General features: G+C 38.2%; 6 protein-coding genes across 6 annotated transcripts; 1 reads left to right on the forward strand and 5 right to left on the reverse strand.

Moving 5' to 3' along the window:
• Positions 1 to 11,340: 11,340 nt before the first annotated feature.
• LOC129237315 (uncharacterized) lies at positions 11,341 to 12,231 on the reverse strand. The gene is made up of 2 exons (XM_054871986.1): positions 12,147 to 12,231; positions 11,341 to 12,083 (listed from the first exon to the last, which is right to left on the reverse strand). The coding sequence occupies exons 1-2, from the start codon at positions 12,229 to 12,231 to the stop codon at positions 11,341 to 11,343; spliced, it is 828 nt and encodes a 275-aa protein (XP_054727961.1).
• A 17,402-nt stretch (positions 12,232 to 29,633) lies between these two features.
• On the forward strand, positions 29,634 to 34,764 carry LOC129238269 (uncharacterized). Its single transcript, XM_054873308.1, has 2 exons — positions 29,634 to 30,090; positions 34,751 to 34,764. Exons 1-2 carry the CDS (start codon positions 29,634 to 29,636, stop codon positions 34,762 to 34,764), a joined length of 471 nt encoding a protein of 156 aa, XP_054729283.1.
• A 920-nt stretch (positions 34,765 to 35,684) lies between these two features.
• LOC129238270 (pre-intermoult gene 1 protein-like) lies at positions 35,685 to 36,597 on the reverse strand. The gene is made up of 2 exons (XM_054873309.1): positions 36,528 to 36,597; positions 35,685 to 36,454 (listed from the first exon to the last, which is right to left on the reverse strand). Exons 1-2 carry the CDS (start codon positions 36,595 to 36,597, stop codon positions 35,685 to 35,687), a joined length of 840 nt encoding a protein of 279 aa, XP_054729284.1.
• Positions 36,598 to 44,382: 7,785 nt separating this feature from the next.
• LOC129238272 (uncharacterized) lies at positions 44,383 to 45,247 on the reverse strand. Its single transcript, XM_054873310.1, has 2 exons — positions 45,175 to 45,247; positions 44,383 to 45,110 (listed from the first exon to the last, which is right to left on the reverse strand). The coding sequence occupies exons 1-2, from the start codon at positions 45,245 to 45,247 to the stop codon at positions 44,383 to 44,385; spliced, it is 801 nt and encodes a 266-aa protein (XP_054729285.1).
• Positions 45,248 to 52,694: 7,447 nt separating this feature from the next.
• On the reverse strand, positions 52,695 to 53,739 carry LOC129238273 (uncharacterized). The gene is made up of 3 exons (XM_054873311.1): positions 53,667 to 53,739; positions 53,303 to 53,598; positions 52,695 to 53,228 (listed from the first exon to the last, which is right to left on the reverse strand). The coding sequence occupies exons 1-3, from the start codon at positions 53,737 to 53,739 to the stop codon at positions 52,695 to 52,697; spliced, it is 903 nt and encodes a 300-aa protein (XP_054729286.1).
• Positions 53,740 to 54,674: 935 nt separating this feature from the next.
• Positions 54,675 to 56,461, reverse strand: LOC129237135 (nucleoplasmin-like protein ANO39). The gene is made up of 2 exons (XM_054871615.1): positions 56,404 to 56,461; positions 54,675 to 55,615 (listed from the first exon to the last, which is right to left on the reverse strand). The coding sequence occupies exons 1-2, from the start codon at positions 56,459 to 56,461 to the stop codon at positions 54,675 to 54,677; spliced, it is 999 nt and encodes a 332-aa protein (XP_054727590.1).
• Positions 56,462 to 72,089: the final 15,628 nt, after the last annotated feature.

Below are 72,089 nucleotides of genomic sequence, written 5' to 3' on the forward strand. Positions count from 1 at the left end.
TAAAATCGGTTCATTTTTGATTAAGTTATGAGCATTTAAAAAAAAATTCTTATATAATGAAAAAAAAAATCGATTTTGAGCCGAAGAACAAAATTGCCGATAAATCTTGAAAAAAAAAATTTTCGGGCGAACAAAAAAATCCGTGTCTCATTATTTTGACCAGAGAGCAACATATTTGAGTTACATCGAAATCGAAGAAAATGTCCCGAACAGCCCGGTTGAATTGAAATGGAAAGCATCTGTATTGATCTCTAATTGAATTCTAAAAACATGTGCTGAACATGAGTAAGAATCTAGAAAACGAAAAACAGCTGTCTATATCATTAATAAAAAGAACAACGAGTAAAGGTACTAAGATATTCCCCTGAGGTAGGCAATAAATGAAATCGAAGAAACGCCCTCGATTGAGATCACCCTGCACCTATTATTGGCTTAATGGCTACGTCAATAAGCAAAACTGGCATATTTAGGTTGAAGAGCAACTCGAAGCCATTCAAGAATAGCCATTACATCCATTGAAAATAACTGCTTGGTCAGCCTATCGACCCAAAGGCTTCAAAGAGGCTGGCGCCAATGTAACAGTGAATGGCGAATCCTATAGCGTCATGACAAACGACTTTTGATGCCGAAAATTGAAGACAGTAATCTCCACAATATTTGGTTACAACAAGACGGCGCCAGTGCTACTTGCCATACAGCCCGTGAAACAATGGATTTTCTGCGTCGTCGTTTCGGTGAACAATTTGTCGCTCGTCTCGGACCAGTTGATCGGCCCTAAGATCGTGTGGTATCACACTTTTGGTCTTTTATTTGTGGGGGTACGTAAAGTCTAAATAGAAAATTAAAATAAAGTCAAAATGCGTTGTAGATAAACAAGCTTCGATTGAGGCATTGGAAGCCAACATTACTGAAAGTTATTCACGAGGCACTGATCGAAGTCCTCCAGCGAGTCATTCAAAAATGCTGTTTACAGATGAACGAATTACGGCGCAGTTGCGGCCAACATTTGAAAAGGATTATCTTTAAAAAATAAATGTCATGAATGGTTCTACACAAAAATAATAAAGAAAAAATTCCACATCTACTCTAATTTAATTACCCTTTACAATCCATTTGGAGCCCAGATAAAAACGTGTCAATGCAGTATTCACTAAAGACTGCTAGGTTGGTACGCGTAGACTGTCCAGCGACAAAGCCATACTGGGTTTGCGTGGCGGAAAAAAACGACAGACGTCTTCGAAAATTATTAATATTTTTATCAATTTATTTATTATTTTTTTATTATTATTATTATATTATTAAATTTGTTTATCAAAACTTTCAGAATTTCGTGACTTTTACTCGGAGACTCATTTTGAACAATGCATATGGTTGTGTCCAAACAGTGCAACTAGCTGAGGCAATTACAATTTAAATTATGTCTTTCAGTTAGCATAATTAGTATTTACCAGCTGAAAGCATATCGAGTTTTGTTTCTGAAAATTCGTTTTTGTGGAACATGGGGAAACGTGAATTTTATTGGTTTATAATGGATATGGTTTATTATGGATTGGCGGATTTACAACACACAAATAGGAGGAGGAACTCGGCCAAACACTCAAAAAGGGTGTACGCGCCAATTATATATATCTATATATATAAAAATTCAGCCGTTTTTCGCGTTGTGATGAACTTTACGGAGAATGGCTAAACCGATTTTAACCAAACTTTGCCACATTAAAGAGACACATGTGGAGAAGGTTTGTGTTTTGAAATTTTAAGAATCGGATACCAGGGTCTCGAGAAATAGGCCAAAACGTGGACCCGGGTAACCCTAGGATGTGTTTGTACAATATGGGTAGCAAATGGAAGCTGTTGATGATTTCTATAGTATAGAGTATTAGAGTATTTTTCATACCGTTCCGTGACTAGGGTCTCGAGATATAGGCCAAAACGTGGACCCGCCGTGTCTTTGCACCGAATTAAACCAAACTTACACACATTGTTAAGTAAGTATTGAAAATGGGTTTCGTAAAGTTTGGTTGTAATTCGGAGCACTGGCAACGCGTACAGCGTTCTTTTGAACCAGCCATAATGTCGTTTACTTTTTTAACGCTTGGGGCGGAACTGAACTGTCAAATTGACAGTGTGAGTTACAATGTGTCAATATTTCTTTCTGGTTTGGACGCCATAAGGAGAAGGCGTAAGTGCAAAGTGTAAACATTTTTTGTGAATTTTTTGGGGTGGATTTTGGAACAGTGAATAATTTCTTACGAAATTTGAGAATTTAATATGAAATCCGAATGTTCAAATGAAATTATGTTTTGTGGATTTATTTTTTCGGTTCATATGCGATAAGCTACGATACACCATGAGTGAAAAAAATGGTAAAAAAAAATTAAAAAACAAAAGAAATTTTTAAAGGATGCAAAAGAAGAGCACGAAAAATGCGTAACTTTGATGAAAAAATTAATAGTCTTATCATGCAAATTGTCAACAATTTTCAGAAGAAAAGAGATGATTTATGAAAATCACAACAAAATAAAATAATCCTGACCATGCGGACTTGGGCTTTTAAACACATATGCATCGAAAATATACTCCACAAAATTAAAAAAGAAACTTGTTTTAAAATCTCAGAATACCATAATTACAATGCCAAGACAATCACGTAATCATATTGGTCGTTCGACAAATAATAATAGGCGCATGAGAAATGCCCGGAATAACGCGACATCAGAAGAACGTCAAGAACAAAATGAAGTAGTCAAACGATTGATGAATAATGTTATCCAAGCAACTATTTTAATTAGCAAATTCAAGAATGAAGACGTTCTAATACCAAGAATTCCAATGATTCCACCTGCATTGCCATTTGAATTCAAGCGTTTGCAACTGCCCATTCGTTTAGCATTTGCAATAACTATCAATAAATCACAAGGGCAAACTTTAGAAATATGCGGGATGAATTTAGAAGAACCAGTATTCACCCATGGCCAACTATACGTTGGCTGTTCACGTGTTGGGAAGCCAACAACATTATATATTTACTTAAAAACAAATAGAAAAACAAAAAATATTGTTTATGCCAAAGCGCTTGAGTAAAGAATAAAGAAATAAATAATATGAAAACCATATCTATTCTATTTTAGTGTGCCCAGCGAACCGGGCCGGGTTTGCTAGTATATAAATATAATGGATATGTTGAATTTGCCGAGTTAGTAAATTGAGTTTTTATTGTGGCCACCTTTGTTTCGAAAAAAGAGGGATAATTTGGATATTCAATTTTCAATTCAATTTATTTGATTTGTTTTGTACATAGTAAGACAAAGTCTTGTGGTAGTACATCTTCTTATAATTCTAGAATACGAGGATGGTATACACAAAAATGCTGCTTAAATTTTAAAACTATTTTATCTATTAAAGTTATTGACGAAAACTTAGAATAGTAAGTGAGAAAAAGAGAAAGATGGTGGGAATGGGAGGAGGGAAGGGGAAATAAAGGTTAGAAGTAGTTAGAAACTGTAGTGTAAGTCGGAACAATCAGATTCAATGTTCGTGTGCACTGGCATCCTTTAATGTTTTTATATAGGTACGAGGGGTGCCTTTTATATTTCGGGATTAGAGAACAAAAACAAATTTTAATCATCGAAAATCACTTTATTGTTTTTCAAAATATTGTTCATCTATACACTTTTGCATGCGTTTGAACCAAGTGTCGAAGCACTTTTGCCACTCTGAATGAGGTACCTCCAAAACATGCATTCTGAATGCCGCAACCGCTTCTTCAGGTGTCGAAAAACGTTGATCTCTCAGTTTGTTTTTTACGTACGGGAATAAAAAGAAGTCATTCGGTGCCAAGTCAGGACTATACGGCGGATCACCCATTAATTCGATGTTTTGGGTGCTCAAAAATGCAGTTGTTCGAGCCGATGTGTGAGAGCTCGCATTGTCCTGGTGAAGAGTGATCCGTCTTTGGCGATTGGTTTTCCTAATTTCTTGAAAGACAACTGGCAAACAAATGGTTGTGTACCACTCAGAATTTACTGTTCTGCGTTTTTCCGAAAAAACAGGCGACCATTTGCTTGAAAGTGCCACGTGCGCGAACAACTTTTGTTGGATTTGGCTCATCTTGATACACCCATACAGTCGACTGCTGTTTACTTTCGGGCTCATACGCGTAAATCCATGATTCATCACCTGTCACGATGCCATAGACGTGTTTCGAAGCCACGCGATCGTATTTTTGGGCATTTCCTTCGACCAATCGACACGAGCCTTTTTTTGAGCGATTGACAAATTGTGTGGGATCCAACGCGAACAAATTTTTTTGACAGTCAAATGTTTATGCAATATTGAATGTATGCTGGTCGCACTAATGCCTAAGATTGTCTCAATCTCACCATAGGTCACATGACGATCTTGCAATATCAGTTCGCGCACAGCATCAATGGTTTTCGGAACAACAACTGATTTTGGACGACCCTCACGAAACTCGTCTTGGAGTGAACTACGACCACGATTGAATTCACCATACCATCGATAAACACTGGTCCTTGATGGAGCTTCATCGCCAAAAATGAATTAAGTTCATCCATGCAATGTTGCTGAGTTAATCCACGTCGAAAGTTGTAAAAAATAATCGCTCGAAAATGTTCACGATTTAATTCCATTTTTGGATCGAGATGAATCTTTTAAGTTACTGTAAACAACACAAATAGCGCTAGTATTTCAAAACATTCTGAGTACGTAAAAGCTAAAAAATGTCAAACTTTGCGATACATCTGTCAGTTGCCAAATTGCAACACCAGGGTTGCCAAATCCCGAAATATAAAGGGCACCCCAGGTACAATAGTTTTTGAGTGCATATTAATTTTTGCAGGAACAAAAGAGAGCGTATTTTGAGATACGAGTCGAGGTTATGATCGAGAATCTGTTTTGAGTAGGTAAATATATGGTCATATTTCCTTTTTTCAAACACGAAACGCGCTGCATTGTTTAAAGTGATTTGCAATTTATTTTCAAATTATTATCAAGCCTGCAATATACTAATTCAGCGTATGATACATGAGGAACAATGAGTGATCTAACAAGTTTTAATTTATTTTGCCGTGGCAGTAAGTAGGCAGTACAATATAGCTTTCTAAGAATATTATATACCTTGTTTACAACAAAGTTTACATGGTCAACGCATGATAATCTTGAATTTATTCTGGACTGGAAATTACTCAGCAGATTATTCTTGTGCAAGTAGCAGATAATTTGTCGCGCCAAAAATTTTTCAAATACTTTCGATAGGGCTGAAGTGCTGAGGAGCGGTAGAGCATTTTATTTTTGGCACAGGTATTATATTTGCTATCTTCCAGAGATATGGAAATGTAGACGAGGTGATTGAAAAAGTTAATTATGTGCTTAAGTGATGGTATTACAAATGGTAGAATAACTTTAAGAAATTTAAGACAAATGCCGTCGGTCCCTATAGCATTAGATTTGACAGTATGTACACACTGTATCAAATCACCGTCCGCTGACAACTTACTGAATCGCTCCATTACTCATTCTTCCGATATTCCTTAAAAGGTTTTGGAGGCGACAGCTACTGCCCCTTGTAGCTTAAGAACAAAATGCAATTCTAATGCCATTGGGGAAGCTCGATAATAAGACTAATAAAGAAAAAAAAACATAAATCAATAAATAATTAAAATCAGTTTTGTTCCAATCAATAACGTTCCCTTTTTCACGGCACCTAAAGTTGTTCCCATATTCATCAACCTGACTTCGTCCAGTATCCTCGTTTTGAGTTTTGATATTATAATGAGTACCATTTTCAAAAGAATTTACTTATCGTTTCGTATTTCGTTGATTTTTTGTCATTTGATTTTCCTTTAATCATTGAGCAGACGCTTTGCTTTTCTCATTACGCAGACTCCACAGGGTTGCATAGAAAATGTGATACATATTTATTGCCACTTAAGTATTATTTGAAGCTCAAGAATGAACAAAATATAATTATTGTAATATTGTTATAAAAGTTAAACATTCAAATCGATTTGTAACCATTGCCACACCTCATTGCGTATTCCCCAGATCTGGCCCCCTGTGACTTTTTCTTGTTCCCGAGCTGAAGAGGCCAGAGGCCCATGAAAGGACGACGCTACGCTACGATTGACGAGATAGAGACGGCATCGAAGGAGGATCTGAACAAGAAAAAAAAAATTATTTTTTGAAGTGCTTCGAAGATTGGAAAAAACGTTGGCACAAGTGCATAATATCTGATGGGGATTACTTTGAAGGGGATAAAATAGATATTAATGAATAAATAAATAATTTTTGAAAAAACACAAAATTCGCGATACTTTTTGAACACACCTAGTATGTATATGTTATTAGAAAAATTCCGAATTCTACATATCGATGGTTTTCGAGAAAAGCGACATAACTCAAAATTCGGAGTTTTCCCGTTAAAAGCAAAAATCAACTACAGAGTTTATATATTTTTATGTGGAAAAGCGTCATAAGCGAATCTTGAAGCAATTCTGAGAGATGGCGTTAGAGTCGTTTTGTCAGGTGATCGGATTGGCGCGTCACTTATCTAGAAAACTGACCCAACTCAGTATTTTGTATTTTTGAATTATGTCACTTTTCTCGAAAACCATCGATATAATGACTTTGCACAAAATACTCTGATTTTCATGAAACTTCTTGCATTTTGAAGATTGGCTGTACAGTAAGGCATGTGTATATGTATGTAGGTGGCGCAAATTAATCATCAATTTTTGTGTTTGAATAATTTTTTTATTAAATAAAAAAAAATATTTTTTACTAAATGAAAAAAAATGATTTCGAGTGATTCATTTTACGCCACCTTGTATATGCGGTGAGCGTAGACGTCATGATATTTCTAAATATAGGACTTAGAAGCCGATTCGGATAATATTCAGCAAATACTCCTATTAGTTAAATAAGAGAGCATCCATGCATATGTACATACGTTTGCAAAAAATAGGCAGGTGCCACAAGGGTTCAGATATTCTCAATTGCTACGTCGCTGCCAGAAATACTCTTACTCTCAAATACTTAACATACACACACACTCTTCAAATCAGCATTTTAAATTGCATTAATAAATTCCAAAACTTCTGATACGCAAGCCGAATTAATTAACTAAAAAGTATCTATGAAATAATGTGCTATCAGACGCAAAAAAAAACGAACAAATTGAATGCGAATAAACACAAAGCTTTCACTTTTTTCTGTTAGAAGTTTAATAATAACGAGGGGAAAAGGGGTTAACAACCTACAGAATATATGCATTGACTTTACATTTTAAATATATGTAAATAAGCTTAAAGTAAACTGCACGCTAAAATACTGTGGACAGCGTCGGCTGTGTTTGAAACGCGGGCAAAGACCCCGTGGGTGGAAAGGAGTTCTATCACAAAGTCATAGCAATCTGTTTCTACGAAAAACAGTAATTCTTATTTGTATTTTCGTTTTGCCTTTCTAAATTGTTAATGCTTTTAACCCTTCAGAAGGCGCGCTATGAGCAATTTGCTCACGCAATTTTAAAATTGCCAAATTTTCAATGTTTACCGTCAGTCCTAGAATAACGGCGCTCAGTACCTCTAAGTAAATGATTTGTCTTTACAATAAGAAGCATTCGAAGTGTGTAGTGTGCGAATAGAGATCGAAGATATTGGTTTACTTTATATGTGCGGCATTTTGCTCATTGCGCGCCTAACTACGTAAGTATTTTAATACATTTTTTTTGCAATAAACGCGTGTAGTTGCTTTTTATAATTATTTAGGTAAATTTTTTAACAAAATAATGGAAACTAATAGCAAACGTCGTCGTCTGGCAAATAACACCTCACAAATTGCATCTTGGTTGGACGAAATTTTGGATGACGAGGACGACGTGGAAGAAGATTTTGAGAAAAGTGATTGTGAAAGTGAACACACTGATCACCAGAGTGACACAGAACAATCTTCTGATACCGACGCAGGTTTTGATCAAGATGAAAACGTCGAAATGCCGCGAGGAAGGCGGCAATTTTATTTGGGAAAAGATATGTGTACAAAATGGGCTATGGATGTACCCACTCGCAATATACGTACTAGACGCTGTAACATAGTTACACATCTTCCAGGAGTTAAGGGCACATTCAAAAAGTGACTGATTTGTACCAAAGAGACAGGGATTGCAAGGAAACAGATTTGGCAGAGATGAAAGCATTTATTGGAATTTTGTATATGGCTGGATTAAAAAAATTGAACCATTCAAATTTAAAGGAGCTTTGTCTAGATGATGGAACTGCTCCAGATATTTTCAGAGCAACAATGTCGATCAAGCGTTTTTTATTCCTAGTCCGTGTGATTCGTTTCGATGAAACTTCGTCTCGTTTAGCCAGATCCCAATTAGATAATCTTGCCGCGTTCAGAGAAATATTTGAAGAATTTAATGGCTATTGTTCCGAACATTTTATTCCTGGAGAATACTGCATCATTGACGAAATGCTGGAATCTTTTCGAGGAAGGTGCAAGTTCCGAATTTATATGCCTAATAAGCCAGCTAAGTACGGATTAAAAATTAACGCATTGGTTGATTCAAGGATGTTTTACACTTATAAAATGGAGATATACTGCGGAAAACAGCCACCTGGACCTTATCAGTTAGATAATTCACCTGCTAGTATCGTCAAAAGAATTGCTGCTCCAATATTAAATACAGGCAGAAATTTAACAATGGACAATTACTTTATATCCATACCCCTGCTTGATGATCTTTACAAAAACTACAGGACGACTGCTGTTGGTACACTAAGAAAAAATAAGAAGGAAATTCCTCGTCAATTCATTTCGACAAGAGGAAGACCAGTACCTCATAACCTATTTGGTTTTGGTGAAAACAAAACTATTGTCTCGCATACTCCAAAAAAGAAAAATAAGAAAATTGTAGGTACTTTTGTTATCTTCTTTTCATACCGACGACGGAATAGATGATGAAACGGGTGACAAAATCAAACCCGAAATTATAACATTTTATAACCACACAAAGGGTGGAGTAGATACTGTGGACCAGATGAAGGAAACTTATTCGGTATCCAGAACTACTCGCAGGTGGCCCATGCGACTATTTTTTACAATTATTAATATTGCTGGTATAAACGCCCAAATTATTTATAAATGCAATACTCAAATCATGACACAGAGAAGGTTATTTTTGAAAGAAATTGGTTTGGAGCTTATAAAGCCAAATATTGTACGTCGTCAGACTATCAAAACACTTCGAAGCTCATTAAAAGAAATAATATCTCATATAGTGCCAAACAATGAACATTTAGAAGCCTCTGAAAATAATGGATTTTGCGCATTGTGTCCCAGGCGAAAAAACAGACGCACCAAAAAAGGATGATTTTTGTGCAACAAATTACTCTGCACCGAGCACGCAAGAACTACATGTCCAACTTGTTTCGATTGCTCCTTTAACAAAGATCTAGCTGAATATTGAATTTTTATTAATATGTATTGCTACTAATTAAAATTGTTTTTTTTTTTTGTTGCAAGTGAAAAAAAATGTATTGAGTTTTCGTTTTATCTGTTTTATGTTATCAAAAATAGTTTCCAAGAGCTTAAAACTCAAAAATGCATATATTTTAATAAAAATAAACCATTAACCTATAAAAAAACACTTTATCTTACTAATCTACCTAACCTAGCAACATAATATGTTTATTTGAAAGTGGTGTGAGCAAAATGCTCACGTGCGCCAATTCGTGTAACTTATTAAGGCGCGCCTTCTCGAGGGTTAAAACTTGTGCTAATTTTTATATAATTTTTATATTGTATAAAGCAAACACATACATATTTCGTCGATAGTAACGCATTTTTACAAACTAATCCGGAAGAAATCAGTAATTTCATTCTTAAGCTACATCAATTTTTAAACACTTTTAAATATTGAATGGACCTACAAGCAGCAATAAAAGGGAAGGCGGCTTTAAAATCATAGTTCTTTTTGGTGCTGAAATCCAGCAGCTGAGGAATTTTTCCTAAGGCATTAAAAGGCTGGGAACAATAGAGTAATGCAGTATATGGAAGAGAACAGTCTTATTTTGCATTCCGAATTTTGCCAAGTGCGAATTTTGCCAAGATGTCGCTTCTTTCGAGAGGCAGCAGCTCATTGGGCACATTTTGTTGCAGATAAACTTCATGTAGGAGTAAGTCGCAGTGCGAAGATTTCGCTCGATCACGTCCGCCATCTCATGTAAGCCTATGCTCATCACTGGACAAATGTCATGAGGAGGGAAAGAACTTCGTAGAGGCTCCTGCTGCTTATCTTCAAGAACCATAGCTGATTGGTACAGCCTTTGCGGTGACGAGGTAGGATTATGTCAGATTGATAAGCAGGAAGCCACTTTTTATGATAAAAAATTAATTTTTTAATTATTCTTTGTATATTTATGTCGGTATTAAATAGGTATTCATAATGCATTTAGATAAATAAAATTCAAACAAATCAAATATTCATATAATATTATTTCGTGAAAATTTGGAATAAATTCTTTGGTGTTTTTATATTGGTCGCTTTTGAGATATCTGACTGCACTAGGAGCAATTTGGTTAATTTTGGAAATTTTAAAAACTAATTACTTAAAACTAAACATTTTGAAAATCAAGGTGTGATGGGCGCTTTTGGCACCCAGCGCCTATAAATTCATTAAAAATCAATCCCATATCATTTGTTTTAAAAATAAAATTTTAATAAAAAACTTAATTAAAAAAATTTTAAATTGATTTTCGTTCAAAGTGCATGCTCGAAGATTTTTATAAGGAAGAAAAAGTCTAGCATTTTTAACAAAAAAATATCTAAAATTCATCCGTATTTTGTGGTGACTTGAAACTTTGTTATAATAAAATTCAATGGGCTGTAAAACTGATAACCCAGAGAAATTCTTAAAATTCTGGTTAGAAAGATTAAAGTTTCGATGACATTTTGAAACATTTTGCTCACGTTTGAAACTTTGCTTGATATGGTTTTTGTTGTAGAATGAATTATATTTGTTTAAAGAAATAGTGGTGCGTGTATAATTTCGCAAAGGAAACGCAAAGGAAATCGTAAGGGTATAAGCCGCGATTTCGATTCGGCATTTCTATTTAATTTGGTACATAAATTGCTTACGCGATATTGTTAAGTCAAAGTTGAACAGGCATTTTTGAAAAGGTTGGTTTTATTTAATTTTAATTCGAAGATATAAATAAGTTAATTGCAACATTCAAAGTATTTCATTGCAATATGACACAAAATTTTCATTCGCCTCATTAGAATTATTAAGCTTCTCATATATTCTGCGATTCAATTTAATTATTCACACGACGTCTCTTGCCACCAACCCTCCTCCTACGGGTTTTGTTGACGCGTTTCTTCTGCACCGTACGCCGCTTCCCCGGGCGGTTGTTTGTATTTAACATTACCTTTTGGCCGTTCTTGAAGTACTTGCGATATTTGGCTGGTATGCGCACAGAGACCATCTGGCCCTTTTTACCGCCAGGACGGCGCAAATTTACGCGTGCCGGACCTTTGGACGCCTTAGCATCAGAAGTACCGCGAATCTCTTGATCTGTTACTACATATTCTTGTGCGCCCGCTGCGAGTGCAGCTTGTAATTGTTCCTCGTCCATGGCTGCAGCAGCTTCTTCTAGCACCTCCTCCTCCTGACGATCGAGCCCGTCACCACGACTGGTTGAGGTTGGAGAGGTGGTAAGTGTGCCCGTAACTGTGGGTAAGGAACCAGTTGAGGTGATTGTGCTATAAGTGGGTGAACTGGTAGTTGGCGTTGTGTAACTGCCTGTGCCGGAATTTCCCGCAATGATAATAGGAATGACAGGTTGTTGTTGCTGGCCAAACATATTCTTGAAGAGCATAAACTTCTTCAAAAATAAACGGCCGCTAGAGGCGTCAGAACCCTTCTTGTTGGTGACATCCTTCTTGCCATTGGTATCGGCGTTAGCGACGTCGTCAGTTTCGTCATCAGCAGATTCAACTTTACGTGCTTCCTTGGCATCACCAGCCAAACGGAAGCGGGGCAAAGCTGCCCGTTGACCTATGAAAGTAAAGAAATTTTATTTAGAGTCGAAGGATTGAGCTTCTGAAGTAATTTGAATACCTTTCGCGGGTTCTGGCTCTGGTTCAGCGTTTACGCAGAGCGCTAGAGCCGCAACAAGGACAAATATTAGTGAGAGATAATTCATTTGGAACTTCTTTTCCTGCAGCTTCCAAAAAGAACTTTCCAAAGTGTGTGAGCTGTGTGAAAGTTAATTAAACTTTGATTGTTAATCTAGCTAACGGATCAGCTTTTATACAAACGCAAGGAAAAATCAATGTAACGCTAAGTAAATAATACACAAATTCCAATTGCACGCGAGCGTGACAGGCCATACGCTGCTTCCAGCCACACCAGTGAGATGCTGTCCGCCTCATACGGTACTTTGGGGACGCAACAATGATCTTGAATACTATTGTTGCTAGGGTACCAATAAAATTGATAAAATTGCTGAACGATGACCAAAAGGCTTAGCGAAGAATACTATTTCTAATTGAAAAAAAAAAAAATACTTACAGAGAAATCAGTTAAATTGCTGCCAGCTATTTGTACAGTGCGCAGCTGCAAAGAAAACAAAGACACTAAGAAGAGCATTAGCGGCAGCATGATATGTATTTATCCCCGAAACAGCTCATTCAGCAATCGTCAGTAATGACAACGACGCACATTTTTGTAGTATTCCTCAGAAATGTGCCGAAATGCGTGCAAAATATTTAAATTCAAAATTTACCATTCATGATTGTTTGCTTTTTCTTTACAAGTACTATTATACATTTTTTTCTTTCGTATTTTGTAAAGAAATTATAACAACAACTACGGTGCATAAATGTAAAAATGTAGGCATGTATGTGTAGTTACGTACTTAGTTTAGCAAAGAAACGCCTGAATGCATAAACCACTTGAGATAATTAAAGAAGTTTTGACGATATTGTAGAAGTGCAAAGATGGAAAAGTGAAATTCATAAATGCGTACGCAAGAAGAAGGCGAATAGTCAGTATGTAATATAATGTGAAAAGAGTTCGATATGCTTTGAAATCGGTTGCTGCTATGTTGTTACATTAGATTTAATTCATACGAGTATTATACTCACGCACTTGCACACAGTGTTGCCAATTTAGCGACTTTGTCGCTAGAATTCACGACTTTTGCTTGAGTCTTGGCGACAAAAAAAAAAGTTTTGACGACAAAAATGATTTAGCGACTTATCTGGCGACTTTTGGAGAACAAATCAAAACCGTTTTAGGCAATAGATACTTTTCTGTCAACTTGATTACCCGTGAATGTCCTTTACCTTCCATACTCTAGAGTACCAATAACTATTGGTGTGTTATCGTCGATAAATTATCGATCTATAATTGAAATTTTAAATTTATTTTCCATAAAAATTTAGGATGACAGTCTTTAATGGACACTTAATAAAATAAAAAAATCCGATCCACAAATTCCTTCATTTTCCCCCTAAAAAAATCACTTATTTCTTTGGCTGTCACAGTGGTGTTCCACCTTAAAGCGTAGCTTTTATGACACTTTTTCTTTACTATGCTTAAATATATTTTATAAATCCATTTCAAGACTTTAATTGATAATAATATAGTAAATTGTTGTATGATTTGCCTGGTTTTATTATAAAAGCGTAATAGTTAATATTATTAATTTTATAAATTTTCAAATTTCCATTTGAATCCAGTACTGGATCAACTTCGTAAATAACTTTTTCAACATTTCTTGATATTTTAAAGACACAAATGTTTTTCAGACACAAATTAACAAAGCGTTAGAAAATTTAGTAGATTTATCGAATCATAATAAAAAAAACCAGATTTCAGGAGATTGAAACTAACTTCCGTTGGGAATAGCGCATTGAATAATACCCGAAAACAAGTGAAAGTTTGAAGTCGCTCAAAAATCGAGTAGATTTTTTTATAACCTGTTGAGCACTTTCTTCCAAATAACATAAGAGGCTTCCGCGCAAATGGGGTATAGCAAGACAGCGGACGTTTTCTCAATAGCTGCAAATTTGACGTCACCGCTCTGATCAGTGCAATTAATGTTGAGCGGTGATCGTCTCAAATCGCTTGACAGGTGCATAAATTGCGCTTGGGTATCACACACCCCACCTTCTGCGGCATGTGTGTGTTTTTTTACACATACAAGGTGGCGCAAAAGTAACCTTGCGATGTTTTTTGGCTGTAATTTAAAAAAAAAATGAAAAACTTTGATTCTTCTTGTGGATTATTTTTATTTGGTCCTTTAATTTTTTTTACATCAAATCGAGAATATGATGTCATGTAAATGGCCGCCGCCACAGTTGATTGCCATTTGAGCCATTTTTATGGCATTTTCCATCACTTTGGCCAAAACTTCCGGCGATAGGTCCTCACATTCTTGACGGATATTGTCTTTAAGAGCTGCAAGAGTCTGAGGCTTGTTGACATAAACCCGCGACTTCAAAAAGCCCCACAAAAAGAAGTCTGGAGCGGTCAAATCAGGCGATCTTGCTGGCCAGTGCAAATCGCCAAAACGGGAGATTAGGCGCCTGGGAAATGCATCCTTCAGCATATCGGTTGTGGCACGTGCAGTGTGTGGCGTTGCACCGTCCTGTTGGAACCACATGTTTTCCAATCCCAATTCATCAAGTTGCGGCAAAAAGAACTCGTTGATCATTGCTCTGTAGCGCTCACCATTCACAGTAACCGTTTGGCCCGCGACGTCTTCGAAGAAAAGAGGTCCGATGACTCCTCCAGCGAAAACAGCACACCATACCGTGACTTTGAGCGAGTGTAATGGCTCTTCGTGGGTTACATGCGGATTTTCAGTGCCCCAGAAGCGTAAATTTTGCTTATTTACGTACCCGCTAAGATGGAAATGGGCCTCATTACTTATGATTATTTTTGATGAAAAATCTTCTGCCTCTTGGTGGTGATTAAGGATGGCTTGAGCGTATGTTAGACGCGAGTGGCGGACAGCAGCTAACAGCTGATGCACCGTCTGGACTTTCTATGGAAACACCTTCAAATCTTGTACCAAAATTCGACTGATACCCATTTGCGTGGCACGTCGTCTGGTCGATGTCGACGGCGCTTCCATGACATCCTCGGCTACAGCAGCAATATTCTCTGCAGAACGGCTACTCCGGGGTCTGCCACGCCTGGCAGCATCTCGTGTTGTGTCAGTCTCTTCGAGGCGAGCGGCTAAACGTCGCAGTGTTTCACCAGTAGGCTTTGGACGGCGAGGAAATCTGCGACGAAATTCACGTTGTGCCAAAGTCACCGACCGATTATTGGTCAAATAAATAGTCAGCAATATTCCGCGTTCTGGAGCAGTGTCGCGTAACATTGTTTATTAACGTGTATTTCGCATGTGTTTACTACACAAATGTCAAAACAGAACTGACATTAGGGGCCAATCGCAAAATTTATAGCATTTTCTGATAGGAGGATTACTTTAGCGCCACCTGTTATATTTATGTATGTTTAATATTTGCAGTTGATTTTTTTATTAAAACTTGTATCGGCTAATAAAATCTGAAATATTACGAGCCCTTTTTGACGAAGATAATTTCGGTACATAGTATTTGAATGAAGAGCAGGTGTCTGATAATGCCTTTGTTCATATGAGTACTCAAAGCGACACGTTCAGAGAAGTGCATGCTGACTTACCATCCTCTGAATCTGACAGTGATGATGTACCACTCTGAAAGTTTTCCAAAAAATTCATTAGGAATTTTTTTTTTGTGTTATTCCTTTATTATTACACTTGGGCTTCAACAAACTGTTTAAATCTTACTCTATTAATCGCTGTTTTCTTTACGACATCCCACGTTTGGTTAACTGCTTGCAATTCATGAAAGTTAGAACGCCCCCAAGTATTTCGTGGACGACCGTGTCGTCTGTATTCTTGTGGGCTCCATTCCAATGCTGTTCTGCTAATGCTTTCACTGTCCTTCCTGAGAGTGTGTCCGATCCATCGTCATTTACGACCTCTTATCACCTCTTGGATTGGATCTTGCTCGGTGATCTGCCACACGTCCGTATTTTGGATAGTGTTCGGCCAAAAGAATTTACATATTGGGTAGTCGAAAAAGTCTTTTCGTATTTTGTCAATAGATATCGTTGGAGTCATCTATCTCCACTGCTGCTAATCACATTGTGTCATATCATATGGTGTTAGAAAGGTGACATTTTAAGCTTCATTTAACCAAAAAAAAATTAAATTTGGAGAAGTTGAAAAAAGTTCAAAGCTGTTCAAAAATGAGTGAAAATAATGAAGAAATTCGCTATATTTTGAAATTTTTGTATAAAAAAGGGAAGAATGCCACGCAAGCCACAAATGAAATTTGTGAAATTTACAGAGACGATGCTGTATCAGTTCGTGTAGCACAACAATGGCTCGCTCGCTTCTGTTCTGGAAATTTCGATGTGAAAGATGCACCTCGCTCCGGTCGACCTATCCGTGAAAAAGTCGATGAAATTATGGAAAAGATTGACCAGGACCGTCACATAAGCTGCCATGACATCGCCAAGGCACTAAACATTCATCATCAAACGGTTTTGAACCATTTAAAAAACGCTGGTTACAAAAAGAAGCTCGATGTTTGGGTACCACATAAATTGTCTGTGAAAAATTTAATGGACCGAATTAACATCTGCGATTCTTTGCTGAAACGAAATGAAATCGAACCATTTCTGAAGCGAATGGTAACAGGAGACGAAAAGTGGATCAAATACGACAATAATGTGCGAAAAAGATCATGGTGCAAGGGTGGTGAAGCTCAACAAATGGTCGCAAAGCAGGGATTGACGCTTCGAAGGGTTATGCTGTTTGTTTGGTGGGATTGGAAAGGAATCATCCACTATGAGCTACTCCAGCCTGCTCGAACGTTTGATTCTACACTTTACTGTCAACAACTGATGAGATTGAAGCAAGCAATCGAAAACAAACGGCCAGAACTGATCAGCAGAAAGGGCGTCGTCTTCCATCAGGACAACGCTAGGCCACACACATCTTTGATGACTCGGCAAAAACTGGGAGAGCTTGGTTGGGAAGTTTTGATGCATCCAGCGTATAGCCCTGACCTTGCACCATCGGACTACCATTTGTTTCGGTCAATGCAGAACACCCTTAATGGAGTAAAGTTGGCTTCAAGAGAAGCCTGTGAAAATTGTCGCAGTTTTTCGCCGAGAAACCACAAAGGTTTTACACTGATGGAATAATGTCTCTAGAAGAGAAATGGCAAAAGGTGGTCGACCAAAATGGTACATATTTGGTTTAATAAAGTTCATTATAAATATAAAAAAAATGAGTTGAAGTTTGATTAGAAATACGAAAAGACTTTTTCGATTACCCAATATAATCCGAAGGTATTTATTTGTGAAGCTTTGTAGTTTATGTGTAATGCTCCTCTACACCAGCCACGTTTCACCGTCACATAATACAGATGTTACCCATGCGTTGAATACTCTTATTTTAGTTTTCTGCGAGATTTGTGTACTTTTCCAAATTGGCTGTAACCGTCCAAAAGCTGATCTAGCTTTACGTAGACAGTTGCGTCTTCTTCATTTCCACCATTCTCATTGCTACCGTTTTCTTGCTGTTTATTTCTAGACCAACGTTTCGTGCAGCGGTGACTAGAAAATCGATTTTGGCCTGCATGTCGGAATGCCTGTGTGAAAGTACGCAAATATCGTCAGCATAGTCGAGGTCGTGTAGTTGACGGGATAGCGTCCATCACTTCATCGAGTGTGACCGCGAAAAGAAGTGGCTACAGTGGACAGCCCTGTTTTACGCTGGATATTGTTCTAAATGGAGTGCTTGTGGCGCCATTGTGGAGAGCCGTTCGCTCTGCAGTGTAGTAGAGTCCCTTTATAATCTGCACAATTTTTATAGGAACTCCTTTTTTCAAGGAAGATTATATTGCAGTGCGCTTGTTGGTGTCAAAAGCCTTCTGGAAATCAATGAACACCATATAAAGTGGCGTGTTCCATTCTAAAGATTGTTCTGTAATTAGATAGAATGACTAGTCATCTATAAAAAATGTAATACACTGATATGTTTGGAATATGCAGACTTTTTTTTGTTAAGATTGTGGTTTTTGATTTCAACTAACATTTTTTATTTTTGCAATAAATTATCAATTAGTATAGGTACATACTCTGCAGTGATTCTAGATAAAATGTACTATTTAAATTTTATTTTCAACAAAAGACTTGATAATTCGCTTTTTTTTAATAAAGGTCTATTAAAATGTATAAATAAATACGTATTTTACTTAAACAGGTTCATTATTAGTTATTAAAATAAATTATTTTTTTTTAATGGCGTAATCAAACCCCACCGAGCATGACATGTGAGATTTGGTCATTAGTGGTCACTACGTGAGGTTAATTATGCGAGCACAAGTATATAAATCAATTTGTTCAGGATGATGAGACGAGTCTATAAAGCCACATACATCCGTCCGTGCACATGATGACTCGAACAAAAAATAATGCAGTAGAATCCAGGTCGTGTGAACTAAACTGTATAAGAACTGCTCACTCAACTAAGATTGTTCATAAGAATTTAAAGGCCCTTTGAGTAAATTCATTCATTAAACAAATATTTCTATTTAAAATATCACTGTAATGTAAAATATATAGTAGATGAAACCGCTTCTGACGCGCTGTAACCGCTCACATGTCTACTTTACAGAGTACTCAGAGCAGTTCAGTTAAGCCGCGGTTCATTCAACTGCGATTATATGTAAAAAGTTCTTCTTCTTCTTAACTGGTGCGTTAACCGCTTATGCGATTTTGGCCGAATTTAACCTGTTAAGTGATTATGTCGTATATACCTATGCGTCAATTTCAAAAGTTCATTTTTTAGTTAAGGGGGGAGCTTGGTTCATAAGGTTAAAAAAATCAATTTTTTTTTCGTTTTATGCGATCCCTAATATATTTTAGAATATTCACACAAAGTTACAGAGCCTAATTCTCAATATTTCCGTAGATACAAAGCCAAAGGTAGGCGAGCGTTAAGTAGTTACGCTGTGACCGGGCAGCTATAGTACAAACTTTATCTTCTTTTCTCGACTTTTCATTTTTATGATTTCTTTGAATTGGCGTACATGAACGAAAAAAAACTAATGAACCTTTTGAAATGAATCATAGCTTGTATTAGTATTAAATTCTCTTCTATTTGAACTAACAAAATAGATAAAAAAAATATTTCAATATTTTTATACCAAGTTGAAGTGAATTTTTTTTTTTATAGAAAGGCATTTTTTTTCTTTAAAACCTCCAAAAAGTTGAAATTTTGGAATTTCTCTCAGATAATAATTACGAGCTGTATCTTGTACGCCAGTTGGAAACTCCAGCGTTGCAGCGCTCTACTAATTTCTATGTTAAACATTTTTTCCAACTTATTTTAATCAGTACACAAATTTTTTATACTTTTTAAATGTTCATTAAAAGATAGAAAAAACTTTGTAGTGCTAAATTAATTTTTTCCTTAAAAAAAACAAATCGCAAAGAGATGCAATTTTTAAACCTCATAAACCAGGCTCCCCCTTCAATGTCGTACTTGTGCGTCATGCCGCAAATTGCTATGAAAATTATAGTTAAGCAAAAAACCAAAATTTCCCTTTTATTTTGACATTATAAAGTAAGCATGAACACTGAATTTCCTGATAATCGTTATCATAATTGTTCAGCCAAAGCGCACGGTGAATCCCATATTTGGCTGAAAACCGGTTTTGCATCGACGGTCTTCACTTGAAATTAATTCAGCACAGTAAATCGAGCTGTCTTAGAAAAACTAATCGCTTAACATGTTAACAAAGCGCGAGCTACCAACCCAACACCCTTGCCACCAGTTCTCAGGAATGGGACTCAACAACACACAAACACATATACACTGATCCTTTGTAAAACACACAAACACACATAAATGTAAGGGACTAGAAAGGGACTTATCAACACACAAACACATATACACTGATTCCTTGTAAAAACACACAAACACACATAAATGTAAGAAACTGAGAATACTGAAATAAAAAATCACTTCTGGCTTTGCATTCGAATTGAATTGTCATTTGGCTACAACAAGTGAAGCCAAGTCCTTTTCCATCTGATATTATTAACATAGAGAAGCTGGTACCGCATCGAATACTTTCAGAGCCGGAGCGTCTGTATCCATTCGGACGACAAGGCCCAGCCAACGTAGCCGCTGGATCTTTTTGCGCTGCGCTATGTCTATGCCGTCATAAGGCTCATACAGCTCATCGTTCCATCGCCTGCGATATTCGCCGTTGCCAACGTGCAAAGGTCCAAAAATCTTACGCACAATCTTTCACTCAAACACTCTAAGGGAGGCCTCATCGGATATTGTCATCATCCAAACTTTTGCGCAATACTTTAAGACGGTCATGATGAAGTGCTTAGGTTTGTTCATTAAGAGAGCACTTTACTACTCAGTTGCCTACTTAGTCCAAAGTAGCACTTGTTGGCAAGAGAGATTCTACGTTGGATTTCAAAGCTGAAGTGTTATCGATGTTAATGATTGCTTAATAAACGAAGTATTTTACAACCTCGAATTCATAACTGTCAACAGTGACGTGGGTGCCGATATGCGAGTGCGCCGACTGTTTGTTTGATGACAGGAGGTACTTTGTTTTGTCCTCGTTCACCGCCAGAAGCATACGCTTTGTAAAATTGCGTGATTTAAATGCCCACCATGTGGCGCGCCTATGCATGATATATGTAAGTTTTTATCAACCGCAGCCTACATACGATAATGCGCATTTTTTATCTAACACTGTCCCCAGCAACAATCTCTGGCCTATGGCAAAGCAAACACCTGTTCGCCTTGAAATTCGGCGTCGGAAATGGAAATGGATTGGCCATGCTCTATGGAAACCCAATGAGACATCACCAAAAAAGAGCTTTACCACCAAAAAGAAATTCCGTATTTTACGACACGTAGTTCTTAATAATCGACCATTTTCATAATAAGTTTCAATAGTTTCAACGCGTTGTTCTTTTGTGTAAAATGTCTACTTGATAAGTGTCAAAAATAACAAAACAAAAACAATGTACCGTCTAGGAATTATTCACTACCGACAGTTAGGCGTCACTTTTGAGAAGCCCTTTATATCAATCCTCTATTATAGAGGTGCTTGTTTCCTATCATTTAGTTTGCTATGAGGAAAAACTAAAGAGCGAATGTTATCATGGCATAAAGTGCTGAATTCGTGACCACCGCTGTATGTGAAAAATATGGTGGCAGATAATTTTAAGTAAATTCAATCAAAGTAAATGAAGCGATATTCGTCTTATTACAAGTATAGAAATTTACCTTAACCGTCATAGGCCTGAGGGCATGCCTCGATCGGTTTTTCTCGTCTGATAATTGCATAGGTTCTTCTTCTTTATTTGCTATTCGTATTTGAGTGCAAGCAGTTATACAAATGAAAAAGAATTTGTTTAATAAAAATTATGAACTTTATTTGAAAATAATTCGCGGTCTCTAGCTGCTTCCAAGAGATGAACCACGTGTTGTACACCGTTCCACTGCCTTATGTTCCTCCATCAAAAAAACTAATCACTGCGATATGAGTTGTAGCAGTTCATATTTCAGATTTTGCAGAATATGACCCAGATGCGACGTTTTTCTAGGTTTAATACACCTGAGTAGTTGCCTGTCACCGTGAACTCTTCGCAGCACTTCTTCATTACAAATGTTTTCGCAAACTTCAGGAAGCTCGCAAACTTCAGGAAGATGTTAACAAAATCACCGAATGGGCTACTAAGTGGCGTATAAAACTTAATGAAGCCAAGTCACTTCATGTGGATTTTACAAACAAAAAAATTCAATATCATCCTGTATATATTTCTGGCACGAAAATTCCTTATTCCTGATTTACATCGTGACCTAAAGATGTCATTAGTATCAGAAGTTGTCAAACGTTACGCTGTAGCACATGCCGAAAGGCTCGAAAAACCCGGAGGCTCGGCGACTTGCCAATTTAGATGATCAATGCCGGAGACTTAAACGAAAAAAACCAAATGATCTTGTTCCAGAAATTTTGATGACTGACAAATATATGTAAATTTCTGTCAGCTATCTTCCAGTTATATACGTATTTCCTGTAAATACTGTTGAATTTAATAAAATAAAAAATAAATACTTGATAGTTGTGAACTAGGTGTAATAGAATGAAATGTATTTAAATATTTATAACGTTTCAATAAAAAAAAATAAAATAAAATAATTAAAAAATTTTTTTTAAGGGGGTAGTATGGTTAATTCGGTGTAAAACAAGCATATTTTTCGAAATTTTTTTTGTCGACACAGTTGATTTATTCAAAATTTTAAAATTACTTCATTATAAAGTCATATTTAAAGAATATTGTGTGAAATTTTCATTGATTTTTATGAACAAATGAGTTGGTGGCAGCGAATCTTCGCGGACGTCTCATAAAAAAGTTTTATTGCGGTGTCCCTCAGAACTCATTACTGGATCAACTAAAATCAAAAAACCAAATTGATTTCATCAGCTAATAAAGTTTCGCAGGTAACAACGTCGAATTTTTTTTTTTTTTTTTTTTTTAATTTTTTAAAGCGCTTTGAAGTCAAAACACCGATTTTTCATAAAAAAAACTTGAAAACTTTGTTGTTTTAAAATATGACAAAATTAAAAAAAAAAAAAAAACTCGACGTCATTACCTCGTGAATAAAGTAAAGAAACAAAAAAACCAAATTTGAAAAGAATCGGTGCAGTAGATATGAATCTACAGTGGACACCGACCGTAAAAAAGGCAAGTGTGAGAAAAACGCGTTTAAAGATTTTCGGCAGCGTGAAATCCGGTTGGAGAGGTAGATACTTAATCCTTTGTGTCTTTGTCAATTTTACTCTAATGCACTTCAAACTTTCACACAATAATCTTAAGATGTTATAGAATAATTAAAAAAAAAAAAAAAATGAAAAAAAAAAAATACCATACTACCCCCTTAAGTAATCCCCGGAGAAGCCAAATGTCAACTGCTTTCAGTCTGTTCATGTCTGACAATTCGATTGCCCATATTTCCAAGCATTTTACGACACGTATTTTCAATTGCATAGGTTACATAAATCAAACCTTACCGCATTTAACCAAAATTCTTCGTTACAATACTACTGTACAAAATTGCTCTCTTAGATTTGGCCAGTTTGAGGGTTAACTACCTTAAAGCCTAAGTTATGTATATGTAAAATAGTTTAGTTTATCATTTTATACGTGCATGTGCGGAAAAGTAAATCGAGCCAGAAAGCATCATTAGAAAGCAACATTTTATGAATCTAAACAATTACTTTCTTTGCATAATTTTAGGCATGTATGGAATGCGCGAACTCAACAAACTTCCACTGTTTTGACCAAATTTGTGTATTCGACTTGCCACACCAAACGCAAATGCGGTTAGCGTTGTCGAAATTTACCCTTATCCAGATGTATTCCATGAACTGCAGCAAAGGCTTGGCTAGCAAGTACCCATTTTTTTAATGGCGCCTCATAGGGACGCCAGTGATTTAAATTTTTATCCTAAAGTAATTAGATAACCAATGTTGAAAACAAACTTTAAGAAATTCCATCAATGCCAAGGCAAAAATTTAAAATGTTACAGCTCATTTCCTCACCGATTAGAGACAAGTGTGGAAATGTTTACTACTATCGAAATTTTATGTTGAAGTCAGCAAATCTTCAGTGCAATTTCCCTTTTCTAAGGTTCAGTGGGACCTCTATAGCAAAAGTTTCGAGAAAAAATTTGAAAAAAAAATACTACTACTACTAAAGGGGGATTTTTTAGCTATTATCTTTTTAAACAGTTGGTTTAAACAGCTCACGCACGTTTCGTGTTTTGTTTCACTGTCAAACATCTTCAGTTTGGTCTATAATTTAACCATGAATCGTCTTACTAACGAACAACGCTTGCAAATCATTGAATTTTATTAGAAAAATGCGTGTTCTGTGAAGAAAGTTCATCGCGCGCTTCTTCCATTTTATGGTCAGTTTAATCGACCCACTGAAGCAGCTATTCGAGGTAGTGTGACTAAATTTAGAACCAAATTTACATTATTGGACATCAAACCACCAACACGCTTACGTAGAATGCGAACTGAAGAAAATATCGCAGCTGTATCGGCCAGTGTTAATGATGACCATCAATTCATCAATTATCGATTCGTTGCCGTTCGCAGCAATTGGGCCTCTGTTACTCAACAACGTGGAAAATTTGCGAGAGGATTTAGGTGTGAAGCCTTTCAAAATACAGCTGGTGCAAGAATTGAAGCCGAACGACCTACCGCGACGCAGAATTTTTGGTGAATGGGCTCTTGGAAAGTTGGCCGAAGATCCACTTTTTTATCGAAAAATTGTGTTCAGCGACGAAGCTCATTTTTGGATCAATGGGTACGTAAATAAGCAGAATTGTCGAATGGATGTTGAAGTGAAGATCAGCCAGAAGAATTGCAAGAGCTACCAATGTATCCAAAAAAGGTTACAGTTTGGTGCGGTTTATGGGCTGAGGGTATCATTGGACCGTACTTCTTCTAAGATGCTGCGAATTGTAACGTAATTGTGAATGGTGAGCGCTACCGTGCAATCATATCTAACTTTTTTTTGCCCAAAATGCAAGAGCTTGACTTGCATGACATGTGGTTTCAGCAAGACGGTGCCACATGCCACACAGCACGCATAACAATGGACTTGTTGAGAGGGAGTTCGGTGAACATTTTATTTCACGTTCAGGACCTGTCAATTGGCCACCCAGATCGTGCGATTTAACGCCTTTAGATTATTTTTTGTGGGGCTATGTTAAAGCTCATGTCTATTCAGACAAGCCCGCTTCAATTAACGCATTGGAAGACAACATTAAAGCATTTATATATGAGATACCGGCCGAAACATTGGAAAGAGTATGCCAAAAGCTGGACTAAGCGGATGGACCATTCGAAGCGCAGTCGCGGTCAACATTTGCATGAAATAATCTTCAATCATTAAATTATATGGACTGTACTATGGATTTAATTAAAAATTTCATGCATTTTTCTGAATTTTACGTGTGTTTTTTGAAACACTTTCCTATAGCTCTTAAAAAATCACCCTTTAGATCAAGTGCTTTTATTAGTTTATAACTAAAAGTCTATGATGGAGGTATACCTTGGTTTTAATCATGGTGAAAAGATTTGTAAAGGTGCACTACCTAGCAAACCGTTATTCGGCTCTGAGCGAATTTGACAGATATGCTGGAAGCTGGTCGTTCAGAAGTTGACAGAAGAAAGAGAGACAGATAAAGGTTTTCAAAACCTAATGACGATAGATATCAGGCTTGCTCGTTAAGTATGGGGGAAGAAAATGTTGGTTTGTTTACGAATGCGGTGAATACAAACATGCAATTCGCCGCACAATTGGTGTCACTCAAGAGCATTGACTGCCTGAAATAACACTGAAATCAACCCATATAGGGCATAAATAAAGAGGCCAGATTTAAACACCTTTCACAACACTGTGAGTGGTATTTTCAGTACAGTCACAAAACCGAGTTTCTACGCTCTAAACTTTTATTAAGAAAGTTCATCGCGGACTGGGGCTATGAATAAGTTCGTGCGGGTTTTTTTCGAAATTTGAAACTTTATTGACGTAAAATGGTTACAAATTTAATATTCAAAGTATTGTCCATCGCTTACTACTACTTTTTCCCATCTTTCTGGCAATTCACGGATTCCCTTTGTGAAAAATTCGGTCGGTTTTGCCGCAATCCACGAATCGATCCATTTTTTGACTTCATCGTAATTACGGAAGTGCTGGTCAGCCAGGCCATGTTGCATCGATCGGAAGAGATAGTAATCGGATGGCGCAAGGTCTGGACTATACGGCGGGTGGGGTAGGACATCCCATTTGAGCGTTTCTAAGTATGTTTTGACCACTTGTGCAACATGTGGCCGAGCATTGTCATGTTGCAAAATAACTTTGTCGTGTCTATCGGCGTATTGCGGCCGTTTTTCTCGCAGTGCTCGGCTCAAACGCATCAATTGTCGTCGGTAGACATCCCCCGTAATCGTTTAATTCGGTTTCAGTAGCTCATAATACACAACACCCAGCTGGTCCCACCAGATACACAGCATAACCTTCAGGCCATGAATATTCTGCTCCGACGTCGATGTTGAAGCATGGCCAGGGTATCCATACGTTGCCCGACGTTTTGGATTGTCGTAATGGACCCACTTTTCATCGCCAGTCACAATTCGATGCAAAAAACCCTTTCTTTTGTGCCGTTGAAGCAGTTGTTCGCATGCCATAAAACGGCGTTCAACGTCTCTTGGCTTCAATTCATACGGCACCCAATGGCCTACCTTTCGGATCATTCCCATGGCTTTTAAACGTTTGGAAATGGTTGATTGATCAACTCCCAAAGTTTTTGCAACCTCTTCTTGCGTTTGAGCCGGATCTTGATCGACCAATTCCTCCAATTCGGTATCCATGAACTTTGGCGGCGCACCCTCGCGTTCTTCGTCTTCCAAGCCAAAATCACCACTTTTAAAGCGTGCAAACCACTTCTGGCACGTTCGCTCAGCTAGAGCATGCTCACCATAAACTTCCACCAAGATACGATGACTTTCGGCTGCTTTTTTCTTCATATTAAAATAATGAAGAAGAATTCCCCGCAAAAACACATTATTTGGCACGAAATTCGACATTTTCAAGTGTGGTAAAAATATTGTTGTTTACGCTTCAAATAAAAAACTTATACTGACGTTTGTGCCTTACGACAGTAGCTCTCCAATGAATGTTTGGAAATGTGGATCGATGGAATAATAATCAAGTTACGCCATCTGTTGTAAAACCGCACGAACTTATTCATAGTCCTATTAATACGACAACAATTACCAAAATTTACTAAAACCTAAATCCATAATTTCCCTACCTTCAACTAAAGCGAACTTGAGAAGCTTTCTAAATAAATAAGGGCTCATGTGTTTTAAAAATATGCATCATAATACATATTTTCACATATCAAATTCATGATTTATATAATTGAAATTATTCTTTTAACCATTCATGAAAATAATTCTCTTGATCATAAGTTCGTGCCTTAAGTCTTTTATTTCAGAAAACATATCCAAATTTATTCGATATAATATAATAACGGCAGGTGGGCGTTATCAAATGGGTCTGCCATCAAAAAGAGCGTTTCAACTAATTAATTTTGCTTTTAATAGATTTTTTTTTTTTTACTTACTTTATTTGCAATCTGTCATGTTAACATTCAGCAAATGTCATAAATTTTTACAAGTAGCAGAATATAAAAATAAATATAAAACATATTTCATTGCAGCATTACTTCGATTAAATTTTTGGTTTTCTTAACAATTATGGCAAATATATCTGGTGTGCATATGTACATATGTATGAGCATAAATACTTAATTTCTAAAAGGCAAATCAAGGACGTGAAACCTTTTAAGTCGTTTTGTTTCGTTTGATCGCTTAGTTTGAAGTTCAAGTATCTATTGGATAGCCTCCGCACTTCTTCCTTGACATAGGGAATTTGAAGTTCACTATGTATACTTTCGTTTGTAATAAACCATGGCGCATTTAGTATCATTCTAAGTGTCTTTGATTGGTATCGCTGTAGAATTTCGATATTGGAATTGGCAGCCGTGCCCCACAGCTGTATACCGTTTGTCCAGACTGGTTTTAAAATCGCTTTGTATAATCGGATTTTGTTCTCAAGACTTAGTTCAGACTTTACTCCAAGAAGCCTCATCATGTTGGTCTCCTTGACGCGGGGATGAGGCTTAAGTGGTGGTCTGACCCCCATAGCATGGGGGCCAACCCAACACGAACTAAGAGGGAAGCTTCATATGGAGACTGGCTTGCCATCCATTCGCCTTACGGCGAACCTGGTGGCCAACCAATCACCATGCGAAGATCACCGTACCGACGAAGATCCCTTTGCCATCCCCAAACCCCTCACATCCCGCTATTTCCTCTCCTAGCCCACCCCCTAATCCAGGGTGTTATGCGACACCGTGCCCATTGGATGGTTTGCAGCCAGGGGGTTCACCAGACCGGCTGTATTTCAACGGCGCCTTCCTAACACCGGGCCGCCTTAGGAAGTAACTGTGGCCTTGCCACGGTATGGGGCGCTGCCGTGGTGGACCGTTTTGAATTCCCCATTATACAGATAGACCACTGCGCTCGCCTCGTCGAGCAGGTGGTCGTACGAAAAAGATGAATACAGATGAAAAATCAAGCAACAAAACTTCCATTGTAGCGGGAGCAGGCTACAGTGGTCGCAATCCCACTGCCAAACACACACAGAACGCTCTTCAGCGCGGAGGTGCCGTTGTCAACGAAGACTCGGACCACGAAAGCGCCGGGAGCATCAATACAGCTGAGGAAGAGGCTCTTCTGCGTTCTCCGGCTAAGTCCAATGGTGCTGCTTCGGATAGCAAGAACAGACCAAGGATCAAGCCTGATAAAGAGAAGCTGAAGGCCAAAGCCCGATACAAGGCTGCGGTCAAAGTTTGTGACCGATTTGGCAGCAAGTCCAACCTGACGAAGCAAGAGGAGGAACGGTTGGCTTGGGCCAGAGAGGAGATCAAAAATGGCCGGGCCTTCTACGCAGCAAAGCCAATGTTCGCAGCCTCGAACCCGAAATATGCGAACAAAATCGAAGAAGAGCTAGCCATCAAGAGGCAGCGTTCTGCGGATAGTGAGGCCTCAGGGCCATCAAAAAAGCAGAAGCACAGGCACGAGACGGCTAAACCTAAAAACGGAGACGAAGGACCTACGACGTCGAAAGCAGCGGTAGCGGCCAGTGAAATTGCCAAGAGGCATCTCATAGTGGCACTCACTGACCGCAGCGACCAGCTGGGGCGAATGTCGCAGGAACGGTGGAAGGTAGTGGAGATGAAGCTACTGGAAACCTTGTTTACTAAAATGGACGCGGAGCCGAACGCACCCATGCCAGCATTCGACGGAGCAGGGTGGTTCAGCGGCGTCAAAATAATAAAGTGCAAGGATGACCCCACGCCTACATGGCTAAAGGAAGCGGTGAGAACGCTTCGCGGCCTGTGGGAGGGGGCATCACTGGAAATCGTTGATCGCAGCTGCATTCCCTCAATACCGAAGGCAAAGGTTTTCATTCCGCGAGTGGTAAAACCGGAATATGCGCTGCGACTACTACAACGTCAAAACACGGACGTGCCGACAGACGATTGGAAAGTGTTGAGCGTGGCAAAACCAACAACTGCTGATGGTGGCCAGGATTACATTATCCAAATCAACAAGCCGGCAGAGGACCTGCTTTACGCGCGATTCGGGAGGATGGCTTGGGGAGTTGGTAGCGTGCACCTTCGCCTCAAAAAGCGCAACCCGGCAGACGACAATCACAACACGCTCGCTGCGGGGGAGGTGGAAAAGGATCTCGGCATAGAAGAGATCCTGGAAGCCTCCCTCAATATACAGGAAGTGGAGAAGGGCGACTTGGAGGTAGTATCCAACCCCAAGGAGGTACTGAGGCTAGATGCTGAAAGTCCTTCAGATAAACCTCCACAAAAGTAAAAACGCCTCAGCCGAGCTCCTGCTCAACATAGAGGGAGTCGGCTACGATGTGGCTCTAGTCCAGGAACCATGGATAGCGTCGGGCAACATAGTCTCCGGTCTAAAGTCACAAAACTACAACACATACATCCCGATTGTAAAAAATAAGGTAAGAACAGCGATATTAGTCAAAAAAAGTATATGTTCTTATATTGATCACAATCTCTCTTCAGACGATCTGACAGTGGTGGCGCTGGAGGGCTGCAAGGATGAGACGCTACTCTTTGGGTCCTGCTATATGCCACATGATGAGGAAGCACCACAAGCGGAACTTCGGAAGCTGGTAGAAACAGCTGCCAGAAAGAAGCATGCTCTGGTGGTAGGGACGGACGCAAACGCACATCACACAGTCTGGGGAAGTGCAGACATAAACGACCGAGGTGAGTCACTATTTACCTATATTCTTCAAAGTAGTCTAGAAATAGCTAATAGAGGTGAGGAACCAACATATGTGGGACCAACCTCGAAGAATGTACTCGATTTAACACTCTACACAAGCAGGCATGTTATGGTTCAGGAATGGGAAGTATTGAGTAGGCCCTCATTCTCTGATCACAGATACATAAGCTTTCAGGTGATATTTCGCTCAAAAAACAAGCTTACATCCTTTAGAAATCCTAAGAATACGAACTGGGACTTGTATAGGGATATACTATCAAAAACACCAATAATACCCCGGAAATACAAGACAAACATCGCGCTTGAGAAAGGGGTTGAATTGTTTACAACTACGCTTGTTAAAGCCTTTAAAAGATCCTGCCCTCCAACACGTAATAGACGCAAGGTGAAGCCTCCTTGGTGGAACAGGGAATTAGGAGCACAAAGGCGTAGGGTACATGAATTCTATAGGTTGGCAAAAGTGGCTGACGATGAGTTCTGTTGGAAAGAGTATAAGGATCTGCTAAAAGTATACAAGAAAGAGATACGTAAAGCCAAGAGAGAATCTTGGAAAGACTTCTGTAGCAGTATGGAAGGCACTAACGATGTGGCTAGACTTAGGAAACTGTTATCCAAGAATCCGTCTATGCCAAGAACAATACGAAAAACTAACGGGGAGTGGGCTGACAGCTGTGAGGACTCTCTAGAAGACCTAATCAGTACACACTTTGCAGGGTGTGCGGACACTGCAGATCTCGAACCTAGAGGAGATATTGTGCACGAAATCCCGACGAACATAATTACAAACAACAAAATAGAATGGGCTATACAAAGTTTCGACCCATACAAATCGCCAGGACTGGATGGAATCTTCCCGGCCATGCTCCAAAAGGTAAGCCATCTTGTGGTACCATGGTTAAAAACGATATTCAGGGGATGCCTGAGGTTCAGCTACGTTCCTGTATTGTGGAGAGAGGCGAGGGTTGTGTTTATTCCAAAAGCGGGAAAAAGCAACCCTCTTTACTCAAAGGAGTACAGGCCCATTAGTCTGACCTCATTTCTCCTGAAAACGTTAGAGAAGATTTTAGACACATACATTAGAGACACAATTGCGCCGGACGAATTATCCAAGGCGCAGCATGCCTACACTAAAGGCAGATCCACTGAAACTGCACTTCACTCACTTATACTAAACATAGAAAAGGCGTTAGAATATAAGGAGTATGCTCTAGGAGTATTTCTAGATATATCAGGAGCCTTTAACAACGTGACAAAAGATGCTATTCTAAACAGCATTGAGTCACTTAACGTGCAACCCGCGGTTTATCTATGGATAAGGCAGCTATTAGCTAGCAGAAAGATAAAAGCGGAGTGGAACGATGCGAGCGTCACCAAATATGCATGTAGAGGTACTCCGCAAGGTGGGGTACTATCACCGCTATTATGGTTACTTGTAGCAAATGAAATTCTTAAGAAACTTGACGGAGGGGCACCTAAACTAGTGGCTTATGCCGATGACATAGCTATAATAGTTACGGGAAAGTACCTGGACACCATCAGTAATGTGATGAACAACACTCTCAAAACGATACACCAATGGACATCCCGCGCAGGGCTAGGGATAAACGCCGGAAAAACGGACATGGTACTTTTTACCAGGAAGTACAAAGTTCCGGCGTGGAACCTACCGAAGCTGGGCAATAACGAACTACTTCTCAAAGACTATGCGAGGTACCTCGGAGTAATACTGGACAGCAAATTGCTGTGGAAGCACAACGTCGAGGAGAGGGTGAAGAAGGCCAGTAATGCTTTGTACGCATGTAAAAGAATGCTGGGTGTTACTTGGGGTCTATCACCCTCTCTGATGCATTGGTGCTACACAGCAGTAGTCAGACCGATATTGCTGTATGGAACCTTAGTATGGTGGACTGCGACAAAAAAACTGACATACTTAATGCCGCTAGAAAGGATTCAACGCCTCGCTGCTCTGTGCATAACAGGAGCGATGAAAACCACTCCAACGGCGGCACTGGAGAAGATACTCAGCATGCCACCTATTGACCTCATGGCGGAAAACCTGGCAGCGAAATCCGCGAGGAGGCTAATGGCTGCGGGGGTATTCACCTGCAGAACCTTCGGTCACAGCTCAATAGGAAAGTGGAGCTCAGGTGGCACGGACTACATGACTCCGTACTTTAATTGGGAGAGAAGGTTTCGCACTACAATTGAAGAGGAGGGATGGCACAAAGGCATGAAGCCTGGCCATAGAACTTTTCACATCTATACAGACGGCTCGAAAACTCCAGACGGAGTGGGAGCAGGTATTTACTGCTCAAAACTAGGAATAAGGCAGCCTATCAAGCTACCAGACCACAGCAGTATTTTCCAAGCGGAAGTTTTTGCTGTGGGGAAGGCCGCGGAGCTAGCCTACTCTAGAACAAGAAAGAACTCAACAATTAATATATACGTGGATAGTCAAGCAGCAATAAGAGCAATAAGCTCATATTGTATTAAGTCCAAAAATGTTCGACGGAGCAGGGAGGCCATAGAAAGGCTAGCCGGAAACAATAGGCTGCATATCTACTGGGTACCTGGTCACAAAGGCATTATGGGGAACGAAATAGTAGATGAGATAGCAAAAAGTGCTGTGAGGCTACCATTTGATCAAGAGAACGACATACCAAAACCGCTAAACACAATATACAACGAAATGGACGACCACATGAAAAGGCAAGTGGAAGCTAGGTGGACTAACTTGACCACATGCAAAACAGCAAAAGTCATGTGTAGGACTAACGACAAAAAACTGACTCCATTCGTACTTACGCTCTCGCGAAAGGAATGCAGAACTATCATAGGTATGCTAACAGGCCACAATCTACTGGCTGCATATGCGTACAAGATAGGGATTGCTAACACGGACAAATGCAGGAAATGCAGAGAGGATGTTGAGGAGACTTTAGAACACCTTCTGTGCGCTTGTCCGGCATTACTAAAAACGCGACTAAAATGCCTGGGAGCACCACTGTTTGAGGGTCTGGAAGACGTCTCTAAAGCGGAGCTCCCAGCCCTACTTAGATTCGCTAAAAGCGCTGACATCCTACATGATGTCTACTTCAGGTATTCATAGAGGTCGGTCTCCATCTGGTATCGCTAGGGACCAAAAGGTCTATGCGCGGCTTATTGCCAACCAGGCTAACCTAACCTAACCTTACTCCAAGAAGCCAGTACATTTTGTTTGTCTTTATTTTAAGTTGTTGGCGCTTTGCTTTAATGTGGTCCTTCCACGTAAGTCTTCGATCTAGGTGCATTCCCAGATATCTTACTGAGTTCTTCTGGGGAATAGGTGTGGCATTTATGTATACTTGAGGACAGTTTTCTCTTCTGGTAGTGAAAGTCACATGAACAGATTTGTCGATATTCACTTTAACATTCCATTTTTTCATCCATATTTTCTATTTTCGTCAGCTCGGGCTGAATATGTAATGTAGCACTTGTTGGAGTTTCGCCCAGTGATAATAAAGCTGTGTCATCAGCAAAAGTTGCAATCATAACCTCACCAGTCGTTGGAAAGTCAGAAGTGAATATCGTATAAAGGACAGGTCCCAGCACACTACCTTGAGGCACTCCGGCCTCAATTGAGTGTATTTCGGAACGCTCATTCCTGTGTTTTACATAGAAGCAGCGATCGCTCAAATACGATTTTAGCATTAGATAGAATGGCAAAGGAAAATGTTTTTTTAATTTGTAAAGCAGTCCTGGGTGCCACACCCGATCGAAAGCTTGCTGTATGTCCAAAAATACTCCCGAGCAATATTTTTTGTTTTCTAGTGCATCAGTGATTATACTAACAACTCGGTGGCATTGTTCTATTGTTCCATGTTTATTTCTGAACCCAAACTGGTGCTCAGGTATAATATTGTCTCTTTCAATAACCAGCAGCATTCTTCTCAGAAATATTCTTTCAAATATTTTGGAGAATGTCGCCAGCAAACTAATCGGCCGGTATGATTTAATGTCGTTTTCTGGCTTGTTCGGCTTGGGTATCATTATAATTTCCGCACATTTCCATTGGGTTGGAAAATGGTCAAGCCGGAGAATTTGGTTGAATAACATTATCAAGTATTGAATGCATCTTTCAGAAAGCGATTTAATCGTTTTTGCGTCAATTCCATCATATCCAGGTGTTTTTGAGTTGTTCAGTTTTATTATCTCTTCTTCAACTTCTAAATGAGATATAAGTTTTATTGGTAGATCCATTTGGCAGGCGATATCTAAGAAACCCATAACTTCTTCATTGTCCAAGTAGCTGTTTAGCGAGAGCGGTTGGAAGGTCTCTTTTAGGTATTCACTAAATGCTTGAACTTTTCCTATATCTGTTTTACACCATGAGCCATCAGCGTTTCTAATAGGGACATTTCTTTTTGTTGGCCATTTTAAATATTTCGTTGTTTTCCATAAGCAGTGTTCGTTGTTTTTATTATAATAACATTGAGATGAGAATTACTCTAATTACATGGAAATACTAAATATCCGTCCGTCCGTCCGTTCGTCTGATGCTGCAACCTACAATTCTCATTGTCTATGAGTTTAATTGATTCTATTTAACATCCAGTCCAAATTAAATTTTATTAAATTTACCCTTTTCTAAAATGTGCGCAGGTGCTTACTTTTGAGATCGTTCAGGTCTTGCAAAGATAGCAACTTCTTACAAATTTTTAATTTGAATAACAAAATTATGTTATCTGATGTTGCCATATGATTTTTATTGCAAAATAAAAACTAGAAACATATTTCATTTGAATTCTAAAATAGCTGTCCGAGAAAAGGTGTTTTAACCGGCTTTAATAAAAAATATTTTTAGCGGGTATTAGCCTATCAAGAAATAAATGAAAAAATATATTAATTATTAACCTTTCGTGAGATAGAGCCAGAAATTGTCACCAAAACCATTGAGAATTTGGCTAACAAGTTACACTACTGAACGCTGCATTAATAAAAACGTATTCCGTAAATAATGGAAATATTTGCTCGTTAGGATAAATCACAAAAGTTCCGAAGAAATAGGTTTTTGATAATTTCTTTAAACCTGTGGGAGTAGTATAAATACTCCGAATGGTAATTTAGTTCTTATGAAAAATATGAATATTACTTGCTTTATTTCGCGAATTTTTCTTTTGAGAAGTATATTCAAAGCTTTTAATGGAGGCGTGGCATCGCGGCAACTTTTTTTGCATTTCGATTGGGGCTACAAAATAAAACCAGCCAAGTTTCGTGTTTCTACTCTTATTATTTTATGAGTTAGTAAATACTTTAAAATGTGCAATTTTTGTAGTTAAGAAAAGGAGTTTTAGGATATAACCCCGCCTATGGGGCTGCCCCCCATTTTGCATTAGACCCCGACTTAGCTGGCTGAACTCTGTATTCATCCTTTCATTGAGTTACACAGTTGACCACAAGATAAGCAATTTACTAAAATTTGCAATCCCTGGCGAGAAGAGCAGTTCTATGTAAATTATAGCTTTTGTCTTACCATATACACGCATTTTATTTATTTCTCATCTCGTTCCTTGCATTCATAAATAAATACTATTTATTAATTCAGATTAATCACACGCCTCTGGCCATTTCTAATGGGAATTCGTCGTCGTACAATACGTCTCTTGTTTTGTCCCGGCCGGCGTATCCTTATTGGACGACGTCTCCGCAAGTTGTTACGACGTCTGCGTGGGTTGTTACGGCGTCTGCGTCTGTTAGCAGGCACACGTCTACGTTGTTGGCGAATGTTCCATTGACGCGCTTGATTTCTTGGTGCGAAACTAGATGGTTGGTCTTGTGCGGCACGTTCTTCTGTAAGAATATCGTTCTCGGCACTTTCTGCTTCAACGTAATCATTGCTGGTAGAGCGGTCATCTTCATTTTCATTTTCCTTATCGGATGGTCCAGTAGCCACCGGCGACCGACGGTCGTCTGACGACGAACTTTGGTAACTGTCGATTGACCCTAGGCCATCGTCATTAATATCATCGTTATAGTAGTCATCATATTCATCTTCGAAACCATTACTATCTATATAAGACGTAGCACGTGCAGGAGCTGCTGTCGTCGTTGTCGTTGTTGTCGTCGTTGTCGTTGTCGTTGTTGATCCCGTCGTTGTCGTCGTTGTCGTCGTAGGCAGGGTGGAGGTATATGTCGTAGAAGGCGCTGTCGAACATTGAGTTCCTCCCTTCAATGATACCAATCTATTGATGAAGCCAGTTGAGATTACTCTGCCCGATGCTTCAGCATCCTCGTCCTGAGCTACCGCGCGATGACGAGGGCCCAAAATTCTATATCTACTGCCATGTTTTCTCTTCAGATCTCTTGCTGTAAAGTAAAAAAAAAAATAGAAAACTTTTTGTTTAGAATATTATAAAAATATTGTTGCAATTTTTCTTACCTGTAGTTTCTAATGCGCCTGCTGCTATAAGCAACAGCACTGGTAATAAATATGACCAGGTGGACTTCATTTGCGGTTCACCACAGCTGATTTGCGGATTCAAATTAAGTCTCAGCTCTAAATATTTTTCTTGAAGTCGTTCTTCGACTTGTTCGACTGAATGAACTGAATGAACTACACGATTCCCTATCAGCAGACAGACTTTTATATGTGTTGAGCTATTTACTAAAACCATGAAAAATCATGATTAATCTCTAATAATTTACAGTTAATTGAGTAACAAATATGAAGTTTTCGGAATAAAATAAAAAATGCTCGCAAAAAATTACATACATTCTGTCAAAAAATATCGGGAATTGTTCATTTAAAAAGCGCCCATTGCACACATTTCCAAATTTTTTTTTTTTGCTGGATTGGTTGTACAACTGTTCTCTATAGTATCGCAGAGTTTGAGAGTGATCTGTCAGTTAGCTTGTTTTCGGCATTTAATTATATCAGTCAACCGCAGGTGTGCCTGCGATTTTCGCTATGGATAAAAATATCGAACAAAGAATTTCGTACGCCGAATCGTTGAAAATGTTGCAGAAAGCCTATGGCGACTATGCTTTATGTTTGGTGTAAGGCTTTTGCAGAGGGCCGAGAAGTCGTGGAAGATTTACCCCGATCTGGTCGCCCATCAACGTTTTCAACGGATGAAAAAGTTGACAAAGTAAGGAAACGGTGCTGGAAAACTATCATTTAAGTTTGAGGTAGGTAGCTGGAGACCTTAGCGTGTCTCACGAATCAGCTCGCAGCGTTTTACACCATCAATTGGGCATGAGATGCGTGGCTGCTGGACTCGTTACAAGAGAGTTGAATTTCTTTCGAAAAATCCATCGAAAGCAGAAAACTAAAAATGAAACTCATGCTACTCGTTTTCTTTGATTATCATGGTATTGTGCACTCGGAATTCGTTCCAAATGGTTCTACGATAAATAAAGACTATTATTCGGAATATTAACGGCCCACTTTGTGGAAAGAAAACTCATGGATCTTGCACCATGATAACGCACCGTCTCACAAAGTTAATATTGTATGGTAAACACTTTTTTGACCAAAAACTAGACAAATACCATCGAAAACCCACCGAAATTCACCGAAATTCACCTGATTTAGTCTTCTGTAACCTTTCCTTTTCCCAAAACTTAAATTTCCACTCCGCGGATTCCGCTTTGAGTCGATAGAGGCTATTAAGGAGAATTCGCAGAAGGAGCTGAAGAAGATCTCTTCAAACGGCTTTAAAAGGTGCTTTGACGACTGAACGAATCGTTAGCATATCTGTATTGCTTTGAATGGACCCTATTTTGAAGGCGACAAATTAAATTTGGTGATTAAACAATTATTTTGCGTTTTATTGAACAATTCCCGGTACTTTTTTGACAGAATGTATAAATACAAATTATCAAATTAATTTTTTATTCTAAATCGCAGATGTTTTGCCAAGAGGAAGAAACTTTGCAAAAGAATACGAAAAATACCCAACAAAGGGCGTAAGTGCCGCTCATCATGTTGTTGTGGTATGGATTTTTTTTCGAACGGACAAACTAATTAATTAGTTATTCACATACAAATAAATTTACACGGCTGAAAAGCTGTAAGAGTCGAAGAGTAATACAAATTTATACGTCATTTTATTTCATTTCATTCTGCTTTTTTTGATTAAACTAGTTTAAGATAGGCTTGGAAAACACTCACACTGTTCAAAATAATTTTAGCTATGATTGAGAAGTATTTATTTTGTGTAATAAATTCCTAGTACATATTGATTCGTGCAACTTGAGATCGATATTATAACAAGTTTTCTAGCTTAATTTTTCCTATTCAAGCAAAATAGTTTTTTAATCGACACAACCGATATTTTACCCAGTTATGTTTATGAATTTTCTCAATGCTTGCCAAGCGTTCTTCATTCAGCAGTTGAGTATTGAAGTGAGTTCATTATCCAAGTAAGGGGATAGGCAGGGACCCAATTATAAAATATAATATTATATTTGAATAGATAAAGTGCCAGAACAATTTTGCTGGAAAAAGTTATAACTATAATTTAATATCTACTAAAAAGGGATACAAGAATTTTCTTATAATTTGCCGAAAATTGTCTCCAAAGAAAGAAAAAAATACAAAATTATTATATTATACTATACATATTATTATTTTTCATTTAACATTTCAACCAAAAGCAATAATTAAATTGCAATAAATTTATATAAAAAAAAATTATTAAAAAGCTACATTAAGAATTGGGGGATAAAAGTATTATTATATTATTAATAGGGTTCCGTTTTGGTTTTTCTACAATTGTTGCGATTTTTAATTTTTAAGCTTAACGTCATTTAGTGGTTATTGGGTATGGGAATAAGTTTCCACCCTCGTAAAAGAGGGTAGTATCGCCGCTGATACTACTTTTGTGTTCGCACTAGTAATATACTGGTGATTTGAAGGTGTACGAGTATATGTAAAGTCTCGATTGCAGCAGTTGACATTCGTTTGAAGCGTTAATATTCTTTTTTATCTGACGGCAAAAATGTCTACGTTTGTCCCGAGAAAACAGCATTTGCGGGAAGTCATGCTTCCAAAGTGGCGATTTCGACGTGAGTTATAAACAACGCGAAGGTGCACCGAAAAAAATCGAAGATACTCAACTACAACAATTATTGGATGAAGACGCATGTCGAACCCTTGATTATATGTCCAAAGAGTTGGATGTTGACAGATCAACTGTCGGTAAACGTTTGCAGCTAACTGAGTGCCACATCAATTCAAGGAGAGGGATATCGAGAGACGTTTGGTGACGTGTGAGATGCTTCTTTAACAGCAGAAAAGAAAAGGTTTTCTAAATCGCATCGTTACTGGCGATGAAAAATGGAATAAAAAATGGAGCCTGTCAGGAGAACCAGGTCCATTGACAGCAAAAAAAAAATCCTGCTTCAAAGGTTATGTTGTGCATCTGGTGGGATCAGAAGGGTGCCACCTATTATGAATTCCTTAAATCATCTGAAACCATCACTGTCGACGTTACCGACTGCAGCTGATGTGTTAGAATCGAGCTTTCAAAGAAAAGCGGCCGGAATGGGATGATAGGCATGAGAAACTGATTTTGTTGCACAACATTTCCAGGCCACACGTTGCTAAATCGGAAATATTTAGAGGGACTGAATTAGCAATCTTGCTCCACCTATACCCAATATATTGCGAGACCAGTTCAAATGGACTCATAATTATATCTTTTTTCAGCGGAAGGAACCGAATACCAGGCATAAAAAAATAGAATTAATAAAACTTTTTTCTCTGGAAGAACTATGAGCAATATAAGTTGATAAAGCGTTGAAAGCACTTCTTTATTTCCATCTATGCATAGCTGAGTTTTATAGTATAATCGTGGTCGTAGAAGCGCTGAAGATGGACCAAGTGCTGGAAGTCCATAAAGTGCAGCAACAGCAGAAATCATTGAGGCAGTGTATGATATTGCTTGTGACAATCTCAGGCTGACTAAGCGTACACAAAGAATTACATATGGAAAAGCTGTTCTGGAAGTTAGTGCTGCATTTGTTAACTATTCAACAACAAGTAGTGGAACAGTAATTTGCAGAATTTCCGGAAAATCATAAGAGAGATTGTGAGTATAAAAACAACTTTCATTTAAAAATTCCCATTTTTTTCTTACTCTTACCAAATCTGTAGATACAAAAACAGTAGTTAGGCGAAGATTTGTAACTGACCTGATGTAAAAGATACAGAAATGCCAAAAGCATAGATTTGCAATCCAATGCTATAAATAAGCATACATTTTTAATGATGTAATTGGAAAAATAGATGAATTAAAATACTTTCGACCGCCATACATATCTTCATTATATGTATATTCAAACGTCATTATTTTCAAAATAAAAGTTCATTAAAGACAATTTCAACATAGAATGATTGATGAACCGTCCAATTTAAAAGAACAAAAAAAATCATTTATAAATTAAATCGCTTTTGGGCTTTTGTAGTGCATTTTTAATATCGCAAAACTGCGTAACAAAACCCAACTATAAACGCAACAGCAGCTAAATAATACCTTCAGCCTGCCCCACCGGGATGCTGATCAAATGTTTACCCAACTTAAAATGAAGGCTTTGATTGTCATTTTCAGCATTTGTAAGGAATCACTAATTTAAAAGTCATTCGATAAAACCTTCCATTTAAAATTCGTAGTAAAATGAGTTTAATTATTTAGAAGGAAAATAAACGAAATTAATATTCAGTGGTGAAAACTTTATGGTAAATTATGTTATTCGAAAGATGAAACAAAGATGACGGTTTGCCGACTCGCATACGCTTGATAGCTAAAATGAGCTAAACCGACAGGCAACCAATTGAAGGGCTGCTTAATTATTAATTTTTATTATAAACTCAGATTTATTAATGATAGTGTTCATCGTTTGTACGTATGTATGTACTGTTATACGTATTTAGTAAAACACAACTTTTCTTTCGTGCGCAAGTCCGTTGGTAGAGAAGATGCGACTTTCTTTGCAAATTTTCTAACGCTTCAAAGTGGGTCAGCAAACAATAAAAAGTGGCCTATATTCAAAACTTATCGCGTAGGTACGTAGGTTCGAGTCCCCGTGCATGAAAGATTGTTTAGCAACACTTTGCGCTAGAGCAAAAATATTCTCAACAGAACATTCAGTTTTTGGTCTGCCAGTCCGTTTCTTGAAATTTTTTCACCAACCTTTGAATGGTCGACTCATTCAGACGATTATTAGCACCAAAAAAAATCATGATAAGTTGTTCTTAAAGATCAACCGTTTATTCTATAAGTAAGATAAGTTACTTAACGTCGAAGAAATGAGGGAAACAGCTTGACTTTGTAAGGTCCTTCGTTTAGACCGCTCAGTAAAGCTGGTTTCCATTCGAAAACCTGATGGTTCATACACCATTTCCAAATCGGAAACGTTTAGAGCTCTACTCGAAACCCATTTTCCGGGTAGTAGAACTCTCTCTGAAGTAGAGAGTGGCATGAAAAATAACGGTAGCGACGGTGAAACCTCTAGGTACAGATGGTATATTGCTAGTCGGATAGTGACAAGGGAATCGATAAGGTTTTCCTTATCTTCCTTTGAGATCTTTAAGTCCCCTGGACCTGACGGAATATATCCAGCAATGCTTAAAAAAAGAGGAGACAGGCTGAAAAGGATCTTCACAACCTGTCTTGCACTTGGTTATATACCATCCCAATGGCGACGCGTAAGAGTAGTATTTATTCCGAAACCAGGAAAAGATGACTATACCCTAGCAAAAAGTTTTCGACCAATCAGTTTGACATCGTTCGTGTTGGAAAGTCTAGAATGAGTGGTGAGAAACATACTCGAGTGGGGGTATTGCCGACAAGTCCACTTAGTAGAAATCAACACGTCTCCCAGAATGGAAAATCATGTGAATCAGCCTTACACGATCTTTTAAGTAAGATTGAAGCCGGGCTGGAAGCTGACGAATACACCATGGACGCGTTCGTGGACATTGAGGTGGCTTTTGATAATGCTACTTTCGGCTCAATATGTTCTTCTGCCGAACGACATGGAGTTAATCAAACCATTGTAAAATGGATATATTCCAAACTCTCTGAAAGGCTGTTAACTGCTGGTGAGAACAAGGATGTCCCCAAGGGGGCGTTCTTTCTCCGCTGCTGTGGTGCTTCGTCGTAGACTCTCTATTAGTGGAGATGCAGGAACTCCGTTTTCATGTCCAAGCTTATGCGGACGATGTCTGTGTCCCTAAAAAGGCTTTGCACGAAAGTGCAGAGGTCTTTCCGATGAAGTTAAATATCTAGGAGTAATCTTGGATAAGAAGCTGACTTGGGAGACACATATTTCACTGAAGGGGAATCGCGCATTGAGGATTTTTCAGCAATGCCGCAGAGCCTTTGGTAAAACGGCGGGTCTGAAACCTGCGGTTGTCCTATGGATATATACAGCACTTATCAGACCAATCATCACTTACGCCTCTGTTGTCTGGTGGCGACGGAGCATGGTTAAGTCCACTATCCGGGAACTATACAGGCTGCAAAGAAGTGTATGTTTATGCATTACAGGTCCCATAAGTACAACTTCCAGCGATTTCCTAAGCGCTATACTAGATTTGCTCTCCTTGGATCTTAAGATACAACAGGAAGCAATAGAAGTCTACTACATATACAGAGTTCGTAAAAGATCTTCGAAAATCTTTAGTGAGATTAAAAATTGGAACATTTTATAGTTAAGCATCAGTTTATCGAGGTTATCATCGAAGATTTCATTTGGGTAGAAAGAAGAAGTAGATAAATGCACGAAAATGCGTTGTCTCATCGATCGACACTTTTATGAGATACTGTGGTAAATGGTGGTCGCTGGTTTCAGCCTTTTGGGTGCTTTTTTATAGCCCTAAACTCCTTCATGCGCCGCTATAGGCGAATAAGTTTTGCACAACTACCATTCGGTGGTGGCCGGGTTCGAAACCCGCTGTAAGCACGAAGCACCAAAATGTTACGGTCGTCCCTCTGCGGGCAATGGAAAACCTACGCTTGTATTTCTGCCATGAAAAAGCTCCTTATAATAAACCATCTTACAGTTAGGAGGCGGCATAAAAGTCTAGGATCCTCCATTTGTAAAGGGTGTTTTTTTAGAGGTTAGGTTTTCAAGATGAAATAAAACGTATATAATTTAATGTTATGGCCAAGAATTTAGCTTTATTATAAAGATAAGGGTTCGCCATTATGTTTTAAAAATGATTTCGGGCAAGTGGCCCCCGCAGCTGGCTCGAATAAATTCCAGCCGAGAGGCCCAATTTTCGACCACTTTTTGCAGCAATTGGGGCCGTATGTCAGCAATAACGCGCCGAATATTCTCTTCCAAGACGTCAATCGTCTCGGGCTTATCTGCGTAGACAAGCGACTTCACATAGCCCCACAAGAAATAGTCCAGCGGTGTTATATCGCACGATCTTGGAGGCCACGCCACAGGTCCACGGCGCGAGATAATGCGCTCACCAAAAGTTTCCTTCAATAAATCGATTGTTGCGTTGGCTGTATGGCATGTAGCACCGTCTTGTTGGAACCAAAGGTCGTCCCCATCAACATCGTCCACTTCAGGCACGAAAAAGTCATTAATCATGGCTCTATAGCGCTCTCCATTGACTGTAACATTATGGCCGGCTTCATTTTTAAAGAAATATGGACCAATGATTCCCTCTGCCCATAGAGCACACCAAACAGTAACTTTTTGAAGATGTAACGGCGTCTCAGCAATGGCTTGTGGATTATGTTCACTCCAAATGCGACAATTTTGCTTATTGACATACCCATTCAACCAAAAGTGAGCTTCATCGCTGAACAAAAACCATTATTTTCGAACCGCGCGAACCGAACCATTATTTTCGTAATAAATTTGCACGATTTGCAAACGTTGTTCAGGTGTAAGTCTATTCATTATGAAATGGCAAACCAAACTGAGCATAAATCAAGTGACAGCTGTCAAAAAGACCATCTACGAAAAAAGTAGTGCCAACTTGAAAACCTAACCTCTAAAAAAACACATCAATACGCACACCACAAATAGCAGGAGGAGCTCGACGAAACAACTAACCGTCAATCTGTTGTTGATCAAAAAGAAAAGCCTTATCCACCTGCTAGTGCCTTAGTGGAGATATTGATATAGTGGTTTCATCATCGTATGTATTATATGAAATAGGAAATATGTACTGTTATATTGTTTTTATGTATATTATGTATTGATTTTTTTTTTACTCGCATTATCCTTTTAGTTACAAATCGCTTTCTATTGCGTATAATTTACATTCAAACCGCTATCCGTACAATGCGTCTGCGCTGACCACCGCGTCTATTATTGCCGCTTGGGCGTCGTCGACGGCGATTGCTCGGACCTCTGCGGCGGTAAACACGCTTTTTGGGATTGACGCGCCTACGTCTTTGATTAGGGCGGCGACGTTGTCGTTGCCCCTGCTGGCGACGCCTCCTCGGACGTTGCTGACGACGACGGCGACGCCAATTCGAAGGTCGTGCGCGTGCTGCCCGCCCTACTTCATCGAAGGAACTTTGTTCATTTTCAACTAGAATGGCGTTGTCTTCATCATCAGCATCATCTTGACTAAGCTCGCTGCCATTGTCGTAGTCGTCATATATGTCGTCATATATATCGTAGCTGTTGCCATTACGCAATGCAAAGCGAGAATTGTCTTCTTCATCGCCGATTTCGTCATCGTAAGCATAGTCATTTAATGAAAATCTTTGGATAATATATTGGGGTGCTCGTGCAGTTGTTGTGTTGCTGGTTGTAATAGTTGTTGGACTAGTTGATGGACTTGTAGTAATCGTTGTTGGTGTGGTATATGTTGATGTTGTGGTCCCCGCAGTGGTTGCACTTGACGAACCTTTCAGCGACCAGAGTCTGTTAATAAGATCCTGTGAGAGTACGCGGCCAGTGCTCTCATCTTGGCTACGTTTGCCTCTTCCTACACGTTGTTTGTGGAAGAGTTGATAGTTGTTTTCCGAATCGTGTGGGTTTCCTGTGATCGAAGGAAAAGCCAATATATACTTTTATTGCTACGGCTAAGGGACTTCAAATGTTGCGTATCTTACCAAATGCTTGCAATGTCACTGCAGCCAAACCTAGCAGCACAAGGGCTACTTTGAAAAACGCCATTCTATATAAAATACTGTATAGCTCCTCTCAGCTAGGACACTACGATGCCAATATTTTTTTTTTACGTTAGCCAATCGTTGGAATATATATTTTATGTCTTTTAATATTGCGTTACTCCAAATGCTTGGAGCTCACTGATTGACAAACCTCAGAACGGCAATATTTATATGATGACCGATGACAAAGTCTACCAAGGGCCAATATTCTAATTTGTTCTTGTAAAGCTGTTCGATATTCACATGTTACAATTTACAACATTAAGCAATAAAATGGGCTGTTGTAAACGTTAGCAACAATACCAGCCTTAATCTTTGTCTACAGTTACAGAACTTTGTAAGCAGGTATTAGCATAAAACTCATAGAAAGTCGAAAACTTTAACATTTGAATAATTAGCGCTTAGGCTTAAAAGAAATTGGCCTAACTAACATTCTTCATTTCGTGTTATCATATGTGTACCAATAAGCTCCCATTACAGTCGGCGATAAAGTGGAGAGGTATATTCTCTAACAACTACATTTTAAAAATGTGGACATAGCTAAGCCATATTTGTATGTATGTGTGTGTGTGCACGTTGTAGTATAAATAATGATCGCTGTTTCAAATTAGGAATTCAAATAGGCCATACGCTCAGAATGTTGCAATAAATTAAGTAAAATAATTTTTTCGGCGCATTGTTTGGCAATTTTGCCTAAATTTTTAAATATGATAACTTGAATTTCTTTTTGAAAAAAAAAACCACAAAATGGGTTAAATATGCGGCTATTATGAATTATAATTCAATTAAACTTAGGTATAATAAAATACTCTATCAGTTACTTGAGAGTTTTTGGGATCTCACCATATACACAGCAGCGGTAAAGGGTGGTCTATTAATCGTTTTCTTTTTTAAATGCTTTAAAAAACAACTCAATGATTTTTGCTTTATTAGAAAAAGTAAACCTATTAATTGTGAAATGTTACTTCATTCAAATGGCGTCCCAAGAGTGAAAGAGTCTAAGGGTGTCGTAGCTGGTTATACAATTATCGCACTTAATGCGCAAAAAGTCGATTCTTGGGAGGGCGGTGTGACATGCTGCGACATCTGTTCGAAGCTAAATACTCGTATCGTCCAAGTTCACATCAAATTTCAAGCGACAAAACAATCAGTATTAATGTCTATATAATCGAAGTGGCGGATAGTACTCCCAGAAAGTGGGTCGGCTTACAGAAGGTTTCAAGAAGAAGGTTTTCCTGTAAGAACAGTGACGGCGGTCTGGTGGCTGACATCTTCTTCTTCTTCTTAATTGGCGCGATAACCGCTTACGCGATTTTGGCCGAGTTTAACAAAGCGCGCCAGTCGTTTCTTTCTCGTGCTAACCGGCGCCAGTTGGACACACCAAGTGAAGCCAAGTCCTTCTCCACCTGATCTTTCCAACGCAGAGGAGGCCTTCCTCTTCCTCTGATACCACCAGCTGGTACCGTATCGAATACCTTCAAAGCCCGAGCGTTTGTATCCATTCGGACGACATGACCCAGCCAATGAAGCCGCTGGATCTTTATTTGCTGCGCTATGTCTATGTCGTCGTAAAGCTCATACAGCTCAACGTTCCATCACCTGCGATATTCGCCGCTGCCAACGTGCAAAGGTCCAAAAATCTCGAGCAGAATCTTTCTCTCAAACACTCCAAGCGTCGCTTCATCGGATGTTGTCATCGTCCAAGCATCTGCGTCATACGTTAGGACGGGCATGATGACAATCTTGTAGACATCTTGGCTGACATCTAGAGGGTGCTTAAATTATGGGGTATTTCTCGAACCTGTGAAACAGTGACAGCTGCGCATGTCACAGAGAATGTGCAGATCCCGATACTCCAATAACAAAGGAACTGTCGTCCCTCTACCCGACCACGACGAGGTGAGAATACGATAGCGCTGCTAAAGAACAACAAATTCGCGGGCGCCGACGGACTGTCGGCTGAGCTTTTCAAACATTGCGGCGGGGAACTGGTTAGATGCATGCGTCCATGCGACCCATGAAAGGAGAATCGACACACACCATCCTCTTGTCTATTTTAAAGCTAAAGCAACTAATCCAGCCCTAACGCAGAAGCTTGGAAGATGACAACATCCGATGAGGCAACCCTTGGAGTGTTTGAGAGGAAGATTCTGCGTAAGATTTTTGCACTTTTGCACGTTAGTGACGGCGAGTATCGCAGGCGTTGGAACAATGAGCTGTATGAGCTTTACGACGACATAAATATAGTGTAGCGAATAAAGATCCAGCGGCTACGTTGGCTGGGTTATGTCGTTCGAATGGAAACAAACGCTCCGGCTCTGAAAGTATTCGATGCGTTACCAGCTGGTGATAGCAGAGGAAGTTGGAAAGATCAGGTGGAGAAGGATTTGGCTTCAAATGGGGCTGGTTAGCACGAGAAAAAAATGACTGACGCGTTTTGTTAAATTCGGCCAATATCTCGGAGAGCGCGACCATCAAGAAGAGATAAAGAAACGAATTAATGGTCCAACTATGCATAGTTTCGAAAAAAAAAATGCATCAGCGATAGTAGCACACTCAAATCCACCCCAAACGATCTGAGAGTGCGTTGAATTCATATTCAATATTTTTATTTGGTAACAGTGCAGCCAAGATGGAAACTCACTCCGCCAAAAATGTCTTTTCACCACTGGACCATTCAAGAGACGTAGTAATCGCTTTAAAAATAAGTTAGAGATAGTTGAAATTCGATAGAAATAAAAAAATAATAATAATTTTATGAATCTTAAGCTTTGAAAATTGAAAAACAATTATTCATCTCCCGTTTCGGAAATTTGTAAACCTAATAGTTGTTTAGCGGTTAGTACAGCGGTTAGTGGACTACCGACATCATATTAAAAATTCCAGCGACGCCTTTATAAACAAAACTACTCATCAAGTATACTTGCGAACGATTAGTTACATCTTTATATCCATAAATATATTCCATATTTACAAACGTATATACAATTTCGTTATACGCGTGTTAGCAACTCTTCTCCTCGTAAATCGTATTACCAATTGTGGTGATATTTTTTGTACTAGTGGAGTTTCCTCTATGGTTTGAAGGTATATCTGCACCGTTAGGTATTTGTGGAGAAATTTGCTGAAATCGTATTTACAAAATTATTAATTTGCATAGAAGCCCGTTGTAAAAAAAGATGATTAAGGTGGAACATTGATATGCAAATTTAGACTCATAAACATTTCCTCTTACACTTGAATTCAGCTTGTAGATTTGACTTACTTTGTAGATTTTGATCTAAAGAACACATTTATTAAAAAAAAATTTTAAATTTTTTATTTTAGAGTCAGTTTACATAGATGACCAGAGCTAAAGTAAGTAGTGAATTCAATTGAATTGTGTTAGGAATGTAAGAATTTGAATTGTTTAGTGATCTAGAAACAATTGTTATTACACTATAAAAGTTGGATTCTGTGTTTGGAGCGACAGAACTTCGCTTCAATTTCGGCCATATCTGGTCAAAAATGTTCGGTTTAGTTTCGATTCGCATTCAGCCGAACTTTGGCACAAATTTATTTAAATTTTATTGCATCGTGCAAATACATATTATATGAACTCTTAGTTTTTTTAACAAACTTAGTATATTCGTGTGAAAGACCACATTATGTACTGAAGAAAATTCTTCTCCTTCAAGTGTAGCTAGTGAGTTAATGGTAAGCTCTGAAAGTCAGCTCTATCCGGATAGGAAGTGCGGTTATAAAGTGAAGATGCCGATAACCTATTTTTCTAATGCATTTATAAACTTTTTTATTCATTAAATTATAAAATTATTCGACTATGTTAGGTAGGTAGGTAGGGTGGTTGTCATAGAGACACTCTTAGACCTTTCGCAGGTCCATTGTGATACCACTGGAGCTTATCCTTACTCTACGTAATCCTTTTCAAAGCATCCGGTTGCTTTAATAAACGAGCAGAGCTTCGTTAGTTTTAGATGGGCTATGTCCGCTACATCGGTTAGAAATGCTGTATCAAGAGTGCGTAGCCTTCTCATAGCTAGGCTTTCACCCTCACATAAAAGGTGTCTGACTGTTTCCTCTTCTTCTGTATTAAGACAGCTTCTACAGAAATCGAAGTACGGGAGTCCTAACCTTCTAGCGTGGCTGCCTATTAAACAATGACCAGTTAATACACCTATCATTTTTCTTATAGATTCTCTGTTGAATCTTAGCAAGATCTTCGATCGACCGCTGTTCCAGTTCGGCCATGTCTGTCTGCTTAGTTCGCATGTTGTGAGGTTTTGCCAGGTTGTATTTACCTTTTTGATGGTTTCCCTGCCTATAAGTACTTTACAAGTGGCTATGGGCATGGGTATCGGCGCCTTATCCGGTTCGAGATCGAGCGTTGTACCGGTTCGTGCAAGTTCATCCGCCTTACAGTTTCCTGCAATATTCCTGTGGCCTGGTACTCAGATAAGGTGCACCTTGTAGCACTTAGATACGTCATTTAGTAGTTTAAAACATTCTAGAACTGTTTTTGACAAGTGCGTTTTTGATTCAAGCGCTTTTATTGCTGCTTGACTGGCCGAGTAAATGAAGACTTCATTTGTGGATAATACTCTCATTTTTATTTCTGTAAGTCCCTCTTTTATGGCAGTGACTTCCGCCTGAAATACACTGCAATGATCAGGTAAGCGAAATGATTGGCATACTCCGAGTTTAACGGAGTAGACCCCTCCACCTACTTTGTTGTCCAGTTTTGAGCCATCTGTGTAGATGTTTAAATCATTTTTCTTAACAATGATACCGTTATCCCATTCCTCTTTGGAAGGAAATACTGTGACTAAGGATTTATTAAAATTGAAGTCTATGCTTGTTGATTACTTGAAATCTTGAAAATGTTCAATTCGTTTCGACCGTAAAAACCTATGTTATATACAATAAAGTTGTTTGCTTTTAGTCGTTCGTGAGTTATAGCGTCGCAAACATGGAGCAAAATAAAGAGAAAATACGGCATATTTTACAGTACTACTACGATAAAGGCAAAAATGCATCTCATGCTGCTCGAAACAGTTTCCATTTCCACCGCACAACGATGGTTTCAACGTTTTCGTTCTGGTGCAGAGGTGATCGAAGATGCGCCACGGTCCGGAAAGCCTGTCGTCGAAAATTGCGATAAAATCGCTGAATTGATCGAAAGAGACCGGCATAATAGCAGCCGTAGCATCGGCCAAGAGCTGGGCATGAGTCATCAAACCGTTATAAACCATTTGAAGAAGCTTGGATTCAAAAAGAAGCTCGATGTATGGGTGCCACACGACTTCACGCAAAACAACATTTTTGCCCGTATGGATGCATGCGAATCGCTTCTGAATCGCAACAAAATCGACCCGTTTTTGAAACGGATGGTGACTGGCGATGAAAAGTGGGGCACTTACGACAACGTGAAGCTCAAACGGTCGTGGTCGAAAAGCGGTGAAGCTGCCCAGACGGTGGTCAAGCCTGGATTGACGGCCAGGAAGGTTCTTCTGTGTGTTTGGTGAGATTGGCAGGGAATCATCCACTATGAGCTGCTCCCCTATGGCCAAACGCTCAATTCGGACCTGTACTGCCAACAAATGGACCGCTTGAATGCAGCACTGATGCAGAAGAGGCCATCTTTGATCAACAGAGGCCGAATTGTCTTCCATCAGAACAACGCCAGGCCACACATCTTTGGGGACGCGCCAGGAGATCCGGGAGCTCGGCTGGGAGGTTCTTTTGCATCCACCGTATAGTCCGGATCTCGCACCAAGTGATTACCACCTATTGCTGTCCATGGCGAACGAGCTTGGTAGTCGGAAGTTGTCCACAAGAGAGTCCTGTGAAAATTGGCTCTCCGAGTTTTTTGACAATAGAGAAGCGAGCTTCTACTTATAAGAGTGGCATTATGAAGTTGGCATATCGTTGGGAACTCGTCATCGAAAAAAACGGCGCATATTTGACTTAAATCGCATTATTATAACCAATTTTATGAACAATTGAAAATTCAATAAAAATACCGCAAGACTTTTTTGACAACCTTTATGTATAATAATTTATGAGTATAAGGTTCAGTGAATTTGACATATTTCGCCTCAGTAGCCCTAAAGCCGAGTAAGCTTTCGAAATAATATGACTTTTGTGACTTTTAAATGAAAAGTTATTTGACTAAATAGCCCCAAGTCCTTTAATATCCTTTCAAAAATAAAAAATGAGAAATGTTGTAAGACGCCGGCAAGATATTGTAAGTGTTTGAATAGGTGACCTTAAAGCACTTTTTGATGTTTAAAGAATAGAGATATATATTGTAATGGGCCTACTTGTCCACCACATTTCGCTTGAAATGCGAATTGTGCCGTAAGTTGTTCGATTATTCCAATGGTTTTTTAAACAAACTGCGATAATATAATCAGATTCATACGAGGGCGGGTCAATAAGTCCGTGACTTTTTGTATTTCTGACCTATTTACTGAAAAAGAAATACTGCTCCTGTCAACAGGCATCTGTCAGTTGACTCCTGTCAAAATTTGAACGTGGTGCGTCAGTTAGTTTTTGTTTTACAGCTACCTTAATCAGACTACCCAGTAGTTTACAGTCGACCACAAACGCAATCGTGTAACAACTTCACAGGAAGGTTTGGCGTTGTTTAATCGCAATATGGAGGAGTTTTTGCGCCATTTTGTAACCGTGGACGAAACATGGATCCATAACCATACACCAGAGACCAAACAACAGTCGAAACAGTGGGTTTCTAAGGGTGAATCGGCTCAATAAGCACACGAAATTCACATATATTTTTTCGAGTAAAGAAAATACTATGGAATGAAGAGAAACCTATTAGAAAACAATTAGTCTTGTCGTTTTCTTCATTACTGCTTGTATAGATGTTGCCTATTTTTTAGTTTATGCTTATGTAATGAATATAGATCACAATATTCCACAGTATGGCAACTTTATCTGCGCTTACTTTTTCTTTTAAATTGTTTTGAAGATGTTTGGCAAGTCTGAAAGTGGTTTTGATCATTACTTGAATAAATTTAGTTTACTTGTTCAAAAATAAATCAATTTGAAACGGGTGCCTTTTTGTATACTGAAATAAATTACCCGCGATTTGAATTATCATACCCTGATGTCCCACTTAATAATTTTACACCGAAACATGAAGCGAACTCTGATTGGTTGAACGCGTGCATTCAAAAATTCCAAGAACAGCTGGCGCTCACTGGAGATTGACGCATCTTAACCTCATATTTTCTTTATTCTCTTTGCAAATCCTAGTCCATTGATTTTGTGATTTTTTCTCTAAATAAAAAACTTTTTGTATTTGAAATTTCTTACACTTCTTATAGATATTTTATTAAAGCAAGAATAAATAGATTTACTTTATCGTTTTTTATGCTTAAAATCTATGTTTTATATAAATAAATGAACTAGTTGATTTGTTTTGCTTATTAGGCAGCCTGTGCGAAAATTCTTCCCTCGAACGCAACAGGTGCTTCGCCGGCTAGAACACTATAGGAATCCTCATCCATTACATATTCGTGGTGTTTCTGCGGGCGTTTCCTTTGTGAGGATTTCCGTTTTGTATTGCGAGAACCTTTTTTCGATGATTTGCGACTTGGTTTGCTCGATCTTGTCTTTTTCTGACTTTTGTTGTTGCCACGATGATAACTGCTGTTGTTGGAAGGACGACGCTTGACCGAGCTCTTCACATTCGGCTTACGTACAGATTTGCGGCGTTGACTTTGAGGTCTAGAGCGATTGGAGACATTCTGTTTGCGATGTGACTTGCGAACATTGTTGTTGGTATTGCGACGGCGTATGCGTTTGCGCCGACGTACAGCACGTTCTTCGGGCAGTAAGCCATCATCTTCGTCATCGTCATATTCGCGGATCTTGTGGGCAGTGCGTTGTAAACCGTTGGATTTCTGTATTCTAAATACTGGATAGTCTTGAAGGCTCTTGAGATGACGGGCCAAACGAGCCTGAAGTTGGGAGAAAATGAAAGAAAATGAATTTGTAAGAAAAATATTATTCTGTGGTAGCTCGTGAGACTCACCATGCCTGGCTGCGCAAGTACCTCGGCGTTTATTTCAAGTTCAAGATTTTTTTTCTTACTATCTTCTGCTTGAATAGCAGCCGCTTCCTGATCTGCTAATGCTTCCTCTTCGATCGGTTTGTCCTGTTCCTCGTCCTTCTTATCGTCTACCTCGACGATTACAATAGGCATTTCCTGTAATTCCGATTTAGCAGGAATTGACTCAGCAAGTGGTTGGTTAGCCTGAGGCTGAGGCAATTCCACGGCTGCTTCATCGTTCCTCGCTTCAATAATAGCTTCAGCAGCAGAGAGTTCTTCTAAAAATTGAGGAATGAGCGGGGAGTTAGTTTAGCAATTTTGTCTATTCCAATTATGATTTACATACCAGCACCAATGCTGCTTAGCAACGACATAGCGCATAAAAGCGCCAGCAAAGCACACAAACCGAACTTTGCCATTGTATGCTAATTTCGATATTTAATGCTAGTCGAGTAGGCTTTCGAGACTTCAGCACACGTTTAGTTACCAAGACGTTATGCGAGTAAGAAACGCGCTGTCGCTCTTATATCGCCATTTGTAAATGTGTTAAATATAAAAAAATTGTCTGACCAGATCTTGGCAAAAACGGAGTGAAGGAAAGTTTAGCGCGAATATCATTTTCTAGCTACGTTAGCGATTTGCTGGCTAAGCAGTGAAACATTGGACCTGCGACGTTCGCATCTCTCTGCCATGAGCACTAATCGTTTATATGTACATATTTAGTTGCTACCAATTTCCTATTCAGGAGGAAAGCATAGCATTGACAGTTTGGTGTAAAATTTATAATTCGTACGCGGTGAAATTTACCAAAATGCAAATGCACGATATTTAACGGTTTTGTTGGAAGAAAGAAAGAAGGCTAAGGTTGGAATGAAATAATGTGTAATACGATCTTGATTAATGGCATGAGCGTTGGAGTAGTCGCTTTTATTAGCGACTGGCGTTACATTACTTTCACCGAAGATATTTTTGGAGAAGAATACCAGAAAGGTAACTATTGAAGTGAGTACAAATATTTTCGATGAATAATCTTTAATGAAAATCTTAATTTTGTTCGGTAAATTTTTTACTCTCTCACTTTGGACTCTATTCCAAATTTTAATTTCTTTCAATGAAAACTATTTTTCTCTTTCCAATTCAATATTTAAGGTGCTTGCTATCTTCACGTAAAGTCCTTTCCCTTTTTGTGCGTTTTCATTAATTTCTGTTTGAATAAAAATATATACTTTGTTTTGTTTTAAATCACATTCGTTTTATTTATCATATTTTCCATTTCATCAAGTAGTCTGAGTAGTCGCCGATTTTCCCTTATCGATTTTACTAAGGCTTTTGAATTGTTGTTCCATCGATAATTTCAACCTTGCACCACTTGCACGGGACGTCTGCTACGACGATTGCCTCGCCGCCTTGTAGCACCACCAACCTGATATACGCGCACGTTCTTGCGCCTGTTACCACCGCGGCGACGGCGATTACTTCCACGTCGACGACGATTGTTACCACCACGGCGACGCACTAAATTGCGACGCGCGTCGTTGCGGCGACGGTGCACTATTACACGATTGGCGCGCGCCTCCTCAGAATCGTCCACGGACTGTTCCATCAGCGCCACGACGCTTCCATCGGGAATGGCATCGAGTGCAGCACGTGGCACCAACAACGCAGTCTTGCCGGTCTTCTCGTCAACGACAGTCTGTCCTTCGATCTCGATGAATCCATCGGGTACCATAATAGCACCGGCATGTTCTCGTGACACCATCATATTTGTTGGTTTTGCATTCTTCAGCACAAGCTGGGCATTCAATTGGTTGGATCGCTGTGGCCGGTTTGGTATGCGGCTGACGAGCTTTCGGTTTTTCAACTGACTACGGAGGCGTGGTGCGTGCGGGGCATGTGAATTCATATACACAAAGTTACTAGCCACGTCATTTTCATCGCTAACGCTCTCTTCGTCATCATCATTATACTCAAACTCCGCGTCATTGCTATCTTCGACATCGTCGTCATGTTCCAAATCCTCTTCATCATCATCATCATCATCGTCTTCTTTGGACGCATTGGCAGCATCATCATCCACACTGTCGTCATCACTTTCGCTGCTTGCATTGCTAGCTTGAGCTCCTTCTTCATTCTCGTCATCATCGACTTCCACTACTTTGAAACCTTGCACTTCATGACCATTGCCGTTGGCACGCGGCACGCTAAGGAAGATGTACGGGTGATTTGGTGAAGCAATAGCGGCACCGGAGCGCAACTGCTTCTGTTGTTGCTGTTGCTGAGTTGCTTGCTTAGGTTCTGCGGATAGACAAGGTTGGGTTTGATAGTAAGATTCAATCTAGATTGGAATAGCTTAGGTTGCAGTATTTTTCTACAATGGGGCACACTTAAGCTCTCAATTGAGATGCTGAATGCTGAACTAGAATCAATGTAAGCCTATAAAAACTTCAGATGATCGCTGATTTTAACCGTGCTGGGATCTTCCAACTCACTGCATGTCCCATGTCCTTACAATGCGCCATTAAAACAGAAATTGATTTGTTGAGACTTATTTTGGCTCAGAAGAGATTTCATGTTTATAGCATTAAAGGCCGACCACAAATTCTGGGAGGTACCGAAAGTAGGCTAAATCTAACAGTTTGAGAAATCAACTAACGAAATGTATTTCTTTAATACCTGGATAATAATCTCTGAGAGTATGGAAGTTAAGGTAAGATCCTGAGGTTCAATAAAAACAAATTTTTCATCCTTAAGCTACAGAAAATTATATTATCATCAAAATTGTTTTGTGATTAGTTGCTTCCTAAAGAAAACCATAAAAGCAGTTATTTTAAATGGAATCCAATTGGGTTATTAAACAATTTTGAATGGCACTTAGAAGATATTGTTTTCCATCTATTAAAAATATAAAATTTTCTAAATATATTATTCAAAATGAATATTCTACGATACTTTTTCTTAAATGAGTTACTGAATGAGCTTGTTTTATTCTTATAAATCCACACATTTTTTTAAGTAATTCTTTGGCCCTAAGTATCATTTTAAAAGTATATTTGAATTCGCTCCCTCTTTCCCCCAGTACGCACCTGCACATGCTATTGTCACGCAGAGCAGTAGCACTGCCACACTTGTCAATTTCAGCATCGCCAAAATTTTAATACACTAATTTCGGCTTACTAGACGGTTTTCGATCAATCTGTTGATCAATCAATCAACTTAAATTATGTTAAATATCTACCAACAAACGCAATACCAACAAAAAGTGTCCTAATTGTAAGCAATGTCCCGCAGAACTGTAACGAACGCATTGATTGCTTTACGTTTTTATGCAAAAGTCGGCATACAGCTGGCCACAATACAAGAATACTTGGGCAATGGCCAAGAATGGATAGAGAACCAAATTAAGGCAGAGAGATTCAAATGCAAAAAATGTAGAATAGAATAAAAACGAAAAATTAAAACAAGGCAAACACCAGAATAGCTGAAAACAAAAAAAGATATAATGAAGAAACCATTTTTTTGGCCAAATGCTAAGACCATCTACAGAAAGCTTAAACAGCTGCTTGACTTGACTTGGTGTGACTTTCACGCGTGCTCATGCGCCTACATTTGTTCTTTATTAGATGCGTACGAGAATATGTTGATAAGAGGAGAATCACATTGCCAACATCTTTGTTTGATGAAGGTGCTGATGAAGGGATCCACAAAACAAATGTCTAAATAATAGCGTAAATGTGTGTGTTTGATGTGGTTCGGTAAACACTTGAACAATGTGAGTACCTGTTGAATCATTGCCCCGTTGAACTGAAGCTAGAATTATTTTTTCAGATTTTTTTTGAGAATTTTAGCGTTTTGAATATGGAAACGGTAGTCGAGCCGCCTCTGTTGAGACGCTCGCTAGGCATTGCTGCTGACATCATAATGACCGCAAACTAACACGCATGATTGCTTATATTTATATAACCCTAACTGTTAGTGGTTAAAGGTTCACCGACCTCCACGAAAATATGTATATACTCGTATAGGAAAAATTTTCGATTCATTAGACTTCTTTTTGGTTACATATAATTAAAGCTGCCGTGCTTCTATTGTTTAATTCTTCAAAAAAGTTTTCTATCAGCATCTCATTATGCACTTGTAAGTACAAAGTGTAATGATCTCAATTTCAAATCTTGACTCACGCGCCGAGACGTAAAGAACGTCGGATGTTCTAAGTTAAATTTCCTAATGAAAAATAAAACAATATAAACACTATAAAGACTATAAACACCGTAAACTTAAGGGATTCGGGACGAACTTTTAAACACTTTTTTCTGCTGTTTATATGAAATAACTATAATCTTAGCTGAGTGATGTCCCATAAATGTTAAATATTTAAAGCTAAGTATAAATGCTAGGAAACTCGGGAATATCCTAAAAATAAAAGTACCGTATTTTAAAGTACAATTACAAGTGTGGGCGATGAAATTATCAACCATCCTTTAGTAAAGAAAGTGATTATTAAATAAGCTGATTTATTCTCAATCCCATGGATAAAAAATCTGAAGTAAACTTTTTATAAATGGGGACCGCAATGGCGGGTTCGAAACCGCGGTCGTGAAATATCAAATGAGAGAAAAAGTTTTTTAGCGATTGCTTGCTAGCCATGGCAAACCATAGATTCTCTTTCTGCCATGAAAAAAGCTTCTCATAAAAAACCATCTAACGTTCGGAGACGGCAATAACTGTGGATCCTTCCTATTTGTGATGTGCGTCTTGATGTTGTTCCACAAATGGAGGGACCTACAGTTTCAAGCCGACTCTGAACGGCAGATATTTTTATGAGGACCTTTTTCATGGCAGAACTACACTCGGATATTTGCCATTGCTTGCCGAAGAGCGACCGCTATTAGAAAAAGGTTTTTATTCATTTTGGTGTTTCACCGAGATTCGAACCTACGACCTCTCTGAATTCCGAATGGTAATCACGCACCAACCCATTCGGCTACGGGGTCCTTCCTATATACAAGTATATAAACCTTTTGCGATGCCTTAATGTGTTGAATCTACATGTTTTGTAATTAAATCAGTCGGGGGGACAAGTGCTTCGGAAACTCATTTCATTGTATGCAAAACTGTATTGTGTCTCCATGAACAATAATTTGAAAAATAACTTATTTCTATACGTCAATCTCATAACTTCAGTACTAGCCCTCGTTCTTATTAAGAGTATTTTTTTAATTGTAACACATCCCTCGAGCCCTGATCCTGATCCTGAAAATAGTGTAACAGATTTTTCTTGCTTTGACTGTTTGTCACTATTTACTTGCTCCTCTTCTATTTTCCTTTTCAACAATAGTGACTTATTTTGAAATGCTAAGATTTCCTTCTCTCTCTTTTTCTCTCAATTATTTTATATAGGGTTTTCCAAACAGAGGTGCTATTTTGATATTCAAAGAATAATGTTATTTTTTAATATAAATTATCGGCTGTTTATTTCATTATAAAGAGGAAGGTATGCCATTAATAGTGGAAAATAACATCCGGCAAATGACCACCACGTCCACGCTTACAGGACAATATCCTTTTTATGAAATTTTTCATAACCGAATTGCAAAGTGGCTGCCCTATGTCTTGGATAGGCTCACGAATTCCATCTTTGAGGTCTTGAATCGACCCTGGGCTATTGGCGTAGATCTTCGCTTTCACGTGTCCCCAAAGAAAAAAGTCACAAGGTGTTAAATCACAAGATCTCGGTGGCCTATTGTGATCACCTCTTCGAGAGATAACACAGTCCGGAAACTTTTCCCGTAAAAGATCAATGGTTTCGTTGCTTGTGTGGGACGTAGCGCCGTCTTGTTGAAAATAAACGTTGTCCAGATCAATACTATCCAATTTCGGCCATAAAAAATCCTCTCTCGAGCAATGGAGAGCAATCCATTCACCTGTAACACCTGTTATTGGAAACCCCTTTAGTAAAGTTATTTGCATTTACGCCCTAAAATACTTGAAAAAGTAAATAAATTGGTCAACCAAGTGAAAAAAGTTTGCCACTGTAAATATCTTTTTTGGAAAATTTAATAAATAAATTTATTGTAGGATTACACAAAAATATTTAATTTGTAAATCGTAAATTCATCACATTTTTCTATTAGCTTAAACAAACAAAACGCTAGCAAAAAATTTAGGCGCAAAAATGAAATATATTTATTTAGTTGTTTATTTACAAATTAAACACAATGAAGGCAAATATACATACGCACATATGTAAATGAATATGTATCGAAAATATTTAACTTTTTCAATTCGCGCCTTTTACGTAATATTTTGTTTTAATATATGGATTATTTAAAGTTAAAATAGTAACTTGGAAAATTTCATGTTAGGTGCGTGAAGTCATTCCATATTTTTTAAAACCTATTTAATGCAACACCTTCCGATCAGAATGCACACAAAATGTGGAAATAGTTTAAAAATGGCATTAACTATAATAATTTTCTCATTTGACGTCTTCAGGGAAAAATTTTTAATATTATTTTACTTCCCTTGTTTAGGATTTTTTTAAAATATTAATTATACAAATTTAAACATCCACATATGTACGTGGGCTAGAGTCACAAAAGGCCGATATACGCGTATGTCGACAACTACTAGCGCTCAACTGTTCAAATGATCGTTCCAAATTTTCGAGCTTTTATTTTAATTTACCAAAATTTCTTTAGTTTTCCAAAGACGTTAACTCTGTGTATAAATAATTTGTAAAACTTAAAACAAACAGTGCTGACAAAAAGTTCACAAATATTGGGACGCCGCTGTCGGCTCGTTGTATCGCCCATTGACAAAGTAGTACCTAACCTACGATATATAGAACTCAAGCGTGGTACTCAAGGATTTCGTACTGCTACTCCACTCTAACTCAATTTGACAGAATTGTTGCACGTGCGACGTCACACTTGTGTAATTTATTTGTATGCTATTTGTGTGATTTCTGGATCTTCTTGCATTCTTGTTCACATTTCTCGCACGAAATTGTAACAGGGTGACGTCACGCCGCTCTGATGGGCGCCATCTTATATTCTGTAACTCTTGGCAGTAACCTAAGCGATGTGATAAGCAGAGCACGTTAAGGTGATGCCTCGATGCACGTTTGCTCAGGCCAGAAAGGCAAGCAAATCAAGCTTGCAGTTGGCTAACACCTTGATTTAATTTCGCCAGGCATCTCATTTTACGACACTACAAAAGCACCCTAATACAAGGGAATCTACATGCATTATAGATAAATTAAGTCTATAAATATAGAAAAGAGGGCGCAGTTTTTTGTTCGAATTCAATAATATTATATTTATTTATATGGGGGAGCGCACCGCCCATTTCCCAAAAATTTTTCTTGCGTCGTATTTTTTTTTTGGTTTGTACTAAATTTGAGTAATTTTGTATCATTTGTAAGACAGCTTTTTACATTTTTCTGCACTTTTTTGCTATAAACAATAATATTATCACACATTTTTATAATATATTTGCCAATTTTCCAAAATAGGGTCAAAACGTGTTCAGATGTTTGAGACGGCATCCGTGTCAAGAAAAGTTGGCCGATCGTTATCATGATCCAACCTGAAAACAGAAATTCACTCAGCGTCTTAAAAAAATTTACAATTCATAAAGTCTTCATAAAATTAAGTGAAAATATTTAATATTTTATTTTGGATTATCGTCGATCCGTCCCTATTGAAAAATATGCGTCTCATAATTTTTACAAGCATGTAAAATAATTCCATAGTACTGAACAGTAAGCCTCTAAGTCTCATTTCAAAATCTGAATTTAAACTGAAAAATTTACCATTTCTACTCGGTTTAGCTGGAAAGTAGAGTTAATTCAATTTTCGCTGGGAGCCTGACTCTGAAAAATGTATAAATAATAGAAAGAAACAATGTGGTGGCAATTCGTATTTGCCTACTTCAATTTTGGGATCTCTAACTTGTATTTGAGACGCAAAAACCCCTCTTACTGCCGTATCTTTGCGTTCTTTGACTAAACACTCTGTTTATCAAATTCGCGAGCTCTGTGACTTCTGTGAATTCAACAGTTTGACATCTGTCAGCAAAATATCATCAAGAATTTCTAAGTTCATTGGCTGTTCTGCTCATTATTCCTGCCACTGGCAAATTCACATAAGAGCCGTATCTGATGAAATAATTAGGTATTACTATGCATGGAAATGCGTAGCAAATATATTAATGAGTCGCCGAGGGGATACTCAAAGTGAAAGAGAAAAAAGAAAAAAATATGAGAAAAACAAAATATGATTACAGATGAAGACAATAGAAGCAAACTTCAAGTAAAAAACAAAATGTCATTGATCTCCGCAATTTTCAGTAGTAATCATTAAGAAGATATTTTATATACACATACAATTTTTTTTTAAGGGTAGCAATGTAAATTATTCAAACCTCCCTACTCTCCAATCAACCGGGTAAGCTTTCTAAACAAGTCATTTTCCGGCAAAATATTAGCTAAGATTCCTGCTTTTAATGTGTCGATTTTGGTGCCAATGCGCAAATTTTGATGATTAAAAAATTTCTAAAATTTTCACTACTACTACAATTAATTATGTATGCATGTTTTTGTATGTGCCGGTTAGTAATGGTTATTTTTTGTTATATTGTATTAAGTAGCTTATCATCGAAAGTTAGTTTCTCTTCTGAAGTCGCTTTTTACTCATTCAGTGTGGTTTTTCGGATTAAAATATGTTGTTTGTATTACTTTCAGGCAAAATTTAAATTCGTGTTTTCTATCAATTTCAAATGCAAAAATGGCAATAACGGTACACAAACGCACAGGTAGAAACAAATGTAGATATAGTTCACAATATACCCTACAGGGAAATCCACTAGTTTCGAATTGATGTTCAATAGATTAGTAACATGGATTAAAAAAATAAATAAATAATTGGTGCGTACACTTCTGTTAGGTGTTTGGCCGAGCTCCTCCTCCTATTTGTGGTGTGCGTCTTGATGTTGTTCCACAAATGGAGGGACCTACAGTTTCAAGCCGACTCCGAACGGCAGATATCTTTATGAGGAGCTTTTTCATGGCAGAAATACACTCGGAGGTTTGCCATTGCCTGCCGAGGGGCGACCGCTATTAGAAAAATGTTCTTTTTTTTTAATCTTGCTTTCACCGAGATTCGAATCAACGACCTCTCTGTGAACTCCGAATGGTAATCACGCACCAACCCATTCGGCTACGGCGGCCGCCGGATTAGTTCGCGTTTATTTCATAAGACGACACAAATTTTTTAACCAGGCACCAACTTAAAATATTCCTAAGACTTTTGACGTACTGAGTCCTGATTTGATTTCAAATGACAACTTGTTCTCTTTTCTGATTATTCCTTCATCAACCGTTTTTTTTTGTGTTAATTAGATTAAGTCTAACAAATGTATATAGTAATTAAGTTCTAAGTTATTCTACTACTCAATTTTTGGTATTGTAGTTTTAATTATATTTATCCAGGCAATGGTAAACCTCCGAAAATATTTCTGCCGTTGAAAAGCTTCTCAAAAAAAATATCTGCGGTTCGGGGTCCAAACACCCTGTAAAGAGTGTAAGAGCCAATTATATTATACATATATATAAATAGCTCTTATGAAATACTGCGCTAAAAAGGACTACGTCTTAATTATGCTACAATATATATGTATATATACAGGGTCCGGCACTCGAAGTGTAACCAATTAAAAAGGTCATAAAATTAGTTTGGCAAATTACTCGCGGACAATGGCTTTTTTCAGCTCTTCGATATTGGTGAATCTCTTACTTCGGACCTTGCGCTCCACCAGATTCGCGTCTGCTGAATTTGAGAGCCATTGTGTGGACGTTATGAAGTTCGGAAAGTTGTTTTTTAGCCATTCTTGGTTTGCTCAAGCTTTGCGAGATGGTGCCGAGTCCTGTTGAAACGTCCATGGTTGGCCACCAAAATGTTTGTCTGCCCACGGCTTCAAAGCAACCTCCAGAATACTTTCCCGATAATATTTCGCATTTATCTTGACGCCAGGCTCAATGAAAACGATTTGACGATTGGAACGATTGCGGTTATAGCGGCCCAAACCATTACCTGTGGTGGGTGCTGCCCAATCGATGACTCAAATTCTCGTATAAACGGTCGGTCAAATAAGCCCTATCGTTTTGGGAGTTTACGAATTGCTCAATTTGAAAAATTTTCCTGTTAGAAAGCACAATGTTCGGAAATTGACCACTTTCGGTCAATCAAAGCAAATTCTTTGCTGTCTCAAGTCCGACTTGTTGCTGCTTTGGTGTGAGATTATGCGCTTTTTGGACCTTGACTTTGAGATCAATTTTCAGTATGCCGCGGATGCTAAGGTCAAGTCGCTTCTTCACTTTTTGAACCATTTCACGTGCTATTGCAGTCTTTTGATGACCACCTCCAAGAGGTTAGTAGCATCATGAAACCTCTCATGTAACGAGCAGTGGTACGACAAACAAAAACTTGTTTACTTTAAGGTGCTGGAGGCCAGGAACACTCGATGGTTGTGATTTTTCTGGACTGTTATTTGGCTAACTAACAGACAGCTGATGCCCGTGCATGAGCTGCGCGAGCGGTCTGGAGTTGGTTACAGTTCGAATGCCGGACTCTGTATATATATATAATTGGCGCTTACACCCTTTTTTAGGTTTTTGGTCGAGCTCTTCCTCCGATTTGGTGTGCGTCTTGATCTTGTTTCAGAAATGGAGGGATCTACAATTTTAAGCAGACTTCGAAAGGCAGATATTTTTTATGAGGAGCTTTTTTATAGCAGAAATAGGCTCGGGGGATTGGCATTGCCTACCGAGGGGCGACCGCTATTAGAAAAAACTTCTTCTTCATTTTAGTGTTTCACGGAGACTCGAACCTACTTCATCCGAAAGGCAGTCACGCACCAACCCATTCGGCTGCGACGGCACAATAGTAAATATAAAAATATAAATATTTCAAAGTACAGGGTTTCGCATTCTAGTCCCATTATGGTATGTAAAATAACTTTAGACTGCATACTCAGCGGTCAGATTCGGATGCAGAGCATCTAGTATTGTGGTATTAGTTTTGGAAGTCAATAGTGATTTTGCAGGCGATATAGAATGCGCTCATTCTGCATCCGCTTTCCGATAGTCCCGAGGAAGTACTTGATTCGACCTATTTTTTCTATGTAAGCTCTTACACTTTCTCTTTTTTGATAGTCCTATTCACATAATACACAATTTCGTTTTAAGCATCCATAGTTTGGAAATGTTGGAAAAGTGAGAAATATGAAAACACGCCCATAAAGAATATAATGCGGTAATAGGAATTTATTTTCTATGTATTTTATTATTTCAATAATTCTTAAAAATTTATTGAAGATAGTTTGCCTATTGGTACACTTACAGAGTCCTAAGCATTTGCCCAAAGTTTACCTGAAGTAGAATCAGTCTCACTAATTCATGCTTTTCCTATGGGGTTACGCTTACACATTAAATACCAACATATTTCATATTTAACTTGGTAGTAGTTTTATTCACGCCGCCATGTCGAACTTGTCCAAAAAAGAGTATTGCCAATGTTGCTTATTTGATTTTCATCTGCACAAAAGGTTGAAAGTTCGTCGAACTGCTTCAGGTAAAGGTTTGTTAATATGTATGAATATATATCCATTTGGTACATATCCATGCGCACATAAATACCCCATTCATTCATTAGTTTTCGATATTTCCAAAATTCGGCCAATCACTCGTAACCGAATGATATTCAACTTCTATTTAACTAGAAATATTTTAATTGCCTAGTCAAGTGGTTGAAATGAATTTCGCTGAAAGTATGCATGCGATATACATACATACGTACACAGATACATGAGTCAGCAGTTTGAGGAAAATTTAATTAAAAGACAAATTTGAATATTTATTAAGCAACAGATTGGTTATTTGCCCTCAATAAAATATAAATTGCATTTATGTATGTCGTTACTCATACAAACCCCTACACTTACCGGTTTATTTATGTTACGGTCAAAAGAAATTACAAAGAAAGAGAAAAAATATGCATATTCAATAAATTAAATGAAAAGATCCTGCTAGAATAAGGAAGTCTCATTTTTTGCATTAAGTTCCTTGCCAGCATTACGCTGGATACGGGTTACACTTTGAGGTACGTTTGTATGTAGGTATAGGAGTAAGTAAACTAAGGAATCAATGAACCGGGATAGCTAAATCGTAATTATCGATCACAATGAACTAAAAACAAATAATCACAAAAACTTTGAAAAATTTAGAAATAATTTAATTGAAATTCATCATGTTTGTATGTATATTATTTTCTTTATTAAAAGAGGATAATTATATATAGTACATATATACAATGGATACTTATAACTAGAAGAACGTACGACTATAACATTGATATGTCGTCAGTCGGAATAATTTAAAATAAAGGATTCTGGTTCAAGTGTATTACGAGGGTGCCTCTTATATGTCGGGATTAGAGAACAAAAACATTTTAATCATCGAAAATCACTTTATTGTTTTTCAAAATATTCAAATAAACTCTGAATGAGATACCTCCAAAACATGCATTCTGAATACCGCAACCGCTTCTCGGTCACTCGGTGCCAAGTCAGGACTATACGGCGGATGACCCATTAATCGATGTTTTGGGTGCTCAAAAATGCAGTTGTTTGAGCCGATGTGTGAGAGCTCGCATTGTCCTGGTGAAATGTGATCCGTCTTTGGCGATTGGTTTTCCTAATTTCTTGGAAGAAAACTGGCAAACAAATGGTTGTGTACCAGAATTTACTGTTCTGCGTTGTCCAGTTTTTCCGAAAAAACAGGCGACCATTTGCTTGGAAGTGCTTCGTGCGCGAACAACTTTTGTTGGATTTGACTCATCTTGAAACACCCATACAGTCGACTGCTGTTTACTTTCGGGCTCATACGCAGAAATCCATGATTCATCACTTGTCGCGATGTCATAGACGTGTTTCGAAGCCCCGCGATCGTATGTTTTGAGCATTTCCTTCGACCAGTCGAGACGAGCCTTTTTTTGAGCGATTGACAAATTGTGTGGGATCCAACGCGAACAAATTTTTTTGACAGTCAAATGTTTATGCAATATTGAATGTATGTTGGTCGCACTAATGCCTAAGATTGTCTCAATCTCACGATAGGTCACATGACGATCTTGCAATATCTGTTTGCGCACAGCATCAATGGTTTTCGGAACAACAACTGATTTTATACGACCTTCACGAAATTCGTCTTGGAGTGAACTACGACCACGATTGAATTCACCATACCATCGATAAACATTGGTCCTTGATGGAGCTTCATCGCCAAAAAATGAATTAAGTTCATCCATGCAATGTTGCTTAGTTACGAGTAATCCACGTCGAAAGTTGTAAAAAATAATTGCACGAAAATGTTCACGATTTAATTCCATTTTTGGACCGAGATGAATCTTTTAAGCTACTGTAAACAACACAAATAGCGCTGGTATTTCAAAACGTTGTGAGTACGTAAAAGCCAAAAAATGTCAAACTTTGCGATACAGCTGCCAGTTGCCAGATTGCAACACCAGGGTTGCCAAATCTCGAAATATAAAAGGCACCCCTCGTATTACAAATGCAAACTAGTTATTGTTCTTCTTTTTAAACTTCAGTACGCACAAAATATTATTATTTAAACTCAAAAGTGTAGTTATGCAAATTCATTGGATTTCGTTTCCCTATACTTAAGAGAGTAGAATAAATATTTATACACAGCTTTATAATCACAGCCATTTAAGATATTTATAATACAATATTAGATAGATCTAACGCATTTTCACCAAAATACTCTAAATGAAAATATTTTTAAATTTGCAGATGTCCAAGTTACAAACTGTGTAGGCGGTAGAAAGTACATTCTGTAATGTATTTACGTTCTGTATGCCTGTGCCTGGCTTAATAAAACACCGCAAGACCAAGTACATTTGTGATCGGAGTGTATGTTGGTATTGCGGAACCAAATCATATAATTCGGAGTATTAGGCGGAAAATAAATATTTTTTTAATAAAGAAACGTAGAAGTCTCTCAACTCAATCGTATTCGTCGACACCCCAAACTTGCCCCTCATAAAACATGATCGACCACGGATCATAGATTTTTAGTTTATTTGAAATGCAGATTCGAGCATTATTAATACATTTAAGCCAAGTTGCATTGAATGAAATTTATCATTAAGAAGCAATAAACTTTAAATCTAATCGATGCCGAAAACCTAATAATTTAATACAAAATAACTACATTTGGTTTAATATGGAGCCGCTTTTCACAGCTTAAATTTAGGAAGACGAGTTGAAAAAAATGAATTGTGTAAGACTGCATTGGATTGTTCCAAAGCGAAATAGAAAAAGTTTAGGGCACCACAGAAAGGGCAATCCTGCTAGGCTGTCTCAAAGAGGGTCCAACAATAATACTTATATAAGTATGTGCTAAGTATAAGTTTGTTTTTTGCTCAAATTTATGTTGCTAAGTAAGACATAGAGAGTTTGTTACGTGCGAATAACTATGCAGTTGCGTGCTACAGTCATGTCGTGCTTCGCATGTATTTGGTTTTTTCAACACAATAAGCCAACGGCGCTTGTTTCATCTCCTTAGAAAGTGTAATTTTTTTCTATTTTCCCTCATTAAATAATTTTCGTCATAATCTTCTTTTTTAATTCTTAAAATGAATTAACATTTTTACATTTTTACATTTCTCTCCGCATGCCCGTCAAATTAGAAGACAAACAAATTAGTTACTGTTTTACTGTCGTGCCTTGCAGCTTTGAACTCTTGGTTTTTGTATACCGTGCAGTCTATGTCGCAATGTAAACGGACCACCAGAACCACATTTGCATAAAAAGGCAGAACAAAAGGAAGATTAAAACTATGGTTGAGTTCTGAAGTGGCATCTTAGAAGTACTCAAAAATCCTCAAATGAGAGTACATTTTTATAACATGTCACCCACAAATATCACACCGACCCAGAAAAAATGTGTTAGGAGGGCTCAGAAAAGATTACTCTTGGGAATTCTGAACTCGTCTAGAGATATAAAGAATTTCTGTAAGTGAAAACTCCTCTACGTTGTGGATGTTAGAATTGCAGATTTAAACGCACAAACAAGCCAAACACCTAACAGAAGGGTACGCGCCAATATATTTATTTATTTATAGGGGTTCTTTAGCAATCCTTCGCCAGGTGCTTGGCTGAGCTTCATTTCCAATTTTTAGAATGCGTCTTAATATTGTTTCGCAATTTCATAAATAATAATAATAATAACTTGGTGTAGCACCGACTGGGGGATGCATAGTGTCTTACGAGTATATACAAATTTATGACAAAAGTTGTTTCATGACAGAAATTTACCAAAGTCTTCCGTCATTTGACGATTCATAATCCCAGTTGTGCATAAAAAGGTAGATCCAAGCTGTGATGGCACACAATGGGGGCATTACGTAAGAGTTATAGTAGTTTGAAGAGGAGGCGAACATGCATAGTCCATATCAAAAGGTTCATCAACTTAAAAAATGCAAATATATAGGTATAACTGGCGCGTACACCCTTTTTGGGTGTTTGGTCGAACTCCCGCTCCTATTTGTGGGGTGCGTCTTGATGTTGTTCCTCAAATGGAGGGACCTATAGTTTCAAGCCGACTCCGATCGGCAGATATTTTTATGAGGAGCTTTTTCATGGCAGAAATACACTCGGAGGTTTTCGATTGCCTGCCGAGGGGCGACCGCTATTAGAAAAATGTTTTTTCTTAATTTTTGGTGTTCTCTCTCACGTTCTCTCTGTGAATTCCGAATGGTAATCACGCACCAACCCATTCGGCTACGGCAAATGCCAGAGCAAGTTGAAGGGTAGAAGACCACGAAAGCGAAGATGATGTGCAGAGTGAGGTGGCAGAAGCTTTTGAGGATGTGGAGAGGGAAGAACTGCCAATACCTAGCGAAAACGAGTCCATAATACAAGAGGAAATTGAACAACTAGCTTCCTGATCAGTATTTCGATGAATAATTACTCTGCCGTAGAGAACTGGTCGACTCCAAAACCGGCTAGGCGTATTCGAGTGTCAGCACTAAGTATTGTTAGATCTCAAACGGGACCCCAACGAATGTGTCGTAATCTATATGATCCTGTTTTATGCTTGAATATCTTTTGCACTGATGAGCGTGGTCAGTAGTAGTAGATTTATTTTTTGATACGATGCCTCCGAATTCGAATGGATGACAAAAGTCTATAACCCAAAGTGACTGGTAATTGGCAAAATATAAGAGAATAAGTACTGAAAGAAATGTTATTCTTAAGAAGTTCAACTGTTTTTGGGTTTTTATAATAAATAATATGAATTTATTTTAAATTCAAGCATTTTTATTTCATTTGTATCTAAAAATACGGGGGGTGCCTTGTATATGTCGGGATTTGGCAACCCTGGTGCTGCAATCTGGCAACTGACAGCTGTGTCGCAAAGTTTGACATTTTTTGGCTTTTACGTACTCAGAACGTTTTGAAATACCAGCGCTATTTGTGTCGTTTACAGTAACTTAAAAGATTCATCTCGGTCCAAAAATTGAATTAAATCGTGAACATTTTCGTGCGATTATTTTTTACAACTTTCGACGTGGATTAACTCAGCAGCATTGCATGGATCGCAAAGTTTAACATTTTTTGGCTTTTACGTACTCAGAACGTTTTGAAATACCAGCGCTATTTGTGTTGTTTACAGTAACTTAAAAGATTCATCTCGGTCCAAAAATGGAATTAAATCGTGAACATTTTCGTCCGATTATTTTTTACAACTTTCGACGTGGATTAACTCAGCAACATTGCATGGATGAACTTAATTCATTTTTTGGCGATGAAGCTCCATCAAGGACCAGTGTTTATCGATGGTATGGTGAATTCAATCGTGGTCCTAGTTCACTCCAAGACGAATTTCGTGAAGGTCGTCCAAAATCAGTGGTTTTTCCGAAAACATTGATGCTGAGCGCGAACTGATATTGCAAGATCGTCATGTGACCTATCGTGAGATTGAGACAATCTTAGGCATTAGTGGGACCAGCATACATTCAATATTGCATATCAATATTGCATAGACATTTGACTGTCAAAAAATTTGGACCCCACACAATTTGTCAATCGCTCAAAAAAAGGCTCGTGTCGATTGGTCGAAGGAAATGCTCAAAAAATACGATCGCGGGGCTTTGAAACACGTTTATGACATCGTGACATGTTTTGGAGGTACCTCATTCAGAGTGGCAAAAGTGCTTCGACAATTGGTTCAAACGCATGCAAAAGTGCGACATATAAAAGGCACCCCTCGTATAACACATATTAGTTTATTCCAAATTAATCAATAAAGTACGGCAAAATAGCTGTATTTACGTATGTCAGAAAATGGTTGCCGTTATAGGGTTAATGTCCGCAGATGGGACCGTAGAGTAAATTCTAAACAACTTACTTTGTCTTACAACCAAACACTTTTATTATAACAAATAACGGTAATACCTATAAATTAATAATTGACCACAACAAAAATAAGTATGTAGATATCGAGAGTAGGTAGTAGATGGTAGATAGTAAATATAATATGAAAAACAAAAATTGTATAATTAATTAGTTAAGGTAAAGATTGAAAATACCATAAGTCAAATGGTGCGGTGTCGGTAATTTGAAAAATCAGAAAAAAAAAATAGTAAAGACATTCATGTTGCTGTTTCCAGTCAAAACAAAAATGTATGGTTGAAACACAGTCAGCTCGAAAGAGAAGAATTCCTTAACTATCTTCGTGTCACCTTCACCTTTACGCCAGTGCCGCCCATTAATATTTTGCTGATGTACACAAGTATGCCACACGCTCTGACGCTCTAAATAGCGGTGTTTAATACTTATTAAAGATAACGGAATTTCTAAATCGTATTTTCAAATCAAACGGGTTAAGATGAAGCGTGTCGTGTCCAAAACAAAGCTTGTTAGCATAAACTATCCACTTGAACTCTCTTAACCCATGCAAAATTAGAAAAATATTTATGCAGAATCTCAACATCTCATGTGAAACGACAACCACTTAATGGGCGCCGGTAGAAAGCTTGCTGAACGATTATTAGCGAATTCGAAAGAATTAATTATTCAGTCTCATGCTGCGTTGCCTACTAATATGTATATATTTATATGGTATACTTGCGTATGTGTGTATGTATGACCAACCGCAGATGGCGCAGCAAAGACTGGAATAGTAACAAAAAAGGAGCGATTTCGTATTTGTAGATATTTTATTCATAAAAATCTATTTAATTTCATCTCTCAGACAGTATACTTCATCTCGACCACCTTTGGTATTCAGCTTAAATGAGGTCAGTGGGTTGACCTAACCGGATTTTAAAAAATTAAATTTCATACCATTTGGACAGGAGAAGTCAGTTTGAGAAGTATTACTGTAAACTCGTCAAATTTGGTATGCGATACCTTTCTTTGGCATTTTATGGTAATGCATAGGACTAGTTTCTTTTACAAGGGCTTTTCATCCAGAGGTTTAGAAAGTGCGGTTTAACTTATACTTGTGAAAGGTTTTGCTTTGTGTTTTTTTTTTACTTCAAAAAAATTAATTTGAATTTATTCCAAATAAGAAAATTAAAAAAAAAAAAAAATAAAAGGATAAAAGTCAGGTGTTTTGAAAAACTACACATTTTGTGTTTAAAATCGTTTTATTCAAGTCATTCCTAAATAGAGACAGGCATTTT

The sequence above is a fragment of the Anastrepha obliqua genome, chromosome 2, assembly GCF_027943255.1.
Source record: "Anastrepha obliqua isolate idAnaObli1 chromosome 2, idAnaObli1_1.0, whole genome shotgun sequence".
NCBI classification, from domain to species: Eukaryota; Metazoa; Arthropoda; class Insecta; order Diptera; family Tephritidae; genus Anastrepha; species Anastrepha obliqua.

Bases quoted from the DNA above. Each gene is read 5' to 3' on its own strand.
- LOC129237315 (XM_054871986.1), bottom strand. From the start codon at position 12,231: ATGAATTATCTCTCACTAATATTTGTCCTTGTTGCGGCTCTAGCGCTC. The intron at 12,084-12,146 runs GTATTCAAATTA...TTACTTTCATAG, and splicing joins AGAGCCAGAACCCGCGAAAG to GTCAACGGGCAGCTTTGCCC.
- LOC129237135 (XM_054871615.1), bottom strand. From the start codon at position 56,461: ATGCTGAAATTGACAAGTGTGGCAGTGCTACTGCTCTGCGTGACAATA. The intron at 55,616-56,403 runs GTGCGTACTGGG...GTCTATCCGCAG, and splicing joins CGTGACAATAGCATGTGCAG to AACCTAAGCAAGCAACTCAG.
- LOC129238273 (XM_054873311.1), bottom strand. From the start codon at position 53,739: ATGGCAAAGTTCGGTTTGTGTGCTTTGCTGGCGCTTTTATGCGCTATG. The intron at 53,599-53,666 runs GTATGTAAATCA...CTCAATTTTTAG, and splicing joins GCTAAGCAGCATTGGTGCTG to AAGAACTCTCTGCTGCTGAA. The intron at 53,229-53,302 runs GTGAGTCTCACG...TCCCAACTTCAG, and splicing joins TACTTGCGCAGCCAGGCATG to GCTCGTTTGGCCCGTCATCT.
- LOC129238269 (XM_054873308.1), top strand. From the start codon at position 29,634: ATGCTGAAAGTCCTTCAGATAAACCTCCACAAAAGTAAAAACGCCTCA.
- LOC129238270 (XM_054873309.1), bottom strand. From the start codon at position 36,597: ATGAAGTCCACCTGGTCATATTTATTACCAGTGCTGTTGCTTATAGCA. The intron at 36,455-36,527 runs GTAAGAAAAATT...TTTACTTTACAG, and splicing joins AGGCGCATTAGAAACTACAG to CAAGAGATCTGAAGAGAAAA.
- LOC129238272 (XM_054873310.1), bottom strand. From the start codon at position 45,247: ATGGCGTTTTTCAAAGTAGCCCTTGTGCTGCTAGGTTTGGCTGCAGTG. The intron at 45,111-45,174 runs GCAACATTTGAA...CTTCGATCACAG, and splicing joins GCAAGCATTTGGTAAGATAC to GAAACCCACACGATTCGGAA.